General features: G+C 33.6%; 6 non-coding genes and 1 pseudogene across 6 annotated transcripts; 5 read left to right on the top strand and 2 right to left on the bottom strand.

Annotated features, from left to right (window-relative positions):
* Nucleotides 1-17368: 17368 nt before the first annotated feature.
* On the top strand, nt 17369-17441 carry TRNAM-CAU (transfer RNA methionine (anticodon CAU)). Its single transcript has one exon. It is a non-coding gene; the product is annotated as a tRNA-Met (tRNA).
* Nucleotides 17442-22372: 4931 nt separating this feature from the next.
* On the top strand, nt 22373-22444 carry TRNAV-GAC (transfer RNA valine (anticodon GAC)). Its single transcript has one exon. It is a non-coding gene; the product is annotated as a tRNA-Val (tRNA).
* Nucleotides 22445-27798: 5354 nt separating this feature from the next.
* On the top strand, nt 27799-30913 carry LOC149563984 (25S ribosomal RNA; annotated as a pseudogene).
* A 13051-nt stretch (nt 30914-43964) lies between these two features.
* TRNAF-GAA (transfer RNA phenylalanine (anticodon GAA)) lies at nt 43965-44037 on the bottom strand. Its single transcript has one exon. It is a non-coding gene; the product is annotated as a tRNA-Phe (tRNA).
* A 1079-nt stretch (nt 44038-45116) lies between these two features.
* Nucleotides 45117-45189, top strand: TRNAT-UGU (transfer RNA threonine (anticodon UGU)). Its single transcript has one exon. It is a non-coding gene; the product is annotated as a tRNA-Thr (tRNA).
* A 10299-nt stretch (nt 45190-55488) lies between these two features.
* TRNAS-UGA (transfer RNA serine (anticodon UGA)) lies at nt 55489-55574 on the top strand. The gene has a single exon. It is a non-coding gene; the product is annotated as a tRNA-Ser (tRNA).
* A 5872-nt stretch (nt 55575-61446) lies between these two features.
* TRNAY-GUA (transfer RNA tyrosine (anticodon GUA)) lies at nt 61447-61517 on the bottom strand. The gene has a single exon. It is a non-coding gene; the product is annotated as a tRNA-Tyr (tRNA).
* Between the last annotated feature and the right edge of the window lie 10572 nt (nt 61518-72089).

Here is a 72089-nt window from a genome sequence, read left to right as displayed (position 1 = left end):
CGTTATAATGACCAACATCGAAGTTGGGACAACTAGGCTATTTTTGTATTAGCAGTCTCGCAAACAAAGATAGTCAAATATAGGTAAGATAGAATATATTAGATATATGAGAAAAAAAGCTGCCATGGTGAAATTGGTAGACACGTTGTTCTTAGGCAGCAGTGCTAGAGCATCTCGGTTCGAATTCGAGCGGCGACATTATTGTTTAATAAGATACTATAGTTTAGTATCCCTTCCATATCTAATATCTATAGATATCTATTATATATGGAGTACCTATATAATAAATGACTATCATTGTTCGATCTATGTCAATATCATTTATTACATATCAATCGATTTTCTCTTTTTCTTATGAAATGAATCCTATTTAAAAAAATAAATGGGTTTATTATGATATTTATAACTCTAGAACATTTATCAGCTCATGTCTCTTTTTCTCTTACTTTTGTGATTACTCTTATTTATTCGGGAACCTTAATTTATAAAAGTGAAAAACTAACTAATTCAGGAGGAAAGGGCATGATAGTGACGTGTATTTGTATAACGGGAGTATTAGTTTCCCGTTCGCTCTATTCGGGGCATTTACCGTTAAGTAATTTGTATGAGTCATTCATGTTCCTTTCATGGACTTCCTCCATGATTCATATAGTTATACAAATACGGGGCCAGTATGCTTGGTGGTTAGGTGCAATCACCGCGCCAAGTGCTATGTTAACTCATGGTTTTGCTACTTTAGGTCTTCCGGATAAAATGCAAGAATCTGCAATGTTAGTACCTACTTTACAATCTCATTGGTTAATGATGCATGTAAGTATGATATTGCTCAGTTATGCAACTCTTTTATGTGGATCCCTATCATCCATATCTTTATTGGTCATTGCGTCCCAAATAAATCAAAAGATTTTTCTTAATGTGAAAAATTCTTTTTTCTTCAATAAAAATTGGTATTCACACGACCAAGAAAAAAAGAATTGAAACAGACTTTTTACCTTTCACTTAGAAATTATCGTAAATGGGTGTTTACTAACCAATTAGATCAATTAATTTATCGTACTATTGGTCTAGGATATTCTCTTTTAACTATAGGTATACTTTCCGGGATAGTATGGGCCAACGAAGCATGGGGATCTTATTGGAGCTAGGATCCAAAAGAAACTTGGGCATTAATAACTTGGATTCTATTTGCAATATATTTACATACTAGAATAAATAGGGGTTGGAAAGGACAAAAACCGGCGATTGTTGCTTCTGTAGGATGTATTCTAGTTTGGACATGTTATTTAGGCGTTGATTTATTGGGAATAGGCTTACACAGCTATGGCTGGTTGCTTTAGTAAGTTACTAAAGCAACCAGCCATATAACTGATTTTTACCTTCTTGACTTCCAATATTCAACTATAATCGCAAAAATTTGATATGCCTTTAAAGCTTTTTGAATGAAAGATAAAAATTTCGTCCAATGACTGAAACGTCTATTTTTTTTCTAGCTTAATTAATAGCCTGTCTATTATATCTCTCAGGAAACTTAGAAAATTGACGAGTTTCACTCTAATTTCATTTATAAGGTTTGTTAGAAACCTCATAAAGTTGATACGTTGAGTTTCCAATTTATTTATGAGTGGATCTATCAATTTTCTCAGTTTCTTTTTAAGCATATTTAGAAATCTTTTCAATTTAAGTTTAAGTTTAGAAAAAAGTTCTCCCATTGATTTGATAATAAAATCTTTAAGCGAACTTATCCGCTTGATAAGAAAAGCTCTAAGTTTAGAAAAAAGTTCTCTCATTGATTTGATAATAAAATCTTTAAGCGGACTTATCCGTTTGATAAGAAAAGCTCTAAGTTTAGACAAAAGTGAACCTATCCATCCCCTAATAGAATCTCTAAGCGAACTTATTATTTTTTTGAGTATCGTAAGAAGCTCATTGTACAGGGAGGGGTTAGAAGGAAGGGATGAACTTATGCTGCAAAAAGAGTCTTCTTTTTTATGCTTTACTTCATTTAGAGCTTCGTTTTGTCTAGTAATCGGTGACTGTTTCGTACCCAATAAACTTTTGGCATGATTTCCAAATTTTTTAACAATCTCTCTTATCGAAATAAAACTGTGCTTTAGCCTTAGAAAATACAAATTACTTTGAATATGTTCCCAATGATCTATTTTAGGATACATGCGTACCCTCAACATAGCAGATCGACTACCATTATTGGTATTCCACCAAAATCTATTCATGCAAATAAGATCTTCGAATCGATAACGAGGCCAAAGAAAATTTCTTATCTTTTGCCTTGTATCTACGATTAGATGTTCATTTTTTTTCATTAGACCTTGGTCATTTGGTATCTCTTGACTACTTAATCTTACACTCTCATCCAAATGGTTTTCCAGATTCAAAAGATTCAAAATTCAAAATTCTCTGCGACGTCTTGGAAGAAAAAGATCTTTGAAAATGAAAGAACTTGAAATCTTTTCATTAATTCTTTGTCATTGAGATCTATCAAAAAGATTGACATTAATCTTTTTCTTCTTTAGTTTGAATAAAAGACTTGCAATTTTATATACAAAGAATTGGTCATCAAAGTACCCTAGTACAAGTGGAATAGATTTTCGGGCTGCCTCGTAAAAAATTCTACGTATATCATTATGTTTCAGGAAGACACTTTTGAGATACAATACAGTATCCAAGAATTCCAAGTCAAGATCTCCGTTTTTGGCATATGGAAAAACTAAGTTAGCTACCGCAGTTTCACTGCCTAATTTTTTCTTATCAAAAAAATGAGCTGCATGTCTGAACTTGGAAACCCAAGGAGTTAGCAGCAGTTTTTCGATCTCGAATTTCATTCTCCAAGTATAAATATTTTTGGCCATTTCCCGATAGGCTAATTTTTCTTTTTCTAATTGTGGTTCCACTACTTCTTCTCCCCTAAGTTTCATCTCCTCCTTTAACTCTTCCTTCCTTGCAAGGCGTTTTGCCTCTCGTTGGAAGCATTTCTGTTCTTTCAGATATTCAGTTTTGGTAGTTCTGAAATCTATCTCTTGTTCAACGGCTTTCTTGGGTTTGGTCTTGGTTTCAGAAGGTTTTTCTACTTTGTATGTCTCATCCAATTTTGATTTAACCCAGTCCCATGCTTTCTTATCACCCTGTGACACTTTCTTAGCATCTTGTCTCAAAAAAATCTCCTTTATTGCTATTCGGACTTCTTCTTTTTCTCTATTGATTTTATCAATATTTATTTTTGGATGATAAATATCACAGAAGTCTCGAACTAGAAAATCTCTCGATTTTTTTGATCTTTTCGAATTCGAAGATTTAGGTTTCCGACTTAATGCCATCAATTTACGTCTCCTCTCTTCTCTTTTTTTCTCTTTTTCTTTTTGGGCAGCTATTTTTGCTAGTTGTCTAGCTCTCTGTTCCTTGAGAAGTCTTTTCTTTGATTCCCGCCTTCTTTGCTTCTTATTTATTTCATCTTCTACTTTGAATGCGCTTGTCAATCTCTCGACTTCTTCTGGAGAAGTCGCCGCCTCTAATTTTTTGCACCGTGTTTCTCTTATTTGAAGTCCCTCCTCTTTTTGTTTTCTTTGGGCCTCCTTAATTTCTTGTTCAACTGCAGCTTTTCTTTGCCTTTCCTCTTCTTTCTTTCGAAGACTTTGTATAACGAAAGCATCAACATCAAAATCTTTTGGTATTTGGATTTCTCAAAATTTCCACATTTGTTTAATCTGTCTTCTTATGATATTCGGAGGAAAAACGTCACCAAGTTTGTTTTCATTTTTTATTTTTTTTCTAATATCTGGGAACAACCAGAATTGGAATTTGTAATATCGACTTTTCTTGTAATAGTTTTTTTTAGTTTTCGCACAAAATTTATCGATAGTCATCTTTTTATTTTTGGGTTTGGAAGAATCAAAATTCTTTTTTTCTTTTTGGAAGAAAAAATCTTTTTCCAAGAAGAATCATTTTTCTTCTTCTTCCTCTTCTTCTTCTTGCAAAAACTGGGATTTTGAAAATTAGTAATAGCTTGATAATCTTGTTCTGGTATATATTGAATTGGGAGTCCATGATTATTCTCTTTCATATGATCCAGATAACTATATGCCAAAATATCATATTTGTGACGTTTGATCCGGTTCTTAAGTCATTCCATAAAAGTGGCAAAGCGCTTCTCTCCCAAAAATGATGCAAATTCAGTCGATCCCAACCGGTTGCCAATAACATGTTTACGTTTTTATTTCTGTGTGGATCTATTCTGTAGCCAGCACACCATTTTAACCATTGCTTCCAATGGTTAATCGTTAACTCTCCAGGATGCTTGCAATCCAATATTCCTTGTGAGCCCAAAAATTCTTTCACATTTTTTTTTATAAAAGGGGACGATGCTCTTGATTCTATTAGATCTTTGACATAGAACCCTTTCATATTTCTTATTTCTTTCCATATTTGATGAAAAATGTACGCTTGGGAAATTTCTTTTCCTTGGCATTTGGATTTGACATTTTTGCTAATTGGATGATTGCTATTGAATATTTTTTTAATTGTTTCAAAACTTCTACTCAATTGCATGCAAAATTCCAAATTTGACTTGATCATATTGAACATACTTATTTTGAGATCAATAAGTAGCAATTTCACCCTAAAATGAATAACTTTCATAAAAAATGGCAATTTCTTCCCGATGAAGCGAAGACTTTTCTTTTGTAAACACGAATGCCAAATTTTGATTTGAATCCACTCTTTTTTCAATTTGGATTTTATGTTAGGAGAAGGTTGATCCATTCTCTATTTAAAACTAGCTTTCAATTTATTATAAATATCTAGATTGAAGCGATACTCTTCATTCATTTGGTTGATTCGATCATTCATTGTGATTGTCCAATCATCTGGATCTGGAAGATCCAAATTTTGTTCCATCTGAATTGAAAATGGTTCATCTTCATCTTCTACTATTTCTAAAGAAAATTTAATATTAGACGTAGGCCTAGTTCGAATAGTTTTTATTTCTTTCCTAGTATCTAGGTTGATTTTTTGCTCAAACTTTTCCTTTGTCGCCTTTTGTATTTCATCTTTTATCTTTATCATCTTTTCTATTTCATTTATCAATTTGCGGATAGGTTCGATAATAGGTTTTTCCCGATCGGACGTATAATTCCAAATGCATTTGCCAATAGGTTCCCAAAAAGAAGGTACATCTGGTGGATTACCAAAAGGTGATTCAATTTCTGTACCATAGATAGTTAAGTATCCTGTTGTTTTTTTTTAGTGTCAATAGAATTAGGTTCATACCAAGGTTTTAAGCGAAAAGGATATACAATCTTGATTTGAATACCTTCTTTGACGTAATCTTTTAGGAACTTTTTCGGGACATCCGGGTCTGTCAATTCATATCCATCATAATTACATTTGAGATATGATTCCCTTTCCATGGTTTTCCAATCTTGCTCCCATTCGGGAACTTGAAACAGTAAAGTACAACCAATATTTTTAGCCATTATCAAAGTAGGAAAATACAATCATTTCCTTAAATACATATGAGTAAACAAGAGAGCAACTTTGACATAGTGAACCACTTCCCCGTCGAAGGTTTGTTGTGTTCGGCGGTGACGATCTTCTTTTTGTCTTTCGCATCTTTCCAAAAATTGTTTGCGAATTCTTAAGGATCTCGGAGTTATTCTTTTTTTTTCGTCCTTCTTAGGCATAGGTTTGTGATGTGATGACTTTTGAGTCATTGATTTTAGTCTCCTGAAAAGAATCGACTCTGGTCTCGGTATCCAATGGTTGATTGCTGAAACTTTTCATCGTTGAAAACAGACAGCTCCTTTTACCAAATCTCGACGAAAATCTCCTTGATAAGGATAACTAAAGATGTATATATCTTTGGATACAAGATCCTCTTCTTCATCCCCCCCATTGTTCACTTCTTCTTGTTCAAGAGTTTCTTCTTCAAGAGCTTTTTCTTTTAAAGGTTTAAAGAACCCTTTTTTTTGTTGTTTCTAAGGCCTCATTCTTCTTTTGTTCTTCCTCCTCTTCTTTCTTTTGTTCTTCCGATTCCTCAAGCTTCTCAAAGGGCTTTATAATTATTAACTGTTGAGCTTTTTTTGGGCAAACTTCGAGACAATCTTTGACAACCATAGGGTCATGAACTCCAGATAATAGGGTAGAGGGCAATTTAGGAACAACAAACCTGTTAAAATCTCGGATTCAAGGTTCGTAATCATCAAGACAGGTTTCTTCCTGTTCTATTAATTTTCTATAAAGAACATAAAGTTCATGAAAATCTGCGAAATCCCTCATATCTTGCTCAAATTTTTCTTTTTCAAAGAAATATTCTTCAAGATGAATATTTGATTTATCGCTCTTATGTTCTTTATCCTTAGTATGTTCCTTATTAGAAGAAGGTGGATCCCCTTCTAAAATATCTGCGAAATCCTTCAGAATATCCTTCTCTGATATTTTAATATCCATAGATAATCGATAGTTTGATAATTCATCCGAATTAATAAAAAAAAGTTGCTCATAAAGAAAAGCCTGCTCGGTAGGAAGAACACTAAGAAGCAATTCCCATTTGGTACCCGTAGTTTCAAGAAAAATATGCAACAAATAATTTGTTAACAATTTTTTCTCATAAGAAGCAATGTCTTTTTCTATTCTTTCCTTTAAAGGTGTCGAGACCAATGTGTTGAAAACATATTCTAATGAAGAGAAATTTTTAGAATAAATTTTATCATATTTCTTCTTTAAGTCCTCCAAAGTAGATTCATCTAACCATTTTATTTTGTTCTATTCTTCTAATAAGACCATACGAATTTTATCTATCCACCATTTTGAAATAAGTTTGATTCGCGGTTGAATGATTCTTTCTTTATTTTCTGGTCAAATTAAAGAAAATCGAAGAATTCGGTTGGTAGAATCATCGTTCTTATTGGTAGAATCATGGTTCTTAGTGGTAGAACCCTGGTTCTTAGATTCTGACAATTTCTCTTTTTTCTCTTTCAAGTATTCCTCTGAATAAAGCATCCAAGGTGACTTAAATTGAAATTGATTCATTGACCCACGAAATGGCCCGCTAAGTAAAGGATCATCAACTTCTGAAAGATGCTTTTTATCTTTTGTTTTTTTAAATCTGATTCTCCTTTCAAGAATTTTGACAATAGGAGATCCATTGCTTAGAGCTCTCACCCTATTTTCAAGCTCTTCACCTAAAGAAGTTTTCCTCTCCCATTTTTTTTCTATCCATTCATCAAGGTGATCCTGATTTGAATCAAGACTTTGATCACCCAAGTTTACCATTTTGGCAAAAAAAGAGATACTTGGTGGAGCTGTGAAAGAAATTTTTTGATGGCCATCACTGAGACAAACATCAAAGAAATATTCAGTAACTTGGCTCCTCACAGGGCCATGCAGAATATAATCTCCTATACTCACGTATCGAAGGGGGTCGTTAAACCGATTAGAATCCAACACTATTAATGGCCACCTTTTGATTATAAAAGGTAATATTTTTTCTTTGTCAGCATGCAATATCAATTGATCAGATAAAAATTTCACTAGCGGTCTAAAAGAAGAAGACAAAGGAATGGACGGCTTATTAACATTCTCCTCATTTTTTTAAATATTAATAGCAGTCTTAGGCTTGTGCTTCTTATGTTTTTTTTTCTTGTTAGATGTCTTTAGCTTACCCGTAAAAGATTTTTTCTTATCAGATAAGTCTAATGATAGTTCTTCAAGTTCTTCTTGAGGGCCGTGAATGAACGTCCTTGAATCATTCCACTTAGTAGTAATGAGAGAAGGATTCCTCCCGCAGCATGCCAGCATGGAATAGTCGAAGAAAATAATTTGAAAATTGAAGGCGAAAAATTCTCCCCTTCTATCCCTTTTTAAGGGAACATCATTTTCCACCCATGAACAAAAATTTTTCATCATTTTTACAAAAAGAATTTGTTTGCTCAACCATCCGGCTGCGGTACTCAGTAGAAATAAAAAGTTTCTGCTATATCTGAATAGCATCAGATTGATTAATCGGGTATAGATAGATTTACTGAAAAGGGTAGGGTTTAGCAGTTGTAAAGCAACTCCAATAAAGAATTCTACTGCCGGATTTTGAAGCCAAGGCTATCTCCGAATTAAAATTATTTTAAAAATAACAAAAAATAAAACGGGAACAAGCATGGTTGTCATCAAATGGGGTTTCCAAATACTCGCATAAATAGGCGCTATGTATATGGATGAGAAGACCACCAGTTGTGCCACAAAAGAACCACTAAGAATCAAATTCCCTGCAGGAACAATTTTTTTGTTGTCGATGACTTTGTTTTGAATTAACATTGATCAAATAAAATACATCTGGGCCGGGCCAGTTGGCAATGTTGCTAAAAAACCATAATAAACTCCAAATAATAGAATTGGTGTGGATCTTTCAACCCATGGTATGATGTAATGAAGCATAGTCTCTTTTCCTCCTATCCTTAGACTATATTAGTTATTGATAATTAATAGAATAGAAAATGGAATAGAACTTTTTTTTTATTCATTCATGAGACTATGATTTTAACGTTATTAACATAACATTTAGATCATTATTTTATTTAATATGACAATTTTTCTATAGAATTAGATTACTAACCTATTTCTATTTCATGGAATATTTAGAAACTGTCTTAGATCGATCATTAGATAACACTTCAAATCTATATACAGAGATTAACAACAACATCAAATCTACTCCCTAACTGTATTACATAGATCAATATATTACCATAGATCATTTTTTGTATATGATAGCACTATAAGTATATGGTTACTTATCTCATATATGTGTCCTACCTGCCGAATCTTCTTCTATAAGTATATCATTAGTTTACTAAGTATTATAAGTATATCATTACTTTACTAAGTGTTATAAGTATATCATTACTTATCTTATATATGTGTCCTACCTGCCGAATCTCCTTAATTAAGGGCTATTTTAATCACGGTGATTCTCAATCTTATGTTATGTTAATCAAGATATCCAAAATTGACTATTGACTTATTAATAAAAAATAAAACATATTCCTAAAGGTGTCATTCAACCATTTCATTTAATAAGCTAAACAGAGTATTCTATCTGATCCACTTTCTCTTCCACTATGGAACTAAACTCACTCTATTATATGACAAAACAATGATATTGTCAATATGAAAAAACAATGATATTGTCAATATGACAAAACAATGATATTGTGTTATCAAACCGATCCACTTTCTCTTCCACTATGGAACTAAACTCACTCTATTATATGACAAAATAATGATATTGTCAATATGATAAAACAATGATATTGTGTTGTCAAACCGATCCACTTTCTCTTCCACTATGGAACTAAACTCACTCTATTATATGACAAAAAAATGATATTTTCAAATATTCGATGAAATAAAATTATCTTCTTGAATGCCTTGATGGTGGAATGGTAGACACGCGACACTCAAAATGTTGTGCTAAACAGCGTGGAGGTTCGAGTCCTCTTCAAGGCATATAGATTCAATATTTCATTTAATAGTTATATTACACATTATAATTAATGGCAATTGAATGAGTAATTCAATTGCCATTGTTCAAAAAATCAAGTCGAATTAATCGAGAGTACTACTATTAAACTGTATCAATTAGATTTTATTTTTTGGAAAAGTTTTAAAGACAAAATTCGGACCGATCAAATTTGAACAAAATGAATGAAAGATCTAGGCTTTATTTTTTGTTATTTAATCCTTCCGCCAATAAACAATCAATGGCATTCGTAGAAAGCGATTTTGTTTTTAATAATGTATCGATCATTTGTTTAAATAACATTCTATTAGAGAAGAATAAATTTGATAAATATTCATAACTTTCAGATAGAGTTTTATAAGTAAGAGATTCATTAGATAATAAATTTATATTTTCCCTTTCTCCCTTGAGCAAACGTTGTTTAAATTTATCATCCTGTGTTTTTTCACGGAACCAACATTCACTTATCACCAATTGGGGATAAGGTAATACACGTTTAAATCGGGTACCAATTTCTTGAAAGCGTTTGAAATTTTCAAAAAAAAATTTCTTCCATTTTAATATTAAGAGGTAAATCATCATCATTAGTTTGAATTTTGATTCCTAGGGCTATTTTTCTCACCTTTTTACTCTTTAGAATAGACTTTAACATTTTTTTAATATTGATATTTAGCTCTCTTGTTGAAGAATAAGTAAGATAAATGCTCTTCACAAGTTCTTTAGAAGCAAAAAGTTCTCTTCGTTCAAAAGAAGAGTGCTTATTTAAAAAGCGAATACTCACGGGATCCCAAAGAAATCAACGAGCTAGACAGATTACTGGTGTATTTAAAGGTTTATACTCCATTGCATACTCTTCTGTGTCAAATTGATATATTCCCATCCTTTGAAACTTTTTGTATAGTAATTTTGCTTCCTAGAAAGCAGTTGTCTTTCTTTCTATAATATCGTCCTTCCCAGCATAAAGAGGCCAGAAGTCGGGGCCAGACATTAGAAATTTCTTCCAATAGAAGCTAGAAAGATGGGTTGGTCTTTCTTGAAACCCTCCAAATAGGTGAAGATAATCCAATAATGGATTTTCTATTGTTATATCTTTTATATGCTCAAATCGATTGCTGCGAATAAAACTAAAATGCCAGGTCCTAGAATGACAAACTATAGGAGTTTTGTCCTCTTCTCCATAGGAATTTCTTAATTCTTTAGATAAAACAATTTTATCTAGTATAGAAGATAATCCTTTTTGCATCATATCTTTTTTGAACTGAGGAGCAATTGTTATGTAATCAGAATTGCCCCGATATATTGCCAACGATGGAAATTCTTCAAGAAGACCTTGTAAGAGACTCGAAGCTAGAATGAAATCATTTTCAATGAAAGGATCAAAAGGATTATTCCAATTCTCTCTATTTTATTTTGATAAAAACCAACAATCTTGCACTACTGATCCGGCCAAGCAACCCAAAATATGATAGAATACGGTGAACTCTTTCGCAACTGTTCCAGCAATTGAAGGTTCTAAATACCATTGATGCAAATAGTTTGCCCTTCGACCCGCAAAATCTAGATTAAGCCTTAGAGAATTTTTTAAATATGTTAGTTTATTTTGTATAATGGCTTTTCCTATCTTATAAGGAAGTCCTTGAAAAAATTCACTGAACTTCAGATTATAATTACAAGGACCCCAATTTGATCTATACAAAGCTACTCCAATTATTTTATTGTCTATAGGTAAAGTATTTTGGCTCATGCTAATTAGAAATATTTCATCAACAAGTTTTGCTAGATCTTGCGTAGTAAAGCCTTTGGTAGTTAACCCAAATTCATCATAGCAGTTCCATTCTTTTTTCAAGTAGAGCCCTTTGTTACGTAAAAGCAAAGGAAATTATTTTTCTCGATATGGGGCAGGCAACTTTTTAGTATTGATAAATGTATCGAATCTTCATTTACTATGAGGAGGACTTATTAGAACTGGATCAATTTTTTTTGGAATATCAGTCGAGGCAATAACAACAATATTTTGTTTGATGGTGGTTTCTTTTTCACCATCAATCGGATTATATGGATCCCCAAGGAGTTCTACCAATAATGCAATAAGATAAAAGTAATCATTTAGTTCATGAATGCTTGGAATCCATATGACGCAAAGAGACATCAATTTTGCCAATTTGAGTGCAAATACGAATTGGATTACTCTTCTCGCAAAATACTCTGGAGGGTTAGGGTTCAAAAATCGATCATACAAAAACTTATGAGGTTTTTTTATCATAGTACTCCTTCTCAACTATGTCTTTTGGCCTACCTAACCAGTTGAGAGACTTGAGGATATTTTCATGCTCAAGGTATGATTGTTTAGCTGAAGATGTATACTCAGGTTCATAGCAAGACAGAAGTTTTTGCTGCCTCAAAAAATTTTTAGGAGATATTCTTATTAAAGGTAAATAAGAATCTGCTGCTAAATTTTTAGCCAAGTAGGATCATCCAGTTTCCTTAGGCCCTATCAATAAAATTTGATTCGAAAAGGATGGTACTGGGTAGAGTGGGTAAAATCTAATGTGGTCATATAAGAATGAGCGAATTGGGATGGAAGTCATCTTCTGATAAAAAACAGCGAAGATCGGTATTTCTGCTAAAAACAATGAATTTAATGCAGAATTCATTAAGCCTATTCTATGAGTTAGGCCTCTTTGAATAAATTTAGCTAAATATCAAAAGTAAAGAAGTCTTGGCTGTTCTTTTTTTTCAAATTCATGAAATAAACCAATAGGGGGGGTTAATTTCGATTCAAATTGAGAGATTCTTTCTTGTAGTAAAAACAATCGATTTTCTCTCAAAAGAAAGTCATCCACTTCAAATTCGTACAAAATTGTTTTTATAAGTGAGTGATATTTTCGGCATTCTCGAAAATGTCGCTGCAACCATTTAATATTTTTGACATACCAAATTTTCAATAGTAGTGATAATCCTATATCATCAGGATTTGAGTCTAGCTCGATATAGTCCACAAATGTAAGCCAAGAACCATACCAATTTAAATTAGAAAAATTTCTAAGCCTTTTATAAGATCTAATCATTTCTCCTACTCTCTTAAAGCAGTAGGAATTATACTGCAAAACTCTGATGAGATAGAAGTTCCTATAGAACTTAATCAACAATAAAGAAATTTCGGAGGAAATATAAAAGAAAAACCCAATTAAGATATAAAGAAAAATATCATATTCCTGAACATTATGTATATATTTCCATACATCAAATGATATTGATAGATCCTTTCCCTGAAGTACTTTTCTAAATACTTTGTCATTTGTTTCTTGCAATATTTTGTCAATATTCCAGTGGGATAACATAAGATTGAATATAGGGAGAATTTGATCATTCAATATCGGGAGAGTTTGATTATTTAATATAGGGAGAATTTGATCATTTAATATTATGAGAATTTGATCATTCAATATTGTGATAATTTGATCAATTTTCTCTCTAAATTCCCACTTTAGAACTTTCCAAAATTGATGATAAAGTGCCCACAAAATATTCAAATTGTGATTCCAATTTTGCCTAATATTGCTCTGGATTGATACCAACTAATTAATATTATTTATTGGTATTTCTATTTCTGAAAAAAGAGTAAAAGCAAATTTTTAGTATATTTCCACCCTGTGGAAGTAAAAAACCACAACCATGACTTATGTGTTTGAAACAAACCCCATTTCTCAAAAATAATATTTCTTTTTATTTGATCAAAAAAAATATTTATTTGATTTTGATTAAAAGAAATTATTCCAAAACACTTTAGTTTTGAAAATACTAACTTTAGTTTTTCTTTGTCAAAAAAGTCACCTATGGATTTGAATTCCATAAACTCACCTATGGCTTCATCTTCCATAAAGTCACCTATAGTTTTGTTATCTCTTTCTGTTGAACTATATTTTGCTTTTTCTACGAATTGATTCATTCGCAAAGATATTTCGGACAATAGATCATCTTGATAAGATTGAGTTTGAATAAGATCTATGTTTGAACTAAAACTATTTTGAGAATACTAGCTAGAGGTCTTTTCTTCTAAATCTAAACTATTTAAAAAAGGATAGCAAGAGTTTTTGTCAAAATTGACAATTTGTAGGCTTATTAAAGGAGTTTTAGAAATATCTTCAATTGAGAAATTAATATTTCTATGAATAATAGAATTCAATTTATCAAAGAAATTAGATGATTTATGCAAATATGAATTAGCACTTTGTCACATAAATATTTATCCAATAATATATTGACTTGTGACTTTATGAGTGAGATAGTTTCTTTCTCTGAGTACACAGCTCTCATTTCATTAATAGACGAAGAAACCAGATTGTTAGGAATGAAAACTAAATTTAATAATTGTCCATATGTTACATTCTTATTTTTGATATGAATCCTTCCAATGTAAGAAGCCAATCTTTTTTTATAAAAAAGACGAGGACGGTGTAAATAATCTAAAAATTCAAAGGTATTTGCTTTGTGAAAAGAAGCTCTCAATGAATTTTGATTAGAGAGTTTTAAAGGATTCAACCAATTGTCTTGATTATCAAATATTTTTGAAAGACCTGCATTATTAAATAGTTCCAATAATTCCATGTAATTTTTTCCATTATCAAAGACGTCAATAATAAATTCAATTATCGGTTTTTTCTCATTTAATGTTTGTTTGGATTCAAGATTATGAATTGATTTAGATTTTGTGCCATTTTCATTAAGCTTGTCCCAAACATTTTCATTAACCTTGGCCCAGAGAATCTTCGAATGATTCATATTCTCTAAGATAAACTTATTAATTCTAGTATAATGAAATTCATTGGGATCCCCAAACCAACCCCAATGTTGAATAGTCAATAATTCAATTGGATCTAACACTCTCTTTTTAAAATTGATTTTTTTGGAAATGGACAAGAGATATTCTAATCTTTGTTGAAAGTATTCGATCTTTTTGGATAATAGAAAAGTGTTAAAAAAATTTGGATTTCTAATCTGAACAGGTCAAAAAATAGGGCGATCCAAACATTCTTTCTGACACATTATCCAACTTGATGAATGCTGGTTAATTGCATCTTGCGTTACATTATTCAAATTGCGACTTAATGTTTTGAGAAAATAGATGAATTCCAAATAGTATTTATTCTTATTCAATACTTTCTGTAATTCTAAATAGTCTCTTTGTAATTCCATATAGTATTTATGGAATTCCAAATAGAAATATCCAAAATAATTATGTAATTCCAAATAGTATTCATCCAATACTTTTTGTGATTCCAATTTATTCTTATTCACTACTTTCTATAACTCCAAAGAGTATTTATGGAATACCAAAGAGTATTTAGTCAATAATTCCAAATAGTATTCATGAAATACCAAAGAGTATTTATGGAATGCCTTATCTAATTCTAAATAGTATTTATTCAATACTTTCTGTAATTCCAAATAGTATTTATTCTTATTCAATACTTTCTGTAATTCCAAAGAGTATTTTTGTAATTTCAAATAGTATTTATTCGTATTCAATACTTTCTGTAATTCCAAAGAGTATTTTTGTAATTTCAAATAGTATTTATTCGTATTCAATACTTTTTGTAATTCCAAAGAGTATTTTTGTAATTTCAAATAGTATTTATTCGTATTCAATACTTTCTGTAATTCCAAAGAGTATTTATTCTTATTCAATACATTCTGTAATTCCAAATAGTATTTATTCTTATTCAATACTTTCTGTAATTCCAAAGAGTATCTTTGTAATTCTATATAGTATTTATGGTATTCCAAAAAATAATACTTCTGGAACGATTCTAAATCCTTTAATACAAAATCTTTTAAGAAATATTCATTCAAATCAAATTCTGATACAACAGGTGCCAATACGTTCTTCAAGAAATCAAATCTCATAAATGCTTTTTCAATTTCAACATGCTCGTTAGCTTGAATCTTGTATCTACTCAATATTTTATTAAATATTAGTTGTTTAGTGTTATCATCTTCTGATGTTTTCTTTTTTTCAAAAATATTGAGTACCCAAAGGAAAGAATCATGCATTAATTCATCTCTAGAATTGAATAAGTAATTGAAGGACTTCAATAGAGTCTGGTTGAATAAATGTAATTCATTCAGATGATCATCAATATCTAGGTCAATTTCATCATTAGGGTAATAGAGATTAGGCTTAGTTATTGATAGAGTAAATTGGTCTGTTATTTTAAGAACAAATTTTTTGAATTGGAAATCATCATTTAATGCTAATTGTTCTTTATTTTGATCACATGATGAGGGAGATCTTGAAGATAAATTTGATTTCATAAATCGAATACAATTGAATTGGTTTATAGAGTCTTTTCTTATGTTCCATTCGCGATCTGGTAAAATATCATAATTGACAGAAGGATTTTGAATCAATTTTTTAACCTTCCATAGATCAACAATTCTATTCTTTTCTAATCCCCTGAAATATTCAAAAGCATCTTTTCACCCTTTCAACAATTTGAATTTTTCACTCTGTTTATTGCTATAATTAATACTTATACATGATTCATCTATTAACAAAGGATCAAATAACATTTGAAAAACTTCCGTCTCTGAAAAGGGAAAAGATTCTCTTGCTTGATTTGATTCTTCTTGTAATATTTTTTCTTGTTGAACTTGTGCAAAATACTTCAATTTTGCTTTTGTCTCCTTTTCGAGTTTCCTTAGTGTTCGTAGACTTTCTCTGCATCTTTCGACTTCTTCAATTTTTTGTTTTCTTTGCGTATTTATGACTTCTTCTGGTTCTGAAGAACAAGAAAATTCTTCTTCTTCTTGAACTAGTCCAACTTCTAGTTGTTCGAGTTTGTTTTCTACTTCCTCAAAAAAAATTCTTCGCTCAAGATAAAGTAATGACTCATGCCATTCATAAAGGTTTTCAGGTTCTGTTTTAGATTTCCAATATTCTGGAATTGAATTAAAAGATGAATCAATCTCCCATTCGATGCCATTAGATTCCTTCTCCAAAAGGCTTTCCCAACTTGTTGTTTCTTGCTTCTCTGATATTCTATCATTTTTCTGATTCAGATTTGTTTTAGAACTGGATAAAATCCAAACATGTTCTTTTGGATTGAGCAAGCAACATTGATATCTCCTTCGAACTTTTCGCAAAAAAATAAAACGATGCAGAACGAGCAACAAATTTTCCTTTCTAGCTCTAGCTCCAAAATGTTGTACAACCAGAACCGGAAATATCTTCATCAAATTATATTTTGATGATTTGTTTCTTTCAATTAATTGAATATTCAAAAAATAGAAAATTAATGGTAATGCTATTATCATTACAACTTTTATTACTTGACCTTTTAAGATAAATATACGTATATCCCGTATAAGTAATGTACTAAGACTGAAAATCAAAAAGCTTAACAACACTTTCTCGACCAGAAAATATTTGACTTAGCAATCTCACCAAATAGGATTTGTTCCATGGAACGAATATATCCATCATGTAATCTTTAAATTTTGACTGAACGCTAAAGAACCAAACTATTTCTCAGTTTTTTCCGATAGGGTCCGTAGACCACGAATTTTCATGTTTTCCCATATATTCTTTTTTATTCTTTTGAAAGATAATATAGTGTAATTATTACTTATTAAATTGAATTATAATAAGAAAGAGGTAGTCAATGCAAGTTATTCAACTATTGTATTACTTATGAAATTGAATTATAATAAGAAAGAGGTAGTCAGTGCAAGTTATTCAACTATTGTACAATTTGTCAAAAAAAAGTTTCTTGTTATTTCTATAAAAGAGAAATAGAATTGAATTGGTTACCATATTTATTATAATGAAATAACTTTACCATAGCATCCATGGCTGAATGGTAAAAGCACCCAACTCATAATTGGGAAGTCGCGGGTTCAATTCCTGCTGGATGCATAATAAACAGTTATTGCACTCTGTTTTTTAGATGAAAGAATCACAGCAAGGTTATCTTGATTCAATTCAGTATGAAGATTAGATTATATCCATCCCTATTTTGTAATTCTTAACTTCTATTTAAAAGAGAAGTTAAGAATTACAAATATTTTATTTAACACATGTTTGAACGACTTTTTCTCAGATAGAAAATCTATATTTTGTTTTTGTACAAAATGAACAAATTCTATATTATAACCAGTATTATAACCAAAATGAACTTCTAATTGAATGATCAAGTTGATGTTGTAATTAGAAGTTCATCTGATAATTTAAGCCTAGCCTATTCCCTGTGATTTTAAGAATATGAATATAAGGGCAATTCTTCCTTGTTTTTTACACCTAGTGAAAATTATATTACAAAAAATATCAATCTCTAAAATAATGTATCCTGGGCAATTGCAACAATTGGATTCATTATTATTCCCAATAAAGTAGATGCTATTACAGATATAATCATGCTAACTTCGATATAATTTTTTGAGATTGAAGAAGATAATCTATAATTTTGCACGTAGAGAGTTATTTCTTTATTTCTTTCAGTCATTAATAACTTAATTATTTTAAGATAATAATATATGGAAATAGCACTCATAAAGAGTCCTATTGAAATCAATAAATAGGATCCTGCTTGCCACCCACACCAGAATAGATAAAGTTTTCCAAAAAAACCTGCTAATGGAGGAATCCCTCCTAGAGATAGCAGACATAAAGATAAAGACAAAGCTGAAAAAGGGTCTTTCGCGTATAATCCTGCATAATCCCGAATGTTATCTATTCCTGTACATAGACTGAATAATATAATACAAGCAAAAGTTCCTAAATTCATAAAAATATAGAGTAGCATATAAGTTATCACACTTGCATATCCGTTATTTGGGTCTTTATCAATTATTCCAATAAGGATATATCCAATTTGACCTATTGATGAATATGCAAGCATACGTTTTATACTTGTTTGAGTAATAGCAATTAAATTTCCTAATATCATGCTAAGAATAGCTAATATTTCCAAAAGAAGATGCCATTCGTTCAATGAAAAATAAAAAATAATATCAAAAATTCTAGTGACTAAAGCTGAAGCAGCTACTTTTAAAATAACAGAAATAAAAGCAACGACTGGAGTGGAGGAGTTAGAGTCGAAAAGAGGAATTCTCCCTTCTCTCATTCAGAACCGTGCATGAGACTTTCTTCTCGCACGGCTCTTAAGTGATAAAAAAATTTGCAGAATCATTTGATTCTCTTTTTTTTATTACCTTCCTCGTGTATGTATAAGATTGAATATATTCAATTGATATAAAGAATAACTAATCCTTAACTTCGCGAGGAATCCTTACTCAGTGGTTATTATAGTATGCAATATAGTATATAAATTGTAAATCATTCATTTTTCTTATTTATTTTTTTAAAGTTCAGTTATGAAAGAGTTAAAAATAAAGTGAAAAATAAAAAATAAAACCATCTGATTTAAATCGTTCTGAATAGTCATGAGATGCTCATCTTAGGGTAATATTTTTGTCGACGGATGCCTTCTTTTTTACACTCGTAGTGTCTGAAGAATGAAAACTTACTATGTAGCATCTACGTTAAGAATAAAAGTACACATCAATCAGACCCTTTGTTAAAAACTACTGTAATAATTCATTTGTAAAAGTTATTTATTGTATTGGGGTGGTGTAGTGTGTTAATTCAATCAAACAATTGAGTTTGTTTCTTACTTTGCTTTACCTTAATTCAATTCAAATTTTTGGTAAAAGTGATGTCTTAGTCCAAGTGGGAATAACAATCTTTTTTTCACATGTCTATAGAGTTTTTATAAATAGAAACAAACATCTCTAAAAAAGATATTGTATGTAATAATTTATCAAATGAATCACACTCCTTCATATACATCGGGGGTCCATTGATGAAAAGGAACTAAAGAAAGTTTGAATGCAATTCATACCATTATAGATAGAAGTGCAATCCAAATTCCTGGAGAGTTATACATCTGTGTATTTATAAGACCATTGGCTATTTCTTGAATTTCAATCTCACCTCCAGATAGACCATATAGCCAAGAAAGACCATAAGCAAGAATGGAAGAACTTGTTCCAGCCATAAGTAAATATTTCATAATAGCCTCGTTAGATCGAACATCTCTTTTGGTATATCCAGATAATAGATAAGAACATAGACTTAAACATTCTAAAGATACAAAGCTAGTTGTTAAATCATTAGAACCACATAAAAACATTCCTCCTAGAGTAGCTGTTAATATGAATAACAAAAACTCTGTTACAGCCATTTCTATACATTGAATGTATTCCACAGATAGAGGAATACACAAAGTGGAACATAATAAAATGAGAAACCAAAATATTTTATTAAAATTGTTTGTTTGTAAATTGCCAAAAAAACTAATCGTGGGTTCTTCTCTCCATTGAAATAACAAAAAAGTTATGCTTAGCACTAAACTTGTTAAAGAGATGAAATAAAACCAAGTTGTCTTTTTCTGATAAAAAATGACATCGATTACTAGAAGAAGAAATAGGCTAAAAATCGGGATGCATTCTGGGAAAATGGAACTTCCATAGAAGAGAAGCAAATGAAATTCTTTCATAAAAATGATTTTAAGGTATAAAAAATGCATTTTTCATTTTGTCCGAATCATTAGTTACTAACTTCAATTAATATTCGAGCAAAATTTTATTTAAAATATCCTTATTATACATTATATCTATGATTTATTTTTCATTCTTCTTTTCCTTTCGTTTTCGTTCCAATAAAATTTGTATCAATTTTGAGAAAGTAAGTTTTCTTTTATTGATCAAAATGGGATAGATCTGTGGATCTATTTATACTAGTTAGTGGATTAACGGTAATGTGAAAAAGCTTTATTAGATTCTGCCATTTTATGAATCTCTTCCTTCTTGTGTATAGCATTGCCTTTCTCTCTGGCAGCATCCATTATTTCGTAACTTAATTTGAATTGCATATTTGGACCAGAACGTTTTCGGGATGACTCTAATAACCAATGAATCACAATTATTTTTCCTTCTTTCTCTTTTATTTCAATGGGAACTTGATAAGTGGATCCACTTACGTGTTTTGATTTTACTATCAATTTGGGAGTTAATTTGTCTATTGCTTGACGTAGAACAATTAGTGGATTTTTCTCTGTTTTTTGTTGAATCTTTTCTAGAGATTGATAAAAAAATTGATAAGCTAATGATTTTTTTCCGTTCTTAAGAATACGGTTAACGACCATGTTAACTAATTGATTATGATAGATTGGATCAAATTTATCAATTTTCTTTTCTAGAGTACTTTGGCGTGACATGAGTGTGAAAAAGGTTCATAAATTTATTTCATAAAGACTAATCATTACTTATTTCGGCTTTTTAACTCCATATTGTAGGGTACATCTCTAAAGGTATCAAAGATCTCCCTCCAAACCGTACATACGACTTTCGCTGGATACGACTTTCCACATGATTCTATTTGCATATATAGAAGATATTCATTCTTATGCATAGAATTATGTTTACTCATTCTCAATTGAGTATCCATTTCCTTTCTTTTGCTATGATTAGAAATCTTGTATTTTCTATATCTATATGATTAGGTCCTTAGGTTTAAAACAGAGTATAAAAAAGGAAAAGGTGTTTTAAATCAATGCTATTTGAATTGAGTCTGCTCCAAAAAAGTCAAGAAATTTCCAATTTTATGTTAACATACACTAAGTAAGGGAAAACTTATAAAATGAATTGAATATTAAACCTTAGACATATATTATCCTTATTGTTTTTGCCTGCTCTAGTCCCCTTAGAAAATGTTCGTTATTGGGTTAGCCATATACTTTACATGTTTTTAGCAATTGACATGGCATCATCATAAAATGATACAAATCTTAGATAAGAATATACAACGCACTAGAACACCCTTGTTTTTGGTTTTTGATTGAGACATCATCTAAAATTCCTCGAATTATGTGATATTTAACAGCGGGCAAATCTTTGACTCTTCCACCTCTTACTAATACTACAAAATGTTCTTGTAAATTATGGTCAATACCAGGTATATAAGTAGTGATTTCATATTTAGAAGTTAATCGTACTCTGGCGACTTTGCGTAAGGCAAAGTTTGGTTTTTTAGGGGTGATAGTGGAAAAGTTGACAGAAAAGTGACCTTTACTGCCACTATATAAAACCGTACATGAGAATTTCACCTCATACGACTTCTCGTTCAATTCTTTTTAAGAAATTTTTGTTTTTCGAGTATTTTGAATATTATATAGATTATATTCTATGTAAAAAAAAAGAACTATTTGAATCCTTCGGGGTTCATTTTTCTTTCTCTATTAAAAACAATATTTCTCTATTAAAAACAATAAGAGTGATAATCTTTTTTTTTATCCATTTTTATTATTTACATTAACATGCTCATTTTTTATTGATATCTCAAAATATCATTTCATTTTGTTTCATCACAAATTCAATTCAAAATTGACGGGTTAATGTAAGCTTATCCATGTAGTTATGCATTATTTGAACTGGGAATCAATTTGATTCAAAATTTTGACTTTTGTGCTTTGGTTTGGGTGGCATGGTTTGTATACTGAGAATTATTTCGATGGCCTATGATAAAATGGTATCAATAGAATATATGCTTCGAGCGGCTGTGTGCGCCAATCGGCAATATAAGGTAAGAAAATATAGGAAAAGTTTTTTTTTTGAAATGCAGCAATATTAATAGCCTATTTAGTTATGAATTTTGTTTTTAAGTAGAAAATGTCAATTTGGAAATTGTTACAGATTCCTTCCGAGGAATCATGATATAGTTTCGTTTAATTTCTCGATTCTTTTGGAATGGGAAGTTCTTACAATTTCCCTTCTGGATAAGGATAGGAAAGGGATATAACTCAGTGGTAGAGTGTCACCTTGACATGGTGAAAGTCATCAGTTCAAAACTGATTATCCCTAGTTCTCTTTGTTATTTGTTGTTCGCTCTTTTTTTATATTTATATCGTGAATAAAAAGAGGCTAGGGGGTTTACATTTATAATATATTGATAATTTAATTTAATGTTAATAAAAATAATCCACTAGAAAAGAAGATAAAGTATAACGTATCATAGAAGATTGATACGTATCAACGTTTTAATTAACATTCTGTCTTGTAATGGAGCTAAAATAACTCATAATTATACATCCACAGAATTCAATAATAGAATAAATTATTGTTAATAAATATAGAAAAAAAAATTAATCTATAGTTCCATATTCTAATAATTAATAATATATATATATAACTAGCAAATAATAGAATATATTATTAATATATATATATATATATATAAAATGAATCTATAGTTCCATATTCTATTGACTATTTAGAATATATATATATATATATATATATATATATATATATATATATATATATATATATATATATATATATATATATATATATATATATATATATATATATATATATATATATATATATATATATATATATATATATATATATATATATAGATATAAAACCTCTTAACTAGCAAATAATCATATAACTACTAATAATATATCTATATATATGTATTCTATATATATGTATATAATTAGTAAGTTAATATATAAATTTAACTAGCAAATTTAACAATATATTACTATTTTAGGTTAGGTTTTGAATATTTAAGAAAGTTTAATATTTAAGGTTTAAGATATATGATTATACATATATCATACAGATGATAGATAATTCGTAAATCGACTTCGTCCACGAAGAAGGGATCTATAAGTAATTAAATAATAAACTCTAAATTCCATTAAGAGTTTGATCCTGGTTCAGGATGAATGCTGGCGGCATGCTTAACACATGCAAATCAAACGGGAAGTGGTGTTTCTAGTGGCGAACGGGTGAGTAATGCATAAGAACCTGCTCTTGGGAGGGAAACAACAGCTGGAAACAGTTGCTAATACCCCATAGAATTTAGTACCTCTACGAGGTAGGCTGAGGAGCAAAAGGGAGGAATCCACCCAAGGAGGGGCTCACGTCTGATTAGCTAGTTGGTGAGACAATGGCTTACCAAGGCTCTGATCAGTAGTTGGTCTGAGAGGATGATTAGCCACACTGGGACTGAGACATGGCCCAGACTCCTACAGGAGGCAGTAGTGAGGAATTTTTTGCAATGGACGAAAGCCTGACAGAGCAATGCCGCATGAAGGAAGAAGGCTCACGAGTCCTAAACTTCTTTTCTCAGAGAAGAATAAATGATGGTATTTGAGGAATAAGCATTGACTAACTCTGTGCCAGCAGCCGCGATAAAATAGAGGATGCAAGCGTTATCCAAAATTATTGGGCATAAAGTGTCTGTAGGTGGCTTTTCAAGTCCGTTGTCAAATCCCAGGGCTCAACCCTGGACAGGCGGTGGAAACTATCAAGCTAGAGTATGGTAGAGGCAGATGGAATTTTCGGTGGAGCGGTGAAATGCGTTGAGATTGGGAGGAACACCAAGGGTGAAAGCACTCTGCTGGGCCGTTACTGACACTCAAAAATGAAAGCTAGGGGAGCAAATGGGATTAGATACCCCAGTAGTCCTAGTTGTAAATGATGGATACTAGGTGCTGTGCATATCGACCCGTATAGTACTACAGCTAACACATTAACTATCCCTCCTGGGAAGTACGTTTGCAAGAATGAAACTCAAAGGAATTGATGAGGGCCCGCACAAGCGGTGGAGCATGTGGTTCAATTCAATGCAAAGCGAAGAACCTTACTAGGGATTGACATGCCGTAAATCCTTTTGAAAAAGAGGAGTGCCTTCGGGAACGCAGACATAGGTGGTGCATGGCTGTCGTCAGTTCGTGCTGCAAGGTGTTGGGTTAAGTCTCGCAACAAGCGCAACCCTCATGTTTAGTTGCCATAAAGTTTGGAACTCTGAACAGACTATCGATGTTAAGCCGGAGGAAGGTGAGGATGATGTCAAGTCATCATGCCCCTTATACCTTGGGTGAAACACGTGCTACAATGGCTGGGACAAAGAGTTGTGACCCCGCAAGGGTAAGCTAACCTCAAAAATTTGGCCTCAACTCGCCTGCAATGAAGTAGGAATCGCTAGTAATCCCTAGTCAGCCATACGGCGGTGAATTCATTCTCGGGCCTTGTACACACCGCTTGTCACACTAGGGAAGTGTGCCATGCTCGAAGTCATTATCTTAACCGCAAGGAGGGAGATACCCAAGGCACAGTTAGTGAGTGGAGTGAAGTCGTAACAAGGTAGCCGTACTGGAAGGTGCGGTTGGATTACCTCCTTCTCAGGGAGAGCTAATGCTTGTTGAGTTCATACACTGTTACACTTGCGAAAGAGAGCGAGTGACACGAAGATGCATCTGCAAGAGATTAAGTCTCTTGTCGTTTATCGGCTGTGAAGTTCGTTATAGTCATGTAAGTAAGAATGAAGTTCATAAGTAAGCTCCTTTTCCCAGGTCGAGACAAGTGGATAATCTCCTATTTTCTGTGCTTGTTTAAGTTTATTCAACCATTTAGTATCTTGAATTTATACATTAGAAAAATAGAAAAATCAGTATTTACAAAACAAATAGAGACAATGATTTCAATTTTGAAATCATTGTTTCTATTTTCTTTTTTTGTTTATATATATATCTTTATCTTATATTTAACAATTAATTATTCATTTATTGAAAGAGTATTATGATTCATTTATTGAAGAAGTTTATAACTTTATTTAAAAGACTTATAAAGTTAGTTTCTTATTTTCTTAGGGAATTTTTTACTTTATTTAAGAAGCTTATGACATTGGTTACTTATTTATTTAAGAAGCTTATGGCATTGGTTTCTTTATTTAATTTGCTTATGTCATTAGTTTCTTATTTGCTTAGGGCATTTTTTACTTTATTTAAGAAGCTTATGGCATGGGTTACTTATTTATTTAAGAAGCTTATGGTATAGGTTACTTATTTATTTAAGAAGCTTATTGCATGGGTTACTTATTTATTTTAAGTAAGAAGCTTATGGCATTGGTAAGTTCAGTTTCATTATTTAGAATTATAGAATGAATAAAAGAATACATACAAAAAGAAGGTATCAAAAAACAAAAGGCAAGCAAGTGAGCTTGAGGATTTCTCTTGCTTTTGGCAGGCATTCCCTACTACTGGGGCGCCTACTGGGCTATTAGCTCAGTGGTAGAGCGCGCCCCTGATAACTGTGTTATTGTGCCTGGGCTGTGAAGGCTATCAGCTACATGGATAGTTCAATGTGCTCATCAACGCCTGACCCAGAGATGTGGATCATCCAAGGGACATTAGCATGGCGTACTCCTTCTATTTGAACCAGGGTTGAAAACTGACTTTTTTTTACCAGGAGGATAGATGAGGTGATCAAGGTGAGATCAAATGTAGACCAAATTTTCTATTCATTCGTGGGATCTAGGCGATCCTGGGCAGCCATGTATTTTGGCTACTTTTTTTTGAGAATCCATGCATATCTTATCAGTGTATGGAAGGCTATCTCTCGAGCACAGGCTGAAGTTCTTATTAATTAAGCCTAAATGTTAAAAAACACCTAACAACACATCTTCATAGACCAAGAACTACAAGATCACCTTTTATTCTAGGGCGACGGAAGGATCATATCATTCGAATTCATGCTTTTTTCTTTGCGTAGGATGCAGGAAATATAGTAAGTATAGGTCGGGCTAGGAGACTTTTTCTTTCTAAACCTAAAATAGTGGATAGTTAAATACTTGCTTGATCTTTGACTCGTTCAATTACTATGAACAATTTTTGAATCAGTAGATTAGGAAATCGTTATTCGTCTCCTAATAAAGATGAGAAAAGCAGGATCGAACAAGGATCTTGGATTGTCTAGGATTGGGTTAGGAGGATCTTATTAATACCTCCTTTTCTCTTCTCATCCAAATTTTGACTTCTTTTCTTGCCGTTGGTGAAGAAAAAGGAAGGAGAGCAAGTACACTTGGAGAGCACAGTACAACAAAAAATTGTATGTTGTGTTCGGGAAGGATGAGTCACTCCTGAATGAAGAGAGAACTTATTCTCCTCGAATCATAGGTGCGATTATTTACTTCACGGGTGAGGTCTCTGGTTCAAGCCCAGGATAGCCCACCCATTATGTGCTATGTAGTAGGATTTTTGTCTGCTTCATTTGATATCTATGGGGATATAGCTCAATTGGTAGAGCTTTGCTCTTGCAATCGGGTTGTTGCGATTATGGGTTGGATGTCTGATTGTTTAGGCGGTAATGATAGTATTTTTACCTGAACCAGTGGCTCACTTTTTATTAGTAATGGGAGAAAGGACCATAACATGCCACTAAAAAACTCTATTAAGATGAAGATAGACTGTCAAGAATGTAGAGAAGGTAGGGTGGGTAGTTGGTTAGATCTAGTATGAATCGTACATGGTCCATAGTTGGAGTTGGCGGCTCTCCTAGGGGTCTTTCTTATAGGATCCTTAGGGAAGAGGATCAAGTTGACCCTTGCGAATAACTTGGTGTACTATCTCCCTTAAACCCTTTTTAGCCCAAAAAATGGGGGCAGAAGGAAAAGTCATGCCATGGACCGACCCCATCATCTCCACCCTGTAGGAACTATGAGATCGCTCTAAGGATGCTTTCGTCATCCAGGGGTCACAGAACGACCATAAACCCTGATTTTAGAAGTGGAACGCATTAGCTGTCTCTTCTGATTGGGTAGGAAGGGTCAGAGAAGGGCAATCTTTTTAAGATAAGACCAAAGAGTCGGTGGAAAAAAGAAGAACTTTTTGTTCCTGGTTCTTTCAGAGTTTTTTTTCTTAAGAACTTCAAGAATTCCTAGGGTCAACAACTTATTGCTTTTGGGAGGAGTTTCTCTTTGGAGAGCACATTACAATGAAAATTATGAGCTGTGTTCGGGGGAAGGCTATTGTCGATTGTGGACCTTCTATGGTAGACTTAATCAAGAGGGTTCAATAGATAGTGGTTGACCCTATGGTGGATGCCAGCAGTTCGAGTCCGCTTATCTCCACCCCGTGATGATTCTGCAGAGCAGATCAGTCATAATTGGCAGTTTTATCTATGATTTATTTTATCGTTCATAAACGTTGATAAGATGCTTTCATGTCTTTTCTTTAATATTAGTAGCTCCTTAAGATAGCCTTGAGCAGCAAGGTTCAAAAAACTAAGGGCGTACGGTGGATACCTAGGCACCCAAAGATGAAGAAGGGCGTGTTAATCGACGAAATGCTTCGGGGAGTGGAAATTGAGCATAGATCCAGAGATTCTAGAATAGCTTAACCTTTTTAACTATCTATTGAATCCATAGACAGACAAGGGACAACCTGGTGAACTGAAACATATTAGTAGCCAAAGGAAGAGAAAGCAAAAGCAATTCCCATAGTAGCGGCGAGCGAAATGGGATCAGCCTAAACCATTAAAATAGGGTTGTGGGAGAGCAATCTAAGCGTCATGCTGCTACGCAAAGTCTATTTGAAATAGTGGAATACAACACCCTAGATGGTGAAAGTCCAGTAGTCGAAAGCATCGTGACAGTTTACACTCTAACCCGAGTAGCATGGGGCACGTGGAATCCCTTGTGAATTAGCAAGGACCACCTTGCAAGGCTAAATACTCCTGGGTGATCGATAGTGAAATAGTACCATGAGGGAAAGGTGAAAAGAACCCCCAGCGGGGATTGAAATAGAATATGAAACCGTAACACTTTCAAGCAGTGGGAGGAGTCAACCTACTTTGATTCCTTATTATGACAGAAACAACAAAATAAAAAATGAATGCACTTGTTTGGCAGAAACAACAAATATGAAATGCAAAAAATTGTTTTGTTTGACATAAACTGAATGAATCAAGTAGGAGCTGACTGCGTGCCTTTTGAAGAATGAGCCAGTGACTTATAAGTAGTGGCTTGGTTAAGGGAACCCACTAGAACCGTAGTGAGAGCGAGTCTTCATAGGGTAATTGAATTGCACCGCTTATGGACCCGAACCTGGGTGATCTATCCATGACCAAGATGAAGCTTAGGTGAAGCTAAGTAGAGGTCCGAACCGACTGATGTTGAAAAATCAGCGGATGAGTTGTGGTCAGGGGTGAAATGCCACTCGAACCCATAGCTAGTTGCTTCTCCTCAAAATGTGTTGAGGTGCAGTGGTTGAATGGATCTTCTTGGGGTAAAGCACTATTTCGGTGTGGGCTGCGTGAGCGGTACCAAATGGAGACAAACTATAAATACTAAAGATAAACAAGGGTCAGCCAGTGAGACGATGGGGGATAAGCTTCATCGTCGAGAGGGAAACAACCCAGATCACTAGCCAAGGCCCCTAAATGATCGCTAAGTGATGAAGGAGGTAGGAGTGCAAAGATAGTCAGGAGGTTCGCCTAGAAGCAGCGATCCTTGAAAGAGTGCGTAATAGCTTACTTCTCAAGTGTTCTTACACCGAAGATGATCGGAACTAAGCGATCTACCGAAGCTGTGGGATGTAATAAAAAATACATTGATAGGGGAGCGTTCTGCCTCAGAGAGAAGTATCTGCGCGAGCAGAGTTGGACGAAGCGAAAGAGAGAATGTTAGCTTGAGTAACGCAAACATTGGTGAGAATCCAATGCCCCGAAAACCTAAGGATTCCTCCACAAGGTTTGTCCACGAAGGGTGAGTCAGTGCCTAAGATCAGGACGAAAGGCGTAGTTGATGGACAACAGGTTAATATTCCTATACTACCCTTTGTTGGTCCCGAGGGATAGTGTAGGCTAAGTTAGCCGTCTTAATTATGGTTTTACGATTTAAGGTCAGAAGATGACCCTAAAAAAGTGGGGTCAGAACGGGGTAGAGAAAATACCTTGAGCCAATGTCTAAATTCCAGCGTGGTGTCAAAAAAGTAAAAAGATAGACAACACGCTGAGCAACCCACGTCATACTCCTAGGAAAAGCTTGAACGACCTTCAACAAATGGGTACCTGTACCTGAAACTGACATAGGTAGGTAGGTAGAGAATAACTAGGGGCGCGAGATAACTCTCTCTAAGGAACTCATCAAAATAGCTCTATAACTTCGGGAGAAGGAGTGCCTCCTCAAAGGAGGTCGCAGTGACCAGGCCCGAGCAACTGTTTACCAAAAACACAAGTCTCCGCAAAGTTGTAAGATGTTGTATGGGGGCTGACACCTGCCCAGTGCCGGAAGGTTAAGGAAGTTGGTGACCTGATGATAGGGAAGCCAGCGATCGAAGCCCTAGTGAACGACGGTCATAACTATAACGGTCCTAATGTAGCGAAATTCCTTGTCTGGTAAGTTTTGACCTGCACGAAGGGTGTAACGATCTAGGCACTATCTCGAAAAGAGACTCAGTGAAATAGAAATGTCTGTGAAGATGCAGACTACCTGCACTTGGACAGAAAGACCTTATGAAGCTTTACTATTCCCTGGGATTGACTTTGGGCTCTTGTTGCATAGCTTAGGTGGAAGGCGAAGAAGGCCCTCTTCCGGGGGGGCATGAGCCATCAGTGAGATACCACTCTAGAAAAGCCAAAAGTCTAACCTTGCGACTGAACCTACTATCCAAGGGACATTCTCAGGTAGACAGTTTCTATGGGGCATAGGCCTCCCAAAAGGTAACAGAGGCATGCAAAGGTTTCCTTGGGCTGGCTGGAAATCGGTCCTTGAGTGCAAAGGCAGAAGGGAGCTTGACTGCAAGACCGACTCGTCGAGCAGGGATGAAAGTTGGCCTTAGTGATCCGATGGTGCCGAGTGGAAGGGTCGTCGCTCAATGGATAAAAGTTACTCTAGGGATAATAGGCTGATCTTCCCCAAGAGTTCAAATCGACGGGAAGGTTTGGCACCTCAATGTCGGCTCTTTGCCACCTGGGGCGGTAGAATGTTCCAAGGGTTGGGTTGTTCGCCCATTAAAGTGGTACGTGAGCTGGGTTCAAAACATTGTGAGATAGTTCGGTCCATAATTGGTGGAGGCATTAGAGCATTGAGATGACTTTTCCTTAGTACGAGAGGACTGGGAAGGACGCACCTCTGGTGTACTAGTTATCGTGCCCTTGGTAGATGCTCGGTAGCCAAGTGCGGAGCAGATAATTGTTGAACGCCTATAAGTAAGAAGCCCACCTCAAGATGAGTGCTCTCTTAGGTCACAGAAAGACGAGCCGTTAGGTGATCGGTGTCAAGTGGAAGTGTAGTGATGCATGCAGCCGAGGCATACTAAAAGATCGAAAGATTTGAACCTTGTTACTACATGACCCGATTGATCTGCTCGGGTACATAGAGTATGTTTTGATAGAACATTTTACTGTAGATATGATAAAGAATAAAAAAAGATGGATGAAGAAAATAAAGGGAATCAAATCTTTTTGACTTCTAATCAAATATGAAAAATGATTTTTTTATTTCGCTGAGAGAATCCAAAAAGTGCTTATTGCATAGCTCCATTTGTATCATTCTGAGCTTTCTGCTTGACAGGGCCACAAAAAGGAGCCCCTGCCAAGCAGAGAGCTCCACAAGTACTAACCAATATCTTATGGCCTTCTTCATTTATGGTTTGAAATTTTGGTGTCTCAAGCATAGGGGAACTACACCAATCCATCCTGAACTTGGTGGTTAAACTTTACTACAGTGACGATACTGCAGGGGAAGCCCTGTGGAAAAATAGCTCGATGCCAGAATAATAAAAAGCTTACTTATTTACTTACTTTTTTAATTTTTTAATAAAAAAAACCCGGCATTCTTTTTTCCCATTTCACATTGCTAAATGCAATAATCTTTTTTATCTAGTGGAGACGGGGCCTGTAGCTCAGAGGATTAGAGCACGTGGCTACGAACCACGGTGTCGGGGGTTCAAATCCCTCGTCGCCCAAAATAGTTCACTACTAGAGAGACTACAAGTCTCTCTAGTAGTTCTAGAGACTAAAATAATAAAATGACTACGACTGCTCTCGAACTATTAAGAGAGCTGCGAATACCAAGAACTAAGTTTATAGTGAAGCTTTGATTTATTTAGATATTGAAGATCCCATTCTATAAGACAGTTTTTTGTGTATGACCTTCTATAACTCTTTCTCATTGGCACCAAGCTTGCACGACGTATTGGTAAGAAAAGAACCAAGGGCTCTTACTCATTAAGACGCTTGCTTATTCAAATTAGGGTTATTTACTCACAAATTATAGTTTTAAGTGTTATCATACCTTCGTTATGCCTTAGTAGCTCAGTGGTAGAGCGGTCAACTGTTAACCGATTGGTTGTAGGTTCAAATCCTATTTAAGGAGAGCTCTTTTTTTTCTTTTTTCTTTTTTTCTTCAAGCACTTGGTTCCATAATGATAAGTAAGGTCCACCATAAAAAGAGTTAAAAATTTGCCCAATTTAGTTGAATTGGAGTAAACCTCTCTTCGCTCCGACACATTCTTTTTTTCAACTATTAATTATAACTTCATTGATAATTTTAGCAATGTTACCAACATCTTTGTGTAGATTTGGAATAATCTAAAACCCAGGGTTAGCCTGCTCATTTATTTCAAATTATGAGCGAGCTATATTCATCAATTCGAGAGAATTGATTTCGATCAAGAGAAGGTCCTTGGCATTTTCATCTTTATACCTTATGCAGACTGTATAACCTTTGAATCATGGGGTAGTTGATAGGATATGTGAAATCTTATTTGATCTGCTCGAGGATTTGAAATGAATTATTAGGAAGTGGTAAAGTATGAAAATGGACTTCATATTAGCGATCGTAGTCTTTCATTTTTAAGAAAGGATTTCAATCAATTATTTCATAATCTTTCACTTCTTTTTTATCTATCTCTATATTGTTCTATGTAAACGTAAACGCGTTGATGAAATAACTGAATTTTAACAATCTATAAAAAATATTATTTAGGGAACGATATTGAAATAGGGGAATGTTATAAACATCAATGCTGATAAAGAGCACAACTTCAATATAACATTTTAGTTTTCTATTGTTAGAATTTTCATTATTTATATTATGAAAATAAATAAATATATTAATATAGATATTAATATACAAAATATAGAAAAGAATATATAGGAAGATATACATCCCCCTCTTAAGCATCTGATTTCCTCTCCTACAAAAAGGCCTAAAAAACCCATTCCATTTGGAAATCCATCAATTGCCCATCAAGCAAATGAATTACTTGTTTCAGCTAATCCTCGTATACCTTTAATCAAGATTATGTCATAATATATGTCTATATAAGCTATATAAAAAGACCAATTATAGATAATATTAATCGATTGGTCCATAATAATCTTCATATTAGGATTTGTTTTATGATATACATCCTTTGATAAGAAGTAAATAGGTATATAGAAATAAAAGGCAATCAATATACCGAAAAATGCTATACCAACTAAGGGGATTGCGTCTAGTAAAAATTCGGGCCAATTTTCCAGATGTTTCTTATCAAAAGGTGTCATCGATGAAGTAAACCATTCAGATAATATGTCATAACTCATTTCGCTTCGAAAGAAAGGAACTCCTATAATCCAATAAACAGAGTAAATATTCCCAATATAACTAAAGGAAATAGCATTGTCTTGCCCGATTCTTTGGGATATGAGAAAGATCCCTTATGGAAGAAGAAAGGATAAGTGATAACCAAACCTCTGTTCTTTTTGTACAATCCTTCCATCTCATTGGAAATTTTAAATGCTTCTTTGGAAAAGGAATTATTACTTCCTATAATTTGATTCGACATAGAATCCGCTCTCATTCTATTTGATATCCCGGATTTCTCCTCTCCCCACATAGAAGTCGAATATAGTGTAATATAGTTGTTATATGGATTAACTAAATTTAAGCGAAAGTCCCCTTCAAAAGTAAGTAAATACATACGAAACATGTAAAAGGCAGTTTATCCTGCTGTGAACCAAGTTATTCCCCCAAAAATGGGAGAATATAACTTACTATCACTAAGAATTTTGTCTTTAGACCAAAAACAAGCAAAAGGTGGAATACCAGAAAGAGAAATTGTTCCTAAAAGGAACGTGATTCCCATAATTGGCATATATTTCCTCAAACCACCCATAAGAGCCATATTCTAACTTTTACTGGGGCAATATCCAACAATGGGTTCCATGGAATGGATGACTAATCCAGATCTTAGGAACAATAATGCCTTGGAATAAGCATGTGTAATCAAATGGAACAGAGCGATTGGATAGGAATCTATCCCTAGAGCTAACATCATGTAGCCTAATTGAGACATAGTAGAATAAGCCAAGCCTCTTTTAAGATCTTTTTGAGCGAGAGCCATAGTAGCTCCCAATAGAGCTATTATTCCACCTACCCAAGAGATAAGATACATTATTAAAGGTAGAGCTTTAAAAAGAGGAAACAATTGAGCTACAAGAAAAATTCCTGCTGCTACCATAGTAGCGGCATGTATAAGAGCTGAAATAGGAGTAGGCCCTTCCATAGCATCAGGTAACCATACATGAAGTGGAAATTGTGCAGATTTGGCTATTGGACCTAAAAATAAGAGAAAAGCACACGAAGTAACAAAAAATGAACCAACCCCATCAACGACAGTCAACTCATTTAATTTTTCAAACAAATATTGAAATTCAAAACTACCTGTTAACTAATAAAAACCTAGAATTCCTAGTAAGAGTCCAAAATCCCCTGCACAATTAGTTATAAATGCTTTTTGACAAGCATTAGCCGCGCTGGGTTGCGTAAACCAGAAACCTATCAATAAATAGGAACACATTCCTACTAATTCCCAAAAAATATATATTTGTAATAAATTAGGGCTAATAACTAACCCCAGCATAGAAACATTGAAAAAATTAAGGTAAGCAAAAAACCTCACATATGTTTTATCATGTGACATATAAGTATCGTTGTAGATCATAACCATGGTTCCAACTATTGTAACTAAAACTAACATAATGGAAGTAAGTGGATCAATCAAATAGCCTAACTCTAATGAAAACTTATTATTAATAACCCAAGACCAGAAATATCATTAGATGGGACCACCGGTAATCTGTTGCAAGAACAAATTGAAAGAAAGAAACATAGCTACACTTAACAGAAAAATGATAATAAGAGCCCATGTACGGCGAACACTCTTAGTTGCTCCTGGAAAAAAAAAGGATCCTAATCCGATTGGTACATAAGATGAAAGCGGAAGGAAAGGCACGACCCGAGCATATTTGTATATAAATTCCATAGGAAGATTAAAAAATTATTCTCAATATTTTGATATTCCACATTCTTGGTTTCCAATCCACTAGACCCTAAAGAGAATAAAATAAAAATGATAGATCATGAATAAAGAAGAACGATAGAATATGGGATGCAATCCTATCGATTTCATATTTAATTTTTACTTTTTTTATCTTTTTTCTGCAAAAGATTTGCATTGGTCAATACTGATACTAATCAAATATTTGTAAGATGAGCAAGAAGGAACTCTTTTTCAGTTTAGGTACTGAGCTATTAGTTATGTACACACACATTCTTATTTAGAATTCAATTTTTCATTGTAGATTAATAGTAGTATTAAGAATAGAATTGAATAGAAAATGAAACCAATTAGAATTATTAATATGAGAAATAATTGAATATCTTAAAATGATATAGTTTTCATTTACTCAAAATTCGATATATGTATGTAAGTGTATGTAAGAATTGATTAATTGTTATCAATTTGTATTGTGGATCTCTTGTTATTAGTAAATAATATATAATAAGGTTCCAAAATGCAATAAAAATATGATAGAATATTCTATCATATTTTTATCCATAAAATGAAACTAAACTATAAATAATGAATTGAATTTAAAGATATATAAGAAGTGTACAAAATAAAAAAATATATATAGTATAATAAAAATATATATAATATATTCAAAAAAAATTTATTTTTTCTAAATAAAATCGAACTATAAAAATATTATGGCTGTACCAAAAAAATGCACTTCTAAATCCAAAAAATAGCATCGTAACAAGGTTTGGAGGAAAAAAGAAAATTCAGACGCAAGAAAAGCTCTTTCTTATGTTACGAGTTATTCTTCTTTAAGAGAGTTTTTCTTGTGTGAGAAGGATGGGATGATAATAACGGGACCAAGACCGAACATACCGAGAGAACTACTAATGGGAAAAAAGCCCAAGGGTTTTCTTCCTCCCTTAGTAGATGAAGAAGACTCCAAAAATAATTAATAAATTAGAGGAAGTGGTATAACTATAGTACACCCTCCAAGACCCTAGAGAGGAGCAATGGGAATCTCTAGGGTCTCTTGGAGGTACTTGGAAAAATGAAGGGACATGGTTCTATAATCTACTATAGCTCTTCTCTCTGACCTTAAATATGGGAATTTATTAATCATTTCGTTATCCCTTTTTTTCTTTCTCAATGGAAAAGGAGAGTGTATCATTCTTTTTAATAATCCCGGATAAACTCTAACATTAAATCTTGCTGGTATGGTAACTTTATTCTACGAAAGTTGCATTTTATTTATGCCGAAGAGAAATTCATTCGATCAAAACATAGGAAGGAATATATAGACCATGAACAAAAAGAAATGGATCTCATTCTTTTTTCTTACTCTAAATTAAATTAATCAAATAATATTGAACTTCGGAATATTTTTTTATGATAAAAAATTTGTCTGTTCGCTCCTCTTTGATTCCTAGAGAACAAAGAGAATCTGTTGAATCTCAAGTATATTATTTAACCAGTCAAATTCAAAAACTTATTGAACATTTGGACCTGCACGAAAGAGACTACTTGTCCCAAAGAAGTTTGTGGAAAATTGTGGGTAAATCTAAACGACTTCTGATTTATCTGTTCAAAAAAGATAGACTTCGTTACAAACATTTAATCGATCAATTAGATATTCGTGGACTGCGTTAATTTTGATTTGAATGAAATTTTCATTTTCAAAAATTATGTTTTATTAAATTCTGAATCCTAATGAGTCATTCTTTTTTTTTGTTCTCATTGATTTTTTTAACCGGGAAAGAGCTATGATTATGTTTGCTAGGGAGAAAGACCTCATGATGGTAAGTATGGGTCCTCATCATCCATCAATGCATGGTGTTCTTCGACTTATTGTTACTCTAGATGGTGAAGATGTTATTGATTGTGAGCCTATATTAGGTTATTTACATAGAGAGATGGAAAAAATTGCTGAGAACCGAACAATTGTTCAATATCTCCCCTATGTAACACGATGGGATTATTTAGCTACTATGTTCACAGAGGCAGTAACGGTTAATGCACCAGAAAAGTTGGAAAATATTCAAATACCTAAAAGGGCTAGCTATATTAGAATGATTATGCTAGAGTTAAGTCGTATAGCTTCTCATTTGTTATGGCTTGGACCTTTCATGGCTGATATTGGTGCATAGACTCCTTTCTTTTATATTTTAAGAGAGAGGGAAATGATATATGATTTATTTGAAGCTGCCATGGGTATGCGAATGATGCATAATTATTTTTGTATTGGAGGAGTAGCTGTAGATTTACCCTATGGTTGGGTAGATAAATGCTTTGATTTTTGCTATTATTTCTTTCCAAAAGTGACCAAATATGAAAGACTTATTACACGCAATCCTATCTTTTTGAGACGAGTTGAGGGAGTAGGCATTATTAGTAGAGAAGAAGCAATAGATTGGAGTTTATCAGGACCCATGCAACAAGCTTTCAGAATCCAATGGGATCTTCGTAAAGTGGATCATTATGAATGTTATGATGAATTGGATTGGGAAATCCAATGGCAAAAAGAAGGAGATTCATTAGCTTGTTATTTGCTTCGAATCGGAGAAATGAAAGAATCTATTAAAATAATTAGACAGGCCCTAGAAATAATTTCGGGAGGTCCCTATGAGAATTTAGAGGTTCGACGTTTAAATAAGAAAAAAGATTTGAAATGGAACGATTTTGAATCTCAATTTATCAGTAAAAAACCTTCCCCTACTTTTGAGTTATCAAAACAAGAACATTACGTGAGAGTAGAAGCTCCCAAGGGGGAATTAGGAATTTTTTTTATAGGAGATGATAACATTTTTCCTTGGAGATGGAAAATACGACCACTTGGTTTTATTAATTTACAGATTCCTCCTCAACTGGTTAAAAGGATGAAATTAGCCAATATCATGATGACTTTGGGTAGTATAGATATCATTATGGGAGAGGTTGATCGTTAAAATGGTGATTAATATAGTAGATCTCGAAGAACAAGCTATCAATTTATTTTCTCGATTGGGATTTTCAAAAGAAATATATAGTCTTATATGGATTCTAATTGAAATAATTGTACTTCTATTGGGAATTACGATAGGAGTATTAGTTATTGTATGGCTTGAAAGAAAAATATCTGCGAGAATACAACAACGCATTGGACCTGAATACGCTGGTCCTTTGGGAATTATTCAAGCTTTGACGGATGGAATAAAATTACTGCTAAAAGAGGATATTATCCCACCTAGGGGGGATATTTGGTTATTTAGTATTGGACCAGCAGTAGTGGTGATACCTATTTTTTTAGGCTATTTAGTAATTCCCTTTGGTCGCCACATTGTTTTAATTGATCTTAGTATAGGCATTTTTTTTTGGATTGCAATTTCAAGTATTGCTCCCCTTGGACTGCTTATAGTAGGATATGCATCCAATAATAAATATTCTTTTTTAGGTGGTCTCCGAGCTGCTGCTTAAGCTATTAGTTATGAAATTCCTTTAGCTTTATGTGTGTTATCTATATCTCTACGTGTGGTTCATTGGAATATGAGATTCATTTTTCCCTTTTTTAGTTATAGTTATAAAAAGAGGGAAAAAAAGAAGTTAATGGGATGAGTATTCCGATCAAAAAACTAGATAGTCATATGGGTGAGATCAAACAATTTAAAAATCTTGCAGTAAGATGATTAAGTCCCATCCCCCATGTACAAGAGTGAGAGCATGCACAATCAGTGAAAACTGTGTGCCCCAGTTCATATATTAGTCATTGGAACCCAATAGCAGGGAGGAAAAGTATAAAAGTATGAAGTTACCGTCATTATATACTAAAAATCAAGCAAAGGTAGATGGTGAGAAACACCAAGATATAAAAAAGATTAGTGAAAAAAAAGAAACTGATATCTTATCTAGACCAAAGATATTTCCATAGAAATGGGATAACAATAAGGAGTTGACATTGGTAGGGATAATCAAGTAGTACTTCCCCAGAACCCCGATCTACAATATGTTTCTATCTACTTAAAAAAATGGCTATCCAGAACGAAGTAATCCTTTAACACTATTTTTTTTCTCTCGCAAAAAAAATACTGAAGGTTAAGATAGGTTCAAAGGTTCCTATTATTTGTAGCAAACGAAATCTCATTGGTTCAATTTATGATCTGGTGCTTTTTTTTTTATTGTGTTCTTTATTTCTTAATGACCATTGAGAAGCCGTATGAAGTGAAAGTTTCATGTACGGTTTTGGAATAGAGATGAAAACAGTGATGTTTCTGTTGACTATAATTATCGAATAGTTCAAGTATAATTGATATAGTTGAAGCACAGTGCAGATATGGTTTTTTAGGATGGAATTTGTGGCACAACCTATAGAGTTTTTAGCTTTTTTCATCTCATCTCTGGCAGAATGTGAAAGATTTCCCTTTGATTTACCAGAAGTGGAAGAAGAATTGGTAGCGGGTTATCAAATTGAATATTCGGGTATCAAATTTGGTTTATTTTACATTGCTTCTTATCTAAATCTATTAGCTTCTTCATTCTTTGTAACAATTCTTTACTTGGGCGGGTGGAACTTATCAATTCCATTCATACCCATTCTGGAACATTTTGAATGGGATTATATTTCTGGAATTAGCGGGGTCGTTAATATAACAATTGGGATCCTAATTATATTAGCTAAAGCCTATCTGTTCTTATTTATTTCTATCATGGCAAGATGAACCTTGCCTAGGATAAGAATGGACCAATTATTGGATCTTGGGTGGAAATTTATTTTACCTATTGCTTTGGGTAATTTTTTACTAACAGCCTCTTTCCAACTTATTTTATTATAACTAACTCTCTTTTCTTCGTGAAGAGGGTCTTATCAATTTTGCAATATATCCAAATTTGATAGATCAAATCTATGAAGAGAAAGAAATTTCTATGATTATTCGAGGAGATTTTAAACATGTTCTCCATGGTAACTGGGTTTATGAATTATACTGAACAAGCAATACAGGCTGCGAGATACATTGGGCAAGGTTTTATGGTTACCTTATATCACATGAATCGTTTACCTATTACTATTCAATATCCCTATGAAAAATGGATCCCATCAGAATGATTTCGCAGGAGGATCCACTTTGAATTTGATAAATGTATTTCTTGTGAAGTATGCGTCTGTGTATGCTCGATCAATCTACCTGTTGTGGATTGGAAAGTCGGAATAGATATGGGGAAAAAATGATTGGAAAATTATAGTATTGATTTTGGAATTTGTATCTTTTGTGGAAATTGTGTTGAATATTGCCCCACCAATTGTCTAGCGATGACAAAGGAATATGAACTTTCAACCTATGATCGCCATGAATTAAATTATGATCACATTGCTTTAGGACGTTTACGAATATCCGTTGTTGAATATTTAACAATTCAAACAATTCCAAGCTAAGAATATTAACTTAATATGTCTGAAGAAACTATGGACAAATTTTATGATTAAATCATTTCTACGATTATTTAGATTGAGCTCCGATTAAAGAATATCTAATAAACAAAATATTTCTCATTTTTGACAAATCAGGAATAAATAATTCTATTGACATCCCATTAATAATGTTAGATGTATGATTGATCGGAATCAATTATTGAGCTATAGATTAATTAATCAGTGCCCATATCAAATGAAATTACAAATCCAGTATAGCATATAGGTAAATGGGCTCACTTTTTATTTAGTGAATGGGAGGAAATAATATTCAAAGTTATTGTACACATAATGAATCGACCTGAATCTATATCTGATATTCTTTTGTTGGCTCCTCTAATGCTAAGATTTCTATTAGGAGGTATAGGAGTAGTATTACTTACTAATATAATTTATTCCGCTCTTTCATTGGGGTTAGTTCTAATTTTTATATCTTTTTTCTATATTATACTGAACACGGATTTCATAGCTGTTGCACAAATCCTAATCTACATAAGAGCTGTTAATATTTTGATTCTATTTGCTGTCACATTGATAAATAATCCAAAATATCCCAATTATGCCGCTCCTTGGACTATCAGAGATAGTATTACTTCAATAGTTTTTACGAGTCTTTTTTCTTTACTAATTACTATTATCTTGAACATGTCATGGTTCAGAATATCTCTGACTCAAAAATTAGATCAAATGTTAGAATGAGATTTAACAAACAATATTCAACGTATTGGGGCTCATTTATCCACTGATTTTTTACTTCCATTTGAACTTATTTCTCTAATTCTTCTAATTGCTCTTATTGGAGCCATTACTATAGCTCATCAAGAAGAAACAGTTTGAAAATGAAAGCTCTCGTGTAGCATAAATACGATGTTTTATCTTCATAGATCGTTTATGTAAATTAGAAACTACCACTTTTGTTTGTATCTAAAGAGATCAAGGTATGAGGAATTATTATGCTCGAACATGCGCTTCTTTTAGGTGCTTATTTATTCTCTATTGATATTTATGGGCTAGTAACAATTTGAAACATGGTTAAAGCACTTATGTGCCTTGAGCTAATACTCAATGCAGTTAATTTAAACCTAGTAACATTCTCATTTTTTTTGATAGTAGGCAAGTAAAGGGGGATATCTTTTCAATCTTTGTTATAGCTATTGCTGCTGCTGAAGCAGCTATTGGATTAGCTATTGTTCTGGCAATATATCGTAACAGAAAATCAACTCGTATCGATCAATTTAATTTGTTAAAATGGTAATAAAGATCTCCTTGCATATGAAAAATTTGTATATCTATTTCTATTCAAATAGATACTATGTTTTTCTCCATAAAAATAGATATAAATCTTTTATTTATAGAGAGATTTTTTCTAAGATCAATCAAGAGCATAATTCATATTTAACTCATTATCCAAATGATCTGTTTAAGACCAGATTGGGTAAAATGTTTTATAAAGAAAAAAGATAGAATCCGAATCTATTCATTATATCACCGATAATACAATTATTGATTTGCTTGATATTCATAATATATCATCACTGGCCATATATTAAAAAAATCTTATTCAGTGAAACACTTTTTCTACTAATGGAGTTCTTAGATTCAATGGCACATTCAGTCAAAATTTATGATACATGTATTGGTTGTACCCAGTGTGTACAAGCGTGTCTCATAGATGTATTAGAAATGATACCTTGGGAAGGATGTAAAGCTAAGCAAATTGCTTCTGCTCCAAGAACAGAAGACTACGTAGGTTGTAAGAGGTGTGAATCGGCTTGTCCAACATATTTTTTAAGTGTACATGTTTATTTATGGCATGAAACAACGTGCAGTATGGGTCTAGCTTACTGATCCATCAAAAAAGAAAAATAGTTAGATTCATCCCATACATATTTTTCATTCTCCTTTTCCTCTTTCACTGATCAAAACCCATACTTGACCCAAAAATGAAAGCATGGGTTTTGATATAGAAAGTCTCTTTTCTCTTCATTATGAGTAATTTACCTTGGTTAACAATAATTGTTATTTTGCCCATATCTGCAGGGTTATTAATCACTTTATTTCCCCATAAAGGAAATAAAATGATTCGATGGTATACTCTAGGTATTTTCTTATTAGATCTTCTTTTAATGACCTATATATTCTGTGATCATTATCATTTTGATAATTCATTAATCCAATTGGAAGAGGATTATAACTGGATAAGCCTTATGCATTTTCATTGGAAACTGGGAATTGGTGGATTTTCCATTGGACTTATTTTATTAACGGGATTTATAACTACTTTAGCTACTTTAGCTGCTTGGCCAGTTACTCGAAATCCATGATTATTATATTTCTTGATGTTGGCAATGTACATCGGACAATTGGGATTATTTTCTTCTCGAGATATTCTTCTTTTCTTTCTCATGTGGGAGTTGGAACTAATTCCTGTGTACTTACTTTTATCCATGTGGGGGGGAAAAAGACATCTCTATTCAACCACAAAATTTCTTTTGTATACCGCAGGTGGTTCCATTTTTATTTTAATGGGAGCTTTAAGTATGGGTCTCTATGGATCTCATGGACCAACATTCGATTTTGAATTATTAGCTAAAAAAGATTATCCCATCACACTTAAAATGCTATTATATTTAGGATTTTTGGTCGCTTATGCAATAAAATTACCAATCTTCCCTTTACATACCTGGTTACCGGATACTCATGGGGAAGCACATTATAGTACATGTATGCTTTTGGCCGAAGTTCTATTGAAAATAGGAGGATATGGGTTGATTTGGATCAATATGAAATTGTTACCTCATGCTCATTCTTTTTTTTCACTGTGGTTGATTATCATAGGAGTAGTGAAAATTATCTATGCAGCTCTAACTTCTATGGGTCAACGCAATTTGAAAAGAAGGATAGCCTATTCATCAATATCTCATATGGGTTTTGTAATTATAGGAATTGGTTCCATGACATATACAGGTCTCAATGGAGCCATTTTGCAAATGATTTCTCATGGATTAATTGGCACTACTCTTTTTTTCTTGGTAGGAACAAGTTATGATAGGATGCGTACTCTTTTTCTTGATGAAATGGGAGGAATCACTATATCAATTCCTAAAATCTTTACTATGTTCAGTAGCTTTTCAATGGCTTCTCTTGCATTTCCAGGAATGAGTGGTTTTGTAGCAGAATTTATGATATTTTTGGGCATAATTACTAATCATAATTATTCTTCGACCTTTCGGATCATTATTACTGCAATAGCAGCAATTGGAATGATATTAACTCCCATTTATTTGTTATCTATGTTACGTCAAATGTTTTATGGATATAAGGTTTTTAATGTCCCCAATCCTTATTTTAAAGATTCGGGACCACACAAACTTTTTATTTTGATCTGCCTCTTTCTACCAATTATAGGTATTGGTCTTTACCCCGATCTAGTTCTATTTTTATATAGTGCTAAGGTGGAAGCTATTTTTTCTAAATCTTTATATTAATCAAAATCATTTATATATAGAATCTTCCAGAGCAATTGGAAGCTATAAACTATATAATATTTTCTATTTATTTCTATCTTTATGAGAAGATATTAATACGAATGAAATAGAGAAAATTGCTCTCTAGTTCGAGTTATTTCAAGTAGTTTTAATCCCCTTTGAAATAACTTGGACTAACTCCCTATTAATTCAATAACATAGAATTACTGATGACTATTCGTAAATAATCAATATTATTTATTTTTTATATTTAAATCAATATAGAATAAGGTCTACTTATCCTTTTTCATACTTATACAAAGTGTATATGCCAGAAACCAGATTTGAACTGGTGACACAAGGATTTTCAGTCCTCTACTCTACCAACTGAGCTATCCCGGCTGTTCCCCTGTGCATCATACTGGCACAGTAACCAAACTCCTGTCAACTAGCAAAAAGGGTAAAAGATAGCATTTGAATGAGTAGAAGCAATGATACAACTAAAAACATTATTTATACAATAAATAATACATAATATATATTATGTATTATTTGTGTATGTTATATATAGTTATATACAAAGATGTATATAGAAGAGAAGCAGACATCGATCATACAATTAAAAATTCTTATGTTCTAAGACACTTAACAAATCGAAAATAAAACAGATAACCTAGGGATAGAGGGACTCGAACCCTCACGATCTATAAAACCAACGGATTTTCCTCCTACTCCAATTTTCATTGTTTTTGACATTGACAGGTAGAATTGGGCTCTATCTTTATCCTTGTGCAATTATGACTTCCAAAAATGGATTGTATCCAATCCAAATTATGTTGATTTGTTAGAATAGCTTCCGTTGAGTCTCTACACCTATCCCATTCTCGGAAAGGAAACTATTGTCTCTAGAAATCGAATTTGGCTCAGGATTGCCCATTCAAAATATCCCAGGGTTCCCTGGATTTGGATGCTATCACTTGGTAAGTTTCCATACCAAGGCTCAAAAAATTTAAGTCCATAGCGTCTATCGATTCTGCCATATCCCCTTCTTGTAGAACGAAATCATAAAACAATAATTGCATCCCATCAATTATTTCATTGGCATGAGCATTCTATTGTTTCTGCATTTTTGATGCAATGTTGTTATCGTCCCATCCTACACTGCAAAAATATCCTTTTCTCTATTTAGAATCTTATCGAAATCATCTTTTCCTTCTATAAGTCTTTTTTTTTCAATTCAATAATATTGTTCCACCTGGGACGGAAGGATTCGAACCTTCGAAATAACAAGACCAAAACTTGCTGCCTTACCGCTTGGCCGCGCCCCATTATTGTTTTATAATAATCCATTAAGATAAATTGATGAAATGTTTTGAATCTGAATTGCATTATTATAATTTAATTCGCTATGTATAATTCTAGCAATTTCGAAGAGATCTTTTCAGCCAATAAGCATGTGACTACATACTGCATGCATATGAGCCTGGTTAGCTCAAAGGTGAGAGCGTCACACTTGTAATGCGATGGTCATTGGTTCGATCCCGATAGCTGGCTCATTTTTATTCTTTCCACTTCTTACCATTATCAACCATAGATCATTAAAATCTATGAAATAAGGAAAAGGCTCTTACTTTTCGTATCATCGGCCCGTCGGGTCTGTCGTGGCATGATTTGTTTCAACTAGAAACGAAATCAATGATTGAAACATATCTTTATTTTCTCTCTACAATATTTTTATTTTCAAATTGAAGATAATTTGTTTCTCTCTCTATATATAAAATCATTCCAATATTCATGCTATTTATATTATTCCTCTTTCCAACATTAATTTATGTCTATATCATTTCTTGAAATAAGGAGTTTTTTATGTCTCGTTATCGCAGACCTTGTTTAAAAATAATTAGTCATCTCAAAACTTTACCAGGACTAAGTAAGAAAACAACCAACAGAATTCAAAAGCCTATTAAAAAAAATTCTAAACCTCTTAAATCTTCTCAATATCCTGTCCGTCTAAAAGAAAAATAAATATTACGTTTTCATTATGGACTTCCAGAGCACCAATTACTTCAATATGTTCGTATTGCTAGAAGATCCAAGGGATCAACACATCAGGTTCTATTACAATTATTGGAAATGCGCTTGGATAATATCCTTTTTCGATTGGGTATGGCCCTTACTATTCCTGAAGCCAGACAATTAGTCAACCATAAGCATATCCTGGTCAATGGTCATATAGTAGATATACCAAGTTATCATTGCAAACCCCAAGATTTAATTTCTATAAAAGAGAAACAAGGATTGAGAGATATAGTGAAGAAAAATATAGAGATTTTTCAAAAGGATAAAATGAGGGTGCCCCCCCATTTAAATCGGATTAAACAAAAGTCACAGTATAGTGGATTAGTAAAAAAAATATAGATAATAAGCGTATCAGTTTGAAGATTAATGAATTATTGGTCGTAGAATACTATTCCCGTCGAGTTTAAATTATTCCCAATTTTAAGGGAATGAAAAGAAAGGATTTCTACACATCTGTTCCTTTGTATGTTACATAACAATGTCATTGTTATTCAATTCAATATTTATTTATTTTTTTCAATATTTTTTTCTCTACCCCAAAATGGAAGGAGATTGTGGGAAAATGAAACCATCCTATCGAGTTTAGATTAATGATAAAATGATGTAAAAAAGAATACAAATACATGGAAAGAGAGGGATTCGAACCCCCGATAAACAGAAGCCTACATAGCAGTTCTAATGCTACGCCTTGAACTGCTCAGCCATCTTTCCTACACCTTTATTTGTTGACAAAATGAAAACAACAAGTTTTTTTCTAATTCATGCCCAAAAATGAGATAACTGACTTTTGCATAAGTCAAGTATTTTTGAATAAAGACAGACAGAAGAAAGAGTATTTTACCAAAGTTTCTTTTCTTCTTATTTAAAGATATTATTTTCTTTCATCAATCTAATATTATTATTTTAGAATATTAGACTTTTTATTGCCCGATCCAATTGTGAAATTAAGCCAGATCTATTGATAGATTCTATAATTATTATAGAATAATTTCCTATAATTATTCTTAATAATTCTTCGATTGGTAAGTCAATTAATGGTACAAATTGTACCATAATGACACAAATTCTATAATAATGATATGTTCAATAGATTCTATACTTATATAATAAGTATGCACAAACACAATCAATCATCATTTTTTCATTTTATGTCAATTTGTCATTTACTTACTTGTTTGATCGTTGGGGTCATGAGCAACCGAGTGTGAAACATAAACATTTTCTCAAAAAAAATTTATTGATTGCTATCAATTTGAATAAACTCTTTCAAATATTCCCAATTTTTCTTTATTCAGTTTACATATTTGCGATCGTAAGAATATTTATTATGCTATTGTGCATTGGCAAATAATTTTGTTCATGGAATCATTTCCGTATGGGGAATGAAAGAAATTACCAAATTTATAAATTGACTATGCCTAGATCTCAGAGAAATGACAATTTTATCGACAAGACTTTCACAATTGTAGCGGATATATTATTGCAGATAATCCCAATGGCCTTAGGGGATAAAAAGGCATTTACCTATTACAGAGATGGTGTGATTTGGTTTTTTTTCTTTCTACTTTTTTTTATATTCTATTTATTAAAAGTGAAAACTGACGTTTAGTGAAGGTGAGTTTTCTAAATAGAACAATTCTTTCTGTCGTGTATCTCGGATTTATGCAACCTTAGATGCTTTGATCTTCTGAGATTCTAGTATTAAGTGAAAGGTTATATCTATTACATAGATGTTAATGGTCAACATTATGTGATAGGTGTGCATAAGGGAAAAAGCACTACGCGTTAAAATCAACAACACAAATACTTCGTTATAATAAATAAAATAAGAATATAGAATACATTTTTTTTATTTTTATTAAGGGTTAGTTAGAATGGTTGAGGCAACAAACATCCATCTCGTTTGTATTTCGGATATTGCTAGAACCATCAGAGACTGTTGGAGTGAATAATTCCCGTAAAATACAATGCATTAAGGACAAAGAAATTGTTAGAGGTTATGTTTGTAGTGCTAAGCTAAAATAATTTATTATTGATTCTAAATAATAATAAAATCTTTGCAAGAAGGATAGCTAGGGATTCATTGGAAATACACTAGTTCCTGCTAATTCATAATCATAAGGAAAATATTTTTTCTTGTCAATTGAATTGATTACTTTCCTTATTTTGTACTTATTCTGTAAAAAAAGGAGGAGCCGTATGAGGTGAAATTCTCATGTACAGTTTTGAAGCGGAGATCATTTCAATTGAATGAATGACTGTAACGAATGTCAGCTCAATCCGAAGGGGAATATGCGAAAGCTTTACAAAATTATTATGAAGCCATGTGACCAAAAATTGACCCCTATGACCGAAGTTATATATTTTATAATATAGGTCTTATCCACACAAGTAATGGGGAACATGCTAAGGCTTTAGAATATTATTTCCGAGCATTAGAATGAAACCCGTCTTTACCACAAGCTCTTAATAACACGAACTTGATCTGTCATTACGTGCGGCTATCTGTACTATAGAATGAATTCGTTTAGTACAAAAAAAAGAGAGGCTTTCTACATATGCACTGTCCAAAACAATGGTTTTTTATCAGCTGTAGTCAAAAGAATACCCCTCATAGGAGCCCAAATATGAATGGGTAAATATAGCCTGGATAGTCCATGGATAAAATAAAATCAATTCAATTGATGGAGAAAGCACCATAAAGATCAATTATTGAAAGTTTGGGCTAATATGATCAAATCTGCTCATGGGAAAAAATAAGGAATCTATTTATGTAGTAGAGTTGATTTACTAGGTTATTGAGCAGTGGTGTAGCATCAAATCCTAAAGACGTAAAGTAATACTTTCCTGGTAGGAAAGTATTACTTCAAAAATTTCTATATAGAACATAGATAGTTACCTCTTAAAAAGATTTTTGTCTGGATAATCTGAAGTAGACCTCTTTATTTCTAATACTTCATCTTTTTACAGTGGGAGAAAAGAGAAAACCTAATCATTTATCGAAAGTGAAGTTTGAAACTCATGTCATTGACCCATTATGTTCTTTGACCCTATTTTGGAAGTTTGGGTACAAGGACTAAAGAATAGTTAATTGAGCCGTATGAGGTAGGAAACTCTCAAGTATGGTTCTAAGGGAAGAAAAATTTTAGAAGTTACTCTATCCCGACTGAGGAGAACAGGCCATTCAACAAGGAGATCCTGAAATTGCGAAAGCTTGGTTTGATCAAGCTGCTGAATATTGGAAGCAAGCTATAGCACTTTCTCCAAGAAATTATATCGAAGCAAAAAATTGGTTAAATATTACAAGACATTTTCGAGAATGAAAATCTCCCAGTTCCTATAGTCAAGATGATGAAATTTACCATGCTATTCGAACGAATTAGCTTCTCTTATTGCATAGTCATTATAAAAAAATATAAAATAGAACAAAGAATACAATCTATGGATTGTTAAAAAAATCCTTTTAATATGAGTCAATATCATCCATAAATAGAATTTATGAAAGATTTATTAATATAACATATGGGTTTAGAGATATGGATAAATAAATTTGGATATGAAAATAATGATTGTATCATATTTCTATATCTTACCATTGGGCGAGAAAGTTTTATATCTCGTAATGGTCCATTAAGCACCTATCGGATATGTCATAATAAATTTGAACATCTACCTCAAATGGACTTCTGTATCATAGTCGCTCCAGTTCTAAACTGGGAAATAAAGAGAGGGACGAGTTTAGAATATATAGTCATTTTTCTTTTTATTTTTTAATTCGGCGGGTTTTTTCTCATTTCTCATCTGGAAAGAGGAGAACTCAATGACCATTCATTCAATGAAAGAAGTAAAGATCATAGTGGAGAGGGATCCTATTAAAACCTCATTTGAAAAATGGGCTAAACCTGGTCATTTCTCAAAGACACTAGCTAAGGGACCCAATACTACCACCTAGATCTGGAACCTACATACTGATGCTCATGATTTTGATAGCCATACCAATGATTTGGAAGAGATCTCTTGCAAAGTATTTAGTGCTCATTTTGGTCAATTAGCCATCATATTTATTTGGCTAAGTGGGATGTACTTTCACGGTGCTCGTTTCTCCAATTATGAAGCATGGATCCTACTCACATTAAACCTAGTGCTCAGGTAGTTTGGCCGATAGTAGGCCAAGAAATTTTGAATGGAGATGTGGGTGGAGGTTTTCAAGGAATACAAATCACCTCTGGGTTCTTCCAAATTTGGCGAGCATCCAGAATAACTAGTGAATTGCAACTTTACTGCACCGCAATCGGTGCATTGATCTTTGCAACGTTAATGCTTTTTGCTAATTGGTTCCATTATCACAAAGCTGCTCCAAAATTGGCTTGGTTCCAAGATGTAGAATCCATGTTGAACCACCATTTAGCAGGGTTACTAGGATTTGGCTCTCTATCTTGGGCAGGACACCAAATACATGTTTCTTTACCTATTAATCAACTCATAGATGCCGGAGTGGACCCTAAAGAGATACCACTTCCTCATGAATTTATTTTCAATAATGAGCTTTTAGCTCAACTTTATCCCAGTTTCACTGAGGGATTGACCCCATTTTTCACTCTGAATTGGTCAAAATATTCATACTTTTTGACTTTTCGTGGAGGACTCAACCCAGTAACGAGGGGTCTGTGGCTGACTGATACTGCACACCATCATTTGGCTATTGCAGTTCTTTTTCTAATCACTAGTCATATGTATAAAACCAATTGGGTTATTGGTCATAACCTCAAGGATATTTTGGAGGCTCATAAAGGTCCATTTACAGGGGAAGAACATAGAGGTCTTTACGAGATCTTAACTACTTCATGGCATGCTCAATTAGCTCTTAACCTAGCTATGTTAGGATCTTTAACTATTGTCGTAGCTCATCATATGTATTCTATGCCTTCCTATCCATATCTAGCTACTGACTATGGTACCCAACTATCTCTGTTCACAAACCATATGTGGATTGGTGGATTTCTCATAGTTGGTGTTGCTGCACATGCAGCTATTTTTATGGTAAGAGACTATGATCCAACTACTCAGTACAACAATCTTTTAGACCGTGTTCTAAGACATCGTGATGCAATTGTATCACACCTCAACTGGGTATGTATTTTCTTAGGTTTCCATAGTTTTGGTCTATATATTCATAATGATACTATGAGTGCTTTAGGACGTCCTAAAGATATGTTTTTAGATACTGCTATCCAATTACAACCTATCTTTGCTCAATGGATACAAAATACTCATGCTTTAGCACCCAGTTTGACAGCTCCTGATGCAACAACAAGTACCAGCTTAACCTAGGGAGGTGGTGATTTGATATCAGTAGGTGCCAAAGTGGCCTTGTTGCCTATTCCATTAGGAACTGTGGATTTTTTAGTGCACCATATTCATGCATTTACTATCCATGTGACTGTATTAATATTACTTAAAGGTGTTTTATTTGCTTGTAGTTCTCGTTTAATACCCGATAAAGTGAATCTTGGTTTTTTTTTTCCTTGTGATGGGCCTGGTAGAGGAGGAACATGCCAAGTATCTGCCTAGGATCATGTCTTCTTAGGGTTATTCTGGATGTACAATGCAATTTTGGTAGTAATATTTTATTTTAGTTGGAAAATGCAGTCTGATATTTGGGGTAGTATAAGTGATCAGGGAGTGGTAACTCATATTACAGGAGGAAACTTTGCGCAAAGTTCTGTTACAATTAACAAGTGGCTCCGTGACTTTCTATGGGCACAAGCTTCTCAAGTAATCCAATCTTATGGTTCTTCATTATCTTCATATGGTCTTTTATTCTTAGGTGCTCATTTCGTTTGGGCCTTTAGTTTAATGTTCCTATTTAGTGGTCGTGGATATTGGCAAGAACTTATTGAATCTATTGTTTGGGCCCATAATAAATTAAAAGTTTCTCCTACTATCCAGCCAAGAGCCTTGAGTATTGTTCAAGGACATGTTGTAGGAGTAGCTCATTACCTTCTGGGTGGAATTGCCACAACATGGGCATTCTTCCTAGCAAGAATTATTGTAGTAGGATAATGGCTAGGAGGATAAAGCATTATGGCATCAAGATTTCCAAAGTTCAGCCAAGGCTTGGCCCAGGACCCAACTACTCATCGTATTTGGTTTGGTATTGCTACTGCACATGACATTAAGAGTCATGATGATATTATCGAAGAGCGCCTTTATCAAAAGATTTTTGCTTCTCACTTTGGTCAGTTAGCTATAATCTTTCTGTGGACCTCTGGTAATTTGTTCCACGTAGCTTGGCAAGGCAATTTTGAAGCATGGGTCCACGACCCCTTACATATAAGACCTATTGCTCATGCAATTTGGGATCCTCATTTTGGTCAACTGGTCGTAGAAGCCTTTACCCGAGGAGGTGCTCCCAGTCCAGTAAATATTGCTTATTCTGGTGTTTATCAGTGGTGGTATACAATTGGTTTATGCACTAATGAAGATCTTTATATTGGAGCTCTTTTCTTGCTATTTCTTTCTGCTCTCTTTTTAACAGTGGGTTGGTTGCATCTACAACCTCAATGGAAACCAAGTGTTTCATGGTTTAAAAATGCCAAATCTCGTCTAAATCATCATTTATCAGGGCTCTTCAGATTCAGTTCTTTGGCTTGGACGGGGCATTTAGTTCATGTGGCTATTCCTGAATCAAGAGGAGAGCACATAAGGTGGGATAACTTTTTAGATGTAGTACCACATCCCCAAGGGTTGGAACCACTTTTTATAGGTTAGTGGAATCTTTATGCTCAAAATCTTGATTCCAGCAGTCATTTATTTGGTACCACTAAAGGGGCGGGCACTGCTATTCTAACTCTTCTTGGGGGATTCCATCCACAAACTCAAATTTTGTGGCTAACTGATATCGCGCATCATCATTTAGCTATTGCATTTGTGTTTTTCATTTCTGGTCATATGTATAGAACCAAATTTGGGATTGGACACAACATAAAAGATATTTTAGAAGCACATGTTCCTCTGGGAGGCTTACTAGGATGCGGGCATAAGGGTCTTTACAACACAATCAATAACTCTCTTCACTTTCAATTAGGTCTTGCTCTAGCTTGTTTGGGAGTTTTTACTTCTTTAGTAGCTCAACACATGTATTCTTTGCCTACCTATGCATTCATAGCACAAGATTTTACTACTCAAGCTGCTTTATATACTCATCATCAATACATTGCCGGATTCATTATGATGGGGGCATTTGCTCATGGAGCTATATTTCTCATTAGAGATTATAATCTAGAACAAAATAAGGATAATGTATTGGCGAGAATGTTGGAGCATAAGGAAGCCATAATATCTCATTTGAGTTGGGTTAGTTTATTCCTAGGTTTTCATACCTTGGGACTTTATGTTCATAACGATGTTATGCTTGCTTTTGGTACTCTAGAAAAGAAAATCTTGATTGAGCCTATATTTGCTCAATGGATACAATCTGCTCATGGTAAGGCCTTATATGGCTTTGATGTGGTCTTATCTTCAGCAAATGATCCAGCATTCAATGCCGAAAAAAGCTTATGGTTACCCGGTTGGTTGAATGCTATTAACGATAATAAAAATTCAGTCTTCTTAACAATTGGTCCCAGAGACTTTTTGGTTCATCATGCTATTGCTCTAGGTTTGCATACGACTACATTGATTTTAGTAAAAGGTGCTTTAGATGCGCGCGGTTCTAAGCTAATTCCTAATAAGAAAGATTTTGGTTATAGTTTTCCTTGCGATGGTCCGGGATGGGGCGATACTTGCGATATTTCGGCCTGGGATGCTTTTTATTAAGCAGTTTTCTGGATGTTGAATACCATTGGATGGGTTACTTTCTATTGGCATTGGAAACATATAACCTTATGGCAGGGAAATGTAGCTCAATTTAATGAGTCTTCCACTTATTTAATGGGGTGGTTAAGAGATTATCTTTGGTTAAATTCTTCACAACTAATTAATGGATACAATCCTTTTGGTATGAATAGTTTATCTATTTGGGTATGGATGTTCTTATTTGGACATCTTGTTTGGGCCACTGGATTTATGTTTCTTATTTCTTGGCGTGGATATTGGCAAGAACTGATTGAAACTCTTGCATGGGCTCATGAACGCACACCTCTGGCTAATTTAGTTTGATGGAGAGATAAGCCGGTAGCTCTTTCCATTGTTCAAGCACGATTAGTTGGATTAGCTCACTTTTTTGTAGGCTATATATTCACCTATGCAGCTTTCTTAATCGCCTCTACATCAGGTAAATTCAGTTAATTCTTTTTATACACAGTTTTAAGATTTTTAAATCCAATCTCTGTGTATAAAAAGGAGTAATCCACGTAATACTTCTCCATCTCAAATTTGATCTATATTCTTTATATAAAGTAGTTGAATGATTATGGCAAGAAAAAGTCTCATTCAAAGAGAGAAAAAGAAACAAAGATTGGAAAGGAAATATAATTTGCTTCGCCAATCTTTGAAAAAAGAGATGAGCGAAGCCTCATCACTGGATGAAAAATTGGAAATTTATAGAAAATTACAATCTCTACTGCATAATAGTGCACCTACATGTCTTCGCCGATGTTGTTTTAAGACTGGAAGAGCCAGAGCCATTTATAGAGACTTTGAATTATCCGGATATATAATCCGTGAAATGGCTCATGCATGTTTGTTGGCTGGGGTAACAAAATTGAGTTGGTAGGGTAAAGAAAAGAATTATTTAAAGTTATTGTTATGATAGAAATAAAGTTATTGTTACGATAGAAAAGTCCCTCCCTATATAAGGGAGGGAGAATAGAATACCCAAGGGATTGCTCGATGTACCCATTATAATGGTATTATAAGAAAGGTTAATATGAAGGGATAACGCGGAGTAGAGCAGTTTGGTAGCTCGCAAGGCTCATAACCTTGAAGTCATGGGTTCAAATCCCGTCTCCGCAAAGACACAATAAATTTCATATATCTTGGCTGTATGTATAAATACAATACAAATACGACTAAACCAATACGATAACTTTCTATTCTATAGATAGGCGGGTAGCGAGAATCGAACCCACATCTTCTCCTTGGCAAGGAGAAATTCTACCATTCAACCATACCCGCATTTGACTCGTTATATTGGTATATATTAATACCCATATATTACCATTCTATGGAGGTCAATTTTTCTATTTCAATAGATTTATTGATCAATTATAAATCATATTAATAAATAACCTCTTCCTTGAGCACTTTCATTACCTGGTTTTTTTATTTATCATAAATTAAATTCCTTTGTGAATTAATTTAGGCCCAAGGGGAGGAAGGATAAAAAGATCAATATATCTTAAGATATGAAAGAATTTAGAATACATACTAAAAAGACTAATCCAATCCATAATGATAAACCTAAAAATAGTACATTTTTTTTACTTGACCAGCCATTAGGAGAGGAAAGTGCGACAGGTACACCAATTACTAGTAGAATTGAAATCGCAATTAATGCAAACACAGATGATTGGAACGCAATAGTCATGATTGTAATCTTAAAAGCTTCCAACAGATTCAAAAGGCTATACCATTCGATCCCTATCCGATCTTTTTAATTAAAATGCACTACAAATTTTTATTTGAATATAAATGAATCAAAATTTGAGGATTTCGAGTATAAAGAAAGAATAAGCAAATTTTTTTTTTATCATCATAATAGTTATATATATATAACTATTAGCCCTATAGATAGATATTATCTGTCGGGATAAAATGAGTTATGCTCATTGGGGAGAGATGGCCAAGTGGTTGATGGCTCTGGTCTTGAAAACCAGTATAGTTAAAAACTATCGAGGGTTCGAATCCCTCTCTCTCCTTTTGTTGATCAAACAATTTAACCTAGCTTATGAAAAAAAAAAATCCTAGATAGAACTTAGTTCAGTACAAAAAAAAAGCTCGGCTATACTATATATAGCCGAGCAACAAGGATTCAGTTGGAAGAATAATGGCAAAGGATATAACTATCCTTCTAATATCTAAAAATAAATTAGATATTTATAGTTTTATCTCTGGTTTAATTAAGAGGGGTCATGGAAAGAATAGGTTCAAAATCATGATCAATTCCTTTCTCAAATCCTGCTACAGCTGCACGAGCTCTTCCTGCATGCCACAAATGACCTACGAAAAAGAAAAATCCTAGAACAAAATGAGAAGTGGCTAACCAACTTCGAGGTGAGACATAATTGACCACATTAATTTCGGTAGCTACACCACCCACAGAATTTAAAGAACCTAAAGGAGCATGAGTCATATATTCTGCTGAATGTCATTCTTGCCAAGGTTGTATGTCTTTTTTTAGCTTACTCAGGTCCAAACCATTAAGACCTCTTAAAGGTTCCAACCAGGGAGCACGAAGATCCCAAAAATGCATCGTTTCCCCTCCAAAAATAATTTCTCCAGTAGGAGAACGCATAAGATATTTACCTAAACCAGTGGGCCCTTGGGCAGACCCCACACTAGCTCCAAGATGCTGGTCTCTAACTAGAAAAGTAAATGCTTGTGCTTGAGAGGCCTCTTGGCCGGTAGGTCCATAGAATTCACTGGGATAAGCTGTATTGTTAAACCAAACAAAACAACAAGCAATGAAACCAAAGATAGAGAGAGCTGCCAAACTATAAGATAAGTAACCTTCTCCAGACCATACAAATGCACGGCGAGCCAACGCAAAAGGTTTTGTTAAGATGTGCCAGATACCACTGAAGATACAAATGGAACCTAACCACACATGTCCTCCAATTAGATCTTCTAGATTGTCCACACTAAAAATCCATCCTTCCCCTCCAAAAGGGGATTTTAGTAAATAACCAAATATAGTACTTGGATTAAGCGTAAGGTTCATAATTTTTCTTATATTTCCATCGCTGGGAGCCCAGGTATCATATATGCCACCAAAATACAAAGCCTTAAACACTAGGATAAAAGCACCAACACCTAGCAAGATTAGGTGAATACCTAAAATTGTGGTCATTTTGTTCCTATCTTTCCATACATAACCAAAAAATGGGAAAGATTCTTCTAAAGTTTCGGGTCCAATTAGTGCGTGATAAATACCATCGAAGCCTAAAACTGCAAAAGAAATTAAGTGAAGTACCCTGGATACAAAATAGGGAAAAGTGTCTACAATTTACCCACTAGGACCGACTCCCCATCCTAGAGTAGCTAGATGGGGAAGTAAAATCAATCCTTGTTCATACATAGGTTTTTCTGGTACAAAATGAGCCACCTCAAATAAATTCATTGCCCCAGCCCAGAATACAATTAATCCAGCATGAGCCACATGAGCTCCAAGTAAATTGCCTAACAAATTAATAAGTCAAGCATTACCAACCCACCGAACGAAACCAGTGGTTTCTTGGTCATGACCAGCTAAAGTTAGAGTTCCATTAAAGAGCATTTCCACAGGGTAGAACCTCCTCAGGGAATATAAGATTTTCATGAGGCTGATCCTGAGTCGCCATCCAAGCACGAATACCTTCGTTCAAAAGAATATTTTTTGTATGAAAAGTCTCAAATTCAGGATCTTCTGTTGCACGAATCTCTTGGGAAACAAAATCATAAGCACGTAAGTTTAGAGCTAGGCCAACTACTCCAATGGCACTCATCCATAAACCGGTCACCGGCACAAATAACATGAAGAAATGTAACCAATGTTTATTGGAAAAAGAAACCCCCAAAATTTGGGACCAGAAACGGTTTGCAGTGACCATAGAATAAGTCTCTTCGGCTTGAGTTGGATTAAAAGCACAGAATGTATTTGCACCATCATCGTCTTCAAATAAAGTATTTTCTACGATAGCACCGTGAATAGCACATAGAAGAGCAGCACCCAATACTACGGCAACTCCCATCATATGAAATGGATTCAAGGTCCAATTATGAAAACCTTGAAAAAAGAGGATAAATCAAAAAATAGCTGCTACACCAAAACTAGGTGCAAAAAACCAACCAGACTGACCTAATGGATAGATCAAGAATACGAAAACAAAAATAGCAATCAGAGTAGAGAACGCAATTGCATGATAAGGTCGTAATTGCACAGATCGAGCAAGTTCAAATTGGCATAACATAAAGCCTATTAGACCAAAAGCACCATGAAGAGAAACGAAAGTCCATAGACCACCTAATTGACACCAACGAGTAAAATCTCCTTGTGCTTCAGGACCCCATAATAGTAGCAAAGAATGTGCCAAACTATTAGCAGGTGTAGAAACTGCAGAAGTTAAAAAATTACAACCTTCCAAATAGGAACTAGCCAACCCGTGAGTATACCACGAAGTCACAAAAGTTGTGCCCGTGAACCATCTGCCTAGTGCAAAATAAGCACAAGGAAAAAGCAATAAACTGGACCAACCCACAAAAACAAAATGGTCTCTGTGTAGCCAGTCATCCATAATATCAAATAAAGTTTGTTCCTCTTTGGAAAAATTTCCAAGGGCTATAGTCATAGTAATACTCCTATTTAACTATTTCAACCTTTTCCAAACATCCTATTCGATATAATCAAAGGGTATACACTATTTTATATTGAAATATTTATGGACAATTTTTAATCCATCATCCCTTTCAATAAATTGGGTTTCGAAGATTCCTTATTGGCAGGGATTTTATATTGAAACCGAATTACTTATATATAGTAAATGCATGATAATTCAAAGTTGTTTCTATTTTCTTTTTTTCTTATCTTTTTTTATCTCAATTCCAATCTATTTTCCACTGGTAGAATGACCAAAAGAAAATGTCTTGTACAAACATAGTAAGAATGTTTGTACATCATAATCGAATTATGCTTTTAAAGATAAAAGGAAAATACTTCCATCTAGAATTCAGACTTACATCTCCATTTTTTGTTTTTTTTTTTGAAAGAAAAAAATCATTCGACAGAATATCCAATTAACAACCAAATATGAGAGTATTTGAATAATTTCATGAAGGTTCACTTTCAAAATCTACCTCAATTTTCAATATAAGAATAACTTATATTATTAATTAGTCAATGGGTTAGGTTCACTTGCTTCTCATTTTTATTTAGTTTTATAAGTAATACGTACTAATTGAAATTAGTCATTTTTCAATGAAAAATATGGAAGTGAAGTATATTATGCCTAATCTTATACTATTCCTTATCTTATTAGTAGCGAGATATAAGAAAAAAAGTTCTATCTAGAAAAAAAAAGAATTATATGTTAGTTATGCTCAATTATATTAACATGTTCTATTCCGTTATAACAAAAAAAGGTATATTGCATCTTTTTTGTCTTAATCAAATAAATGTTTAAAATAACAACTGGGCTTTATTGCAAACAAGAGCCCTTTATCGGGCTTCAACCGATGACTTACGCCTTACCATGGCGTTACTCTAACCCTGAGTTAAAAGGGCTTTTGACCATTTCATTACCAATGGAGAAGTCTATTAGATATTCGATAGATGCCATAATAATGGGGTCAATAATAGAAATTAATTGAATATAGTTATATTGTCGATCCTGACAACACAAGAAGAATATTCAATAATGAAATATGAAGAAAGATTCTTTTATATTGACAAATTCCTAGGGATTTGAATATTATAACAATAAGTAGGCCCCTATCGTCTAGTGGCCCAGGACATCTCTCTTTCAAGGAGGCAACGAGGATTTGATTTCCCCTAGGGGTACTAGGTAGGCTAGGAAAGTCATTATAGTACCTAATTAGGTACTATAATCAACTTCCCATTTTTCCCTGGGTCGATGCCCGAGTGGCTAATGGGGACAGACTGTAAATTCGTTGGCAATATGCCTACACTGGTTCAAATCTAGCTCGGCCCAATACCAACTTGATAGATTGAGATAGATATTTATCTATCAGATAAGAAAGGTAATTGGTTTTTGAATCCCCTACCCTACTGTATAGAGAAAGAATCAGAACTATAGAGAAAGAATTGGAATGAACAGTTTTGATATATAAATTTGAAAGATAAAAGTTTTACAAATACGACCCGACACAGTTTCTTTTATGACAGTTTAGTCAATAAATTGTACCTAGTGGGATTGTAGTTCAATTGGTTAGAGTACCACCCTTTCAAGATGGAAGTTGCAGGTTCAAGCCCCGTCAGTCCCGATTCAATAAATTGAATAATTGTTTGAGCGATTCCTACCCCAAACAAGAGCAAAAAAGGGAAATAGAGTAGACTAGAATAGATTTGACATCTTTTTTTACACATTTTGTGTGTGGTTTCGCCGAATTATTAGATCTGCAATCTTTTTTTCCTTGAGAAATAAAAAAAGGTGTAGTAAGATAGATTTGTGTTAGGAAGAATACCGTGTATAGATTTACGTTGTGCGTTCATTTCTCATATTTTTGTTTGCTCATCAATTTTTTACTAGACCCTTTTTGGTTTTTGACTATTATCAAAACCATCTATCTCTATATAGATAGATCCTGTTCTAATATATAATAGAAATTAACATTAAAAAAAAATATTTGATTGAGACAAACATTAATGAAATTTTTTTTATGTAAAAAAAAAAAAGAGATACTCTATGAGATCAGATCTCGAGTTATTTTAAAACGAAGCAAAAATCAATCATGGAAGTAAATAACCTTGCATTTATTGCTATTCTATTATTCGTTGCAGTGCCCACTGCTTTTCTAATCGTCATTTACACGCAAATGAAGCCTCAAAGTGAACTAGAGTGATTACTTAGAATCTAGAATTAATCTAAATCGTAACTATAAAAAAGTTATAGTGGTCAGTAGATTTTTCTGAGAAGAAGTAGTTACAAAAAAACTTCATTTATACCACTTATATACATATTTTGGATAAGTAGATCTAAATTATAATTTGTCTCGTGGGAACTAGACATAATTTCTTACATATCTCTAGAAAAATTGATGTAAATAAAAACATAGGTGTTATTTTGATTTGAATAATATTTTCAAAAATATTGATAATATGAATACGCATTGTTTACTATTCCATAGTAATATACGAAATTGTATATCGTAAAGGCAAAAAATTGATATGGAAAAGACAGAGCAATAATGCTCCATATGCTTTAACAGATGTATAGTGAAAAATAGTATGGTTCGCTATATAAAACTCTACTTCATATTTTCTAAATATGAAGTAGAATTTTATTTCTAACATGATCAATTTGATATTATAAATCATCTCATTGATAATTTAATTTAATGATAGATAAATAATTAATGATAGTAATGATTTAATCATCGTAATAATCATTGTTTATTTTTTTTTAACAGAATGATTAAACACAGAAGGACTATTCAAATTTTATTAAATTCCACTTCTACCCCATACTACGAGTGAAAGAGAAAAAGTAAAAACTACCATCAGAGCAACCCAATCAATATCGACTATATCCATACGAATCCCTCTCTTTTTAAAAACTTAAAATAAAAGTTTTAAAAATAAATAAATATCATTATTGATTCTTGATGATAATGGAACTATTCAAAATAGTGCAAAGTGGGAATCTTCTACCTTCCTATTCTGAAAGGATGAGTCGATAGTAGAGGCTTCTCAAAAAAATTTATTGTAACTAATTACTATAAACTACCTATCAGATCAGACATTAACGATAAAATTCAATTTTATTTGCTATATTAGCAATAGCACTTGAAGCTACACAAGTTGTCTCCAAAAGACATGGATACAAATAGAGACTTTTGTATTTGTTTAGACTACCAAGGCGACACCCAGATTTGAACTGGGGATCAAGGATTTACAGTCCCCTGCCTTACCACTTGGCTATGTCGTCATCCCCATATCTAGTTTATCCTAAGGTAAAACTATATTTTGCTTTATTTATCGGAGATGATATGTAAGGTATTTCACGTATTCTTGTTTATCACTCAGATATGCCATATAACCAATTTATAGTCCCCAGGTCTAATAGGGGATTTAGACTTTTCCAATAGGAAAAAGAGGGATTGGTTTTCAATTATCTTATTAAAATGGAACCTATAACCGATTAATATCGGTTAGGAATTGAAGTTCCTGCCTTTAGTATAGAATAGGAATTTAGAGTACCCAATTAAGTATACTAAATCCACTTTTGTCTGTCAATAACTAGAGAATTTACAACTATAGAAATATTTACATCATATATCATTTGTTTAATAATAAAAAAAAATAGCTTCCTTTTTTTTCTTTTTCTTTTTTGATATAGTGATCAAGACATGTCAATTTTTTGTTGAATTTATTCATCTAGATTAATGGGGAATACAATATCGAAATATAAAATTGACTATAGAAATATAGGATAGCAAACATTCAATTCGATTAGAAGAAAATAAAGGAATATTGAAAATTCCCCAATTTGGTAAAATACAACTTGAAGGATTTTTTCGTTTTATCAATCAAGGCTTAATAGAAGAAATCAATAACTTTTCAAAAATTGAAAGCTCAAATAAAAAGATAAAAATTATTCTTTTTGGTTCTAAATATAAATTAACAGAACCTTTCATTAAAGAGAGAGATGTTGTATATATGTCTATTACATATAACTGTCAATTATATGTACCAGCAAGATTGATTAAGAAAACTTGTGAAATACAGGACCAAATTTTATATCTGGGAGATATTCCTTTGATGAATTCTAAAGGAACTTTTGTAATAAATGGAAATTACAGAGTCATGGTCAATCAAATAGTAAGAAACTCCGGTATTTATTACACTTGGAAACAAAAATTGTTGGGAAACATTATCTGGATTGGAACAATAATTTCAGATTGGGGAGGAAGATCAAGATTAGAGCTTAATTAAAAAAAAAAAAAGATATGGATTCGTATAAACAAAAAAAAAATATCTATTTTACTTTTTCTATTGGCTATGGGTCTAAATTTTGAAGATATTTTTAAGTATAAGAATGTTAAAGCATTTTTCCAATATTCAAAGGAGCATTATACATACGATTGGTATGGCAGGAAGCGGAAAGCTATTTTAAAACTTTATAAAAAACTTTACATAAGTGACAAAAATGAAGAAGAAGGAGAAGAAGAAGAAGAAGAAAAAGAAGAAGAAGAAGAATTGGATTTTGAGTCTATAGATGAAAACGTAACAACATTTTTTCAAACGAAATGTTTATTAGGAAAGATGGGTCGACGGAATCTGAATAAAAAACTAAGTCTTGATATGCTCGAGAATGAAATTTTATTATTACCGCACGATATATTGGTTGCTGTGGATTACCTTATCAAAGTGCAATTTGGAGAAGGTACACTCGATGATATAGATCACTTACAAAATTGATATATTCATTCTATAGCAAATTTATTACAAGAGCAATTACGATTAGCTCTATATGATTTCAGAGAAGTAGTTGAAAAAACTATATTACCTGTTGTATCAATCAATGTTAAAAAGAGAATAACTTTGATTCAATTGGAAACTTCCATTTCATTAACGGGTACTTTTCAGAATTTTTTTGGGTTACATCCCTTATCACAATTTTTGGATCAAACTAATCCGTTGGCAGAAATAGTTCATAGTCGAAAAGTGAGCTCTTTGGGCCCTGGAGGATTGACAAGTTGAACGTCTACTTTTCTTACACGGGATATTCATCCTAGTCATTATGGACGTATTTGTCTGATTATGAAATCTAAAGGAATAAATTTTGGGCTTATTGGATCGTTATCTATTTATGCAATGCTTGGTCATTACGGCTCTTTACAAAGTCCATTCTATAGGCTATCTGAGAGATCGAACAAAGACCATATGGTTTATCTATTACAGAGAGAAGATGAATACTATCAGATAGCTATAGGAAATTCTCTGGCATTAAATCAAGGGGTTCCAGAGGAAAAATTGACTGTAGCTCGATTTCAGCAAGAATTTTTATTTTTTGCATGGGACCAAATTCATTTCAGAAGTATTTTCCCTTCCCAATATTTTTCCGTTGGAGTTTGTCTTATTCCTTTTATCGAACATAATGATGTGAATCATGCTTTAATGGGTTCTAATATGTAGCGTCAAGCACTTCCACTTGTTCAACCTAAGAAGTGTATTGTTGGAACTGGATTGGAGGGTCAAGTAGCTCTAGATTCAGGAAGTGTAGCTATAGCCAAGCAAGGGGGAAAAATAAAGTATATTGATGGTGAAAATATAATCATAACTTCATCTGTTGCTCGAGACAATATAGAAACAGAATTGATTATATATCAACGTTCTAATAGTGATACTTGTATGCATCAAAAACCTTGAGTTCGCCAAGGGGAATATGTAAAGAGGGGACAAATTATAGCAGACAGTGCAGCTATAGCAGGGGGAGAACTTTCTTTGGGAAAAAAAATTTGAGTGGCCTATATGCCATGGGAAGGATACAATTTTGAAGATGCAATACTTATTAGTGAACGTCTGGTATATGAAGACATTTTTACTTCTTTCTAGATCGTAAGATACAAAATTGGAGTTTATTTTACGAACCAGGGCCCTGAAGTAATAACTAGAGAAATACCTCATTTAAATGCTTACTCCGTCATCTGGATGAAAATGACATTGTAATGATAGGATCTTGGATAGAAATAGGTGATATATTAGTAGGTAAATTAATACTGGAAGTAGAAGAAGACTCACTAATAAATACTCCAGAAGGAAAATTATTAAAAGCTTTATTTGATATTAAGGCACCTACTCGAAAAGAAAATTGTTTCAGAGTCCCTAAAGGTGTAAAAGGTTGAGCTATCGATGTGAGATGCTTTCAGAAGTTTTACAAAAATGTAAAATACAAGTGGGTGATAAAGTAGCGGGAAGGCATGGTAATAAAGGTATTATTTCAAAAATAATTCCCAGGCAAGATATGCCTTATTTACAAAATGGAACACCAGTGGACATGGTATTAAATCCATTAGGGGTACCTTCACGAATGAATGTAGGACAAATCTTTGAATGTTTACTTGGTTTAGCAGGAAAACTAATGAACAAACATTATAGACTTCCACCTTTTGATGAAAGGTACAAGCGAGAAGCTTCTAGAAAACTAGTGTTTTCTGAGCTTTATAAAGCTAGCGTGCAAACAGATCATCCATGGGTATTTGAAACTGATAATCCTGGAAAACATAGATTAATTGATGGAAGAACAGGAAAGGTTTTTGAACAAACTGTTACAATAGGAATAGCTTATATATCGAAATTGTGCCATCAAGTTGACGACAAAATTCATGCACGTTCCCGTGGGCCTTATGCGTTGGTTACACAACAACCTCTAAAAGGAAAATCCTCCAGAGGAGGACAACGAGTAGGAGAAATGGAAGTTTGGGCTCTAGAAGGTTTTGGTGTTGCTTATATTTTACATGAGATACTTACTTTAAAATCTGATCATATGGACACTCGTGAAAAAATATTTGGTGCCATTTTCAATAGAGAACCAATGCCTAAACCTACCACTTTTACAGAATCTTTCTGATTGCTCAGTTGAGAACTATGATCTTTAGCTCTAGAATTGAATCATACTACTCTATCTGAGATAGACTTTCAGATAGATAAGAAGGAAGTTTGATCAAAATGAATCAAAATTTATTTATTATGAATGACCAGAATAAACACAAACAACTTCAAATTGGATTAGTTTCTCCTGAGCAGATTCTCGCTTGGTCTGAAAGAATATTACCTAATGGAGAAAGAGTCGGACAAGTGACTGCAGAAAAGATTTTAGATTATAGAACTTATGAACCAATAAGAGGTGGATTACTTTGTGAAAGGATATTTGGACCTAGGAAAAGGGGAGTTTGTGCTTGTGTAAAACCTCCAATGATAGAAAATGAGAAGGAAAACTACGACTCCAATTTTTGTACTCAATGTGGAGTTGAACTGGTTATTGATCCTCGAATTTGAAGATATCGAATGGGATACATTAAACTGGCATGTCCACTTGTTCATATTTGGTATTTCAAATGACGTCCCAGTTATATCGTGAATCTATTAAATAAGACTCGTAAAGAATTAGAAGATCTAGTATACTGCGATGTGTGACTTGATCACAAGCTCCGATTATATAGATCCATAGGAACTGTCATCCTATTCAATCTAATTGGGATGCCCTTAGCTCTGACACGTCCCTCGGCAAGAGGGATATGAAGCTCAGAATTAGAATCATGTTGATAAAGAGGAATGAATCTAGGGTTAATATCTTGAGTAATATATTAATTTAAATTACTAATTGGACTTCGTAAAAATACTTCTTTTATCAGAAACAGAAACAAAATGGAATAAAAAATTGTTTCATTTTTCTTTTTATTCTAGACCAAAGAGAAAATATGGTTATAGGAGTCTATTCATCGCACATATGCTTCAAATAGTATTGTAACCATCGAAGTAAAACAAAAACCTATAAGATCAATTAATAAAGAGATAGAGACAAGTAAATCCCATATGAATTTCACAATAAATTAAAGATCTTTCACAAAGAAATGTATTGTTCAAAAGGGAGAAGATTGCTCATTAATTATGTTTTTATGTCATAATACGAATTGTAAACCAATAATCGAATTCACTTGGCACTTGAGCAAAGAGTAACTATTTAGTTTTATCACTTGGGGACGAAAACCGTCGGGAAACATTGTCTGTATCAGAGAGAAAAATTTTTTTTTGCATAATGATACATAATCACTTTCCATTTGGGTAAAGTTACTTGAGCTGAATGAGAGGAAACTTTCATGTCCGATTCTGAGGGGGGGAAACAAGATTGTAAAACCTATCCAAATGTTTTTATTACTAGGTCCACAGTTAACAAGCCAACTTTATTGTGATTTCAAGGAAAACTTCGTGAATATGAGTCTAAATCTTGGGCAAAAGATATTGCTTCTTATCTCTCTTGGGATTTTGCGCTATTTCAAGAGTGAGAAATTGCCACTAGAGGAAAAGCTATCAAAGAACAATTAGATGGTCTAGATCTGCAAATGATTCTAGATCATTCATATATAGAATGGAAGGAAATAGATATGAAAATATCTATGTTCTTGGAGATACAACCCCAATTTTTGAAGAAAGACTCTCCTTTGAAAAAACTATATGATAGTATCAAGAAAAAACTTATTTAACTTCAAAGAAGAAAGGATCGCCTGGTTTGACAGATGAAATTTGCTCAATATTTTATTCAAACAAATGTAGAACCACAATGGATGGTTTTATGCCTATTACCAGTTCTTCCTCTCGACCTGAGGCCAATGTATAAATTAAATGAAGGTGGAGTGATTACTTTGGATCTCAATGAACTTTATCTAAAAGTTATCCGTCGAAATAATAATCTTTTAGAATCCATAGAATGGACTTGTGCATTTATAATACCAAATTTATTGTTTGATCAAAAGAAATTAGTCCAAAAAGCTATAGATGCACTTCTTGATAACAGTATAGGCGTGCAACTGGTGAAAGATAGTAAGGATAGACCTTATAAATTGTTCTCAAATTTCCTCCAAGGGAAAGAAGTGTTGTTTAGTGTGGAGCCTGATCAGTCCCTAAGTGGGAGATTGTTAGATTGTGGTGACTGATCAGGAAAGTACTGTACATACTTCATAAATAGTGGGGTTCGGGGCATCGCCCTGAAAATTTTTTTTTGGGAAGTAGCCGACATGGTAGCCAACATATTATGGACGACATATGGCCGACATGTTATAACCCTAAAGCGGTTTAATACTTGTATAAAAGGGCTTAGGGTTGGGTATTTTTCATGTGTGGTGATAAGAAATTGGTTCTTGCGGCGGTATTGAGCTGTAAGGGATTACGGATTGTAATCAGGTTGTAGTCACTAGATTGTAATAAGATCAGACTTGCTGTTTGGTGGACGTAGCCCAGGGATTGGGTGAACCACGTTAAATCTTGGTGCCTTGTGTTCATTTCTGTGTGTTCTATTATTTTTTTTGTTATTGGTTATATTTGCATGTAGTTTTTTATTTTTGTCCGTGGTTTATCCTAACAAGTGGTATCAGAGCAAGGTTGTCTTTCAGTTATCCTCCGCAGGAGAGTCTCACAGTTGAGTGGGAGCGATGGCAGATGAGGGTAAGTTGAGGGTTGACAGGTTTAATGGGCAGAACTTCCAATTATGGAAGATGCAAATGGAAGACTATTTATATTAGAAGGATTTATGGAAGCCGTTGGAAGGAAAAGCCAAGAATCAGGGAACTATGTCAGAGGCTGAATGGGATCTTTTGGACAGAAAGGCACTCGGAAGCATTCGATTATGCTTGGCACCATCGGTGGCATTTAATATTACAAAAGCAAAGACGACAGAAGATTTGATGAAAACCCTAGCGACACTGTATGAAAAGCCCTCCGCTTCAAATAAGGTATTTCTCATGAAGCATTTATTTAATATGAAAATGGTAGAAGGTGGATCTGTTTCAGATCATTTAAATGAGTTTAATACTATTACTAGTCAATTATCTTCTGTGGGTATCAATTTTGATGAAGAAATTAGGGCTCTCTTGATTTTGTGTTCTTTTCCTGAAAGCTGGAATGGCTTGGTAATGGCGGTGAGTAATTATGTTCCTGGATCTAGTACCCTAAAATATGATGATGTGATCAGTGTTATTTTAAGTGAGGAAACTCGTAGAAAATCCTCAGGTGGATCTACAGCGGGAAGTGCTTTAAATGCACAAAGCAGGGGCAGAACAACTGAAAGAGGAAGTAACTCTGGAAATCATGGGAAATCAAGAGGAAATTCAAAGGGGAGGAGGTCTCAATCGAGAGGACCAAATGATTGCTGGTACTGTGGGAAACCAGGGCACAAAAAGAAAGATTGCTGGACTCGAAAGAAAAATGAAGGAGATAAATCAGATGGAGACAAAGAGGCTAATGTGGTAAGTAACAAATCCGAAGAGGATGCTTTGCTTCTGTCTTTAGAGAGTGTTGATGATTCATGGGTTTTAGATTCTGGTGCTTCTTTTCATGCTACACCTCATAGCGGTTATTTCATTGATTATGTCCAAGGGGATTTTGGGCTTGTTTATTTGGGGGATAATGAACCTTGTCAGATTGTTGGAAAGGGAAAAATTAAGATTAAGTTGCAGAATGGGAATCATTGGCTACTACATGAGGTAAGACATGTTCCAAAACTAAGTAGAAATTTAATTTCAGCAGGGCAACTCGGTGATGAGGGTTGTGTAGTTACTTTTAATGATAAAAATTGGAAGGTTTCAAAAGGTTCCCTTGTAGTAGAAAAAGGTGTGAAAGTAGGAACCTTATATATTTGTACAGGTCATATTGTTCCTTCTACTTTGATTGTTTCAGAGAAAAATGAATATTCAGGAACAATTACTGCAGTTGAGCAGGGAGAACAAATAGCTGCTGTAGATTCTGATACAGCACTATGGCACAATAGACTTGGTCACATGAGTGAGAAAGGTATGAAATTACTTCATTCAAGGAAAGTTTTACCAGGTCTAAAATGTGTGAATATGGATTTCTGTGAAAGTTGTGTGTATGGAAAATAAAAGAGAGTGAGTTTTGTAAAGACAGGGAAGGAAAACAAAAAGGAGAAATTAGAGCTTGTGCATACAGATGTATGGGGACCGGCTCAGGTATCTTCCCTTGGTGGCTCTCATTATTATGTTACATTTATTGATGATGCAACTAGAAAAGTATGGGTTTATTTCCTTAGATAGAAATCTGATGTATTTCAAACTTTTAAGAAATGGAAATGCTTGGTTGAAAATGAGACTGGTAAGAAATTAAAATGTCTCAGATCTGATAATGGTGGTGAGTATTGCAGTCATGAATTTGAAGATTATTGCTCCACTAATGGTATTCCTAGACAAAAAACTGTTCCAAGGACTCCACAGGAAAATGGAGTGGCTGAACGCATGAACAGGACTATAATGGAGCACGCAAGGAGCATGAGGTTGCATGCTGGGTTGCCCTTACACATGTGGGTGGAGGCTGTCAATACTATAGTATATTTGATTAATAGAGGTCCCTCTACTCCTTTGGGCTGTGGTATTCCAGAGGAAGCATGGACTGGTAAGAAGGTGAGTTATTCTTTTCTCAAAACCTTCGGTTGTGAAGCTTTTGCTCATATAGACTCTGAAAATAGAACCAAGCTAGAAGCTAAATCAAAGAAATGTGTCTTTGTTGGATATGGCATTAATGAATTTGGCTATAGGCTTTGGGATTTTGAAAATCATAAAATTATAAGAAGTCGGGATGTCATATTCAATGAAAAAGTGTTGTACAAAGATCTGTTGCAGCAACATGAGAAGAAAGAAGATGATTATGTAGTGCTGGATGATACTCCAAAAGCTGATGTTCCAGCCATTCCTCATGATGTGCAACAACTGCAACAACAAATACCACACACACCAGCGAATGTTAGACGGTAAACAAGGCCAATTAGACCTCCACAAAGGTTTTCTCCCTCTTTGTATTCTATTTTACTTACTGATGCTGGTGAACCTGAAAGTTATGATGAAGCTGTGCAGGTGGATACTAAGATTCAGTGGGAGTCTGCAATGAAAGATGAAATGGACTCTTTGCTGAAAAATAAGACATGGGATTTGTGCAAGTTGCCTGTAGGTAAAAAGTCTTTACAGAATAAATGGGTTTACAGGTTGAAAGAAGAGGAAGGAGGTAAGAAAAGATTTAAGGCCAGGTTAGTTGTAAAAGGATTTGCACAGAAAAAGGGAATTGATTTTGATGAGATATTTTCTCCTGTTGTTAAAATGACTTCTATTCGTACTGTTTTAAGTCTTGTGGCTACTAAATATTTTCATTTAGAGCAGATGGATGTTAAAACAACTTTTCTTCATGGTGATTTGGATGAAGAAATATATATGGCTCAGCCACAGGGTTTTGAGGTCAAAGGTAAGAAGAACTTAGTGTGCAAATTGAAGAAAAGTTTATATGGCTTGAAGCAAGCACCTCGGAAATGGTATCTAAAATTTGACAGTTTTATGCATGAGCATGGATATAATAGGTGTCATTCAGATTACTGTGTTTATTTTAAGCGGTTGGATGATGATAGCTACATTATTTTATGTTTATATGTTGATGATATGCTTATAGCTGGGTCTAACATGGATCATATTAAGGGGCTAAAATGCCAATTAGCACATGCATTTGCTATGAAGGATTTGGGGGCAGCAAAACAAATCCTTGGTATGAAGATTTGCAGAGATAGGAAGAACAGAACATTGACGCTATCTCAAGCTGATTATGTTGAGAAGGTGTTGCAACGTTTCTCTATGGAGAATGCTAAAGCTGTCAGCACACCTTTACCTAGTCATTTGAAATTGACTAAGGAGATGTGTCCCAAGACACAGGAAGAGGAGGATAAGATGTCCAAGGTACCCTATGCTTCAGCTGTAGGAAGTTTGATGTATGCTATGGTATGCACTAGGCCAGATATTGCACATGCAGTGGGAGTCGTTAGCAGGTATATGAGTCATCCAGGATTTGAGCATTGGAATGCTGTCAAGTGGATTCTCAGATATTTGAGAGGAACATCCAATAAGTGTTTACACTTTGGGGGCTCTACTACTGATTTATAGGACTATGTTGACTCAGATTTGGCTGGGGATATTGATACCCGGCGGAGTACTACAGGTTATGTCTTTACTGTTGGTGGGGCAGCCGTGAGCTGGGTTTCTAGGCTACAGAAGATTAATGCTCTCTCCACTACAGAGGCAGAGTATGTTGCTGCTACAGAGGCAGCCAAAGAGATGATATGGCTTCAGTTCTTCTTGGAAGAATTGGGACATCCTCAGAAGGATAATTATTTGTTCACAGATAGTCAAAGTGCCATTCATCTTGCTAAGAATTCAGCTCTGCATTCTAAGACCAAACACATACAGTTGCGGTACCATTTCATTCGGTCAGTTTTGGAGGATGGACAGTTAAAGCTGGAGAAGATACATACCAATGAAAATCTGGCAGATATGTTGACAAAGGTTGTAACAGGGGAGAATTTGAACTCCTCTTCAGCTTCAGTTGGTCTTTTAGACTAAATGTGAATAAAAGAACAGTAGAGTCCAGGGTGGTTTGATCCAGTGGGAGCCCCATGCGGTAGTTGTATTGCTACAGGATCAGTCTCCAAGTGGGAGATTGTTGTTTAGTGTGGAGCCTGATCAGTCCCCAAGTGGGAGATTGTTAGATTGTGGTGACTGATCAGGAAAGTACTTTAATACCCTAAAGTGGTTTAATACTTGTATAAAAGGGCTTAGGGTTGGGTATTTTTCATGTGTGGTGATACGAAATTGGTTCTTGCGGCGATATTGAGCTGTAAGGGATTACGGATTGTAATCAGGTTGTAGTCACTGGATTGTAATAAGATCGAACTTGCTGTTTGGTGGACGTAGCCCAGGGATTGGGTGAACCACGTTAAATCTTGGTGCCTTGTGTT

The sequence above is a fragment of the Cupressus sempervirens genome, chromosome 4 (assembly GCF_028749045.1).
Source record: "Cupressus sempervirens isolate cs-2001-9-10 chromosome 4, ASM2874904v1, whole genome shotgun sequence".
NCBI lineage: Eukaryota > Viridiplantae > Streptophyta > Pinopsida > Cupressales > Cupressaceae > Cupressus > Cupressus sempervirens.
The sequence above is the reverse complement of the archived record's forward strand: the minus strand, read 5'-3'. Positions and strand labels throughout refer to the sequence as shown.